The following is a 72,089-nucleotide window of genomic DNA, read 5'->3' on the forward strand; positions in this document are numbered from 1 at the left end:
CACAATTTGAAGTAATGCAGGGTGTTTCAAAATTAATATTAGGATTTTAAAACTTTGTAGTATCTATTACAATTTACTTACAATTATAAATATTATATCAAATGAAAGAGCAACTCAAAAGTTTTGTACGCACGCATGTACATGCATTGTTTCTTCTGTCTGCCGTTAGAAACAGCAAGCAGCAAAGATGTAAACTGGAGAGCAGAAAGTTTTTTGTGTTTTAATAAAGACTGAATCTGTACAGTGCAACGGTCTGTGTGAAGAATATTAAGGAGACGCTTGCAACTACGTCCTTATCGTTTGCAGTTGCTACAGGTCTAAAGCCTACAGACTACGGTTTACATGCCAATTTCGCAAGTGAAATATTGCTGCATAACAATGAAGATTTTCTGGATCGTGTCGTCTTCAGTGATAAATCGACATTTCACCTAAGAGCTAATGTGAACACTCATAATGTTTGTATCTGGCCGTCAGCAAATCCTCAGGAGATGGTACACTTGAAACGAGACTCTCCTAAATTGAATGTGTTTTGTGCCATAGGGCGGAAAGTTTATGGGCCTTTTCTCGCCTATCGACTAGATGTGTGCCGTGTGACGAATGAATCTCACATTGAACACTTGTAGCAAAGACTGTTTGAGGTGCTCTTTTACTTGATGCATTGCTTATAATTGTACGTAAAATGTAATAAGTACTACGAAGACTTAAAACCCCAAAATTCATTTTGAAACACCCTGCATTTCTCACCAACAGTGTTGGAACTAAGATGTAAAAAGGAGAAATTTTCCTTATAAAGTTATTGTTTACAACTACGATAGTATTATTAGTCGAGACTATAACTACAACAACAACACGAGTTATTAGTAAAACAAAATGTAATCAAATGTATACTCAGTGGCCCAGGTGGCCAAAGTGGCACACACGGGTGTGTCATTTGTTTAATCCACTCCTGTGTGGACACTAATTAAGATATCGGGATATTATTCTTGCAAAATATGGTTGGACTATAGTTTATTATATTAATTTTTTTCTTCTGGTGTCCAATTTCCTTCTCAAATTTCACCCCAGTCAAAAATGCGAGAATTTTCTGATTACGAATTTCCTTTACTGCTTTTTTCCCTGTAGCTTCCTTCGTTGTAGAAAGACCTCCTTAAGACTTGCCAGGTAGATACCTCGGATGGATACCTAACTGATGACATCAATTGGATGGGCCTGCGCGCAGTGTTGCCAATTAGGGAAATTAAAATTTTCCTAAATTTGGGCAAAAATTAGAAATTTTTACTTATAAATCCGTACCTATACGTCCGAGTGCAAGTCAACTTACGCCAATCGAACATTTGTCCTTACTTAAGAAACGTAAGTTCAGATCGTTACAATGGGATAATTAGGGAACGCACGAGGAATTCATATTTAGGTTTTAACCCTTGATTTTTCTAGTTTTTCCCTACTTTTCTGTTTACCGTAATATATTTTTGGTAATTACAAGTTTTGTTCCTTAAATATCGTCATAACACTTGTAGGATATATTAGTGGTGTACCAATGTTTAATTTAAGATAGTTTACGTCTGTCTGGTAGCAGTATTACCAGATACAGAAAATTTTAATTCCAGATTTTAGGGGGAAATTTTGGAAAAAATATCTGTTTTGTCTCTATTATTTCCCTCTTGTTGGCTATATCGGACCAAACATACCAGTATCTGGAAGTCTCGTCTATGCTCTACACAACGCACTATAGAAAGTTTCAATAGGATAATTAGGTTAAGTACAGTTGAGGTTTACAGTAGACCTTGTTCTCTAATTGGGAAGATAACTGTGATTTTTTTAAAGGTAGAATGAGAGATTTTTTATTGACATGCTTACTTTATTAGATATCGTCACAATACTTGTAGGATATATTAGAGGGATACCAAATCTTATTTTAAGATAGTTTGTGTGTGTCTGATAGCAGTGTTTCCAGATACAGAAAATTTTAATTCCAGATTTTAGGGGCAAATTTTGGAAAAAATTCCCTTTTTATTTCTATTATTTCCTTCTTCTTGGCTACATTCGAACAAACGTAGCAGTGTCTAGGAGCCTCATTCTTAGCCTAAGCAGCGCACCATAAAAAGTTTCACTAGAATAATTAGGGAAAGTACAGTTGAGGTTTATAATAAACCATGCTCTGTAAGTGGTAAGAAAATGGTGAATTTCTGAGGTAGAATGAGATTTTTTTAAAATTTCATGCTTACTTTGTTATATATCGCCATGATACTTGTAGGATATATTCTTGGAGTACCAAGTTTATTTTTAGATAGTTTTCGTCTGTCTGATGGCAGTGTTTCCAGCCAAAACAATTAATTCCCGCTTTTAGGTGAAAAATTCGGAAAAAAATCCATTTTCACCTCTAATATTACCCTCTTACTGGCTACATTGAAACAAACGTACCACTACCTGAAAGCTTCCTCTTTGCCCTACAGAACGCACCATAAAAAGTTTCAATAGGATAATTAGAGAAGTTGTAGCCCCGGCATATCTGATTTTTGCTTGTGAGGTGTAAAAAGTGTCAAAATTTCATGTGTATGACAGAATTTTTTCTTTCTCTCTTTGGATGGAAGCAAGCGACTACAGGATTTCACTGTATCTTGTCAACACACCAAAGATTCTTTTAGGTGATTTGAACCCATATAGCAGGAGTGGTACTAGATACAAAAAAAAAAAATGAAATTCGGTTAGGGATTTTTTTGTAAATTTTCACCCCTACATTTCCCTCAATAATTTCCCACCCATTAGCAACACTGCAATGCAACTTACACCAAAAAATAGTCACATCTATTTTCTAAAACACAAGGCCTTAACCATATTAATCGAATGAATGGTTTTTGAGCAATAAGTCACTAACTGGAAATGAGGAAAACGCCAAAAATGACCTGGGGCCGAAAGGAATAATCACACAATTTTGCTAATATATAGGTACAAAGAAACAAAAGATTTGTAAGTTACGAGGGCTTCGACTCAAGTTCTGTTGATTATTTCAATAATCTGCAACGTAAATCAATAAATAATAGTTGCCAGAAAAAAAACAGACATTTGAAAAAAAAACATGAAAAAGAACGATGTTTTTTATTGAAAAAAAACTTCACAGAAAAAAAACCGTTTTTTTACAACACTAGGTACGAGAACTTCCGTATGCAAGCATATGTTGTTTTGCTCAGACCCTACAAATCTGTATAAATAAGGGTCTTGCAATAGAATAAATCGAGAAAATGTTAAGTGTAGTTATTCGGATTGTTTCCCACTTTAAACATAGTACGTTGGCAACGTCAGAACTGCAAAAACAGTAAAGGTTATTAGAATTGGAAGTACATTTCCTTATGCAACAAGTTAAAACTCGGTGGAACAGCATACATGGAATGCTTGAGAGATTGATAGAACAAAGAAGAGCTCTTAACAATGAATTATCAGATAGAAATGTAACAAAGGCGTCAGATTGCAAGAAGTTTAACCCTTTAAGGATATCCGCTTTCTGATGTAAATTTTAGACTTTCACTCAAACAGCTACTGCTTCCTTACTATTTATTGTAGGATCATGGTTCATACCTCGTTTTTCTCACGATAGGGCATACTTACCAACGGTACCGCGTGTCCGTATCATAAACCTTAACCGGAAAAACCGAAAAGAAACGGAATTTTTATAGCGGACACCTCTCTATAGCGGACAATTTTTGATTCCCCACGGCTGTCCGCTTTAGAGAGGTTTCACTGTATGTATATATATATATATATATATATATATGTGTGTGTGTGTGTGTGTGTGTTTGTGTGTGTGTGTGTTTCCATGATAATTATAAGTTTGGATCCTGGGGATGGAATCTGCGACTTACCTCACTTTCAGTTGAAAAGAATGACTTTTTAAATTTTGCCCAGTGATCGTAGTTTAAGGAAGATAAACACCCGTGTATATCAAAGGCAATTTAAACACTATCTTGTACATTCTTTACAAGAATTTTAAAATCGCTAGTAACAATGAATCTAGTTTAAGGATCCATATTAATTACTCGCTTTTTTCCTAATAGATTTTTTGATAATTTCATTTTTAATGGTCCATTCTTGAAAAATATTTGATGCATAGAACACCCATTAATTAATGGCTTCATACCATCATAACGCATAAATAGTTTATATATTCTCATATCTTTAATTACTTGCCCTGTATCTTCATTACCTAGGTATATCTTTGTGGTAACAATGATTTTTTAATATATATATTTCCCATCTAAACGTACTAAAACACTTTTACCTGTATATTGTGTTTGAATTAATTTCCATAATGTTATTTCGTAAGCTTTGCCTTCTTCTAAATCTTATAATTTAAAGGTCTTAAAACAGTAATATCATTTTTCTTGTTTAAATAGAAAGCCATTTTTTATTTATTATATAGTAAATCTTTGAATAAGTTATTCATTTTCTTAAACACAGAATTCAAATGTCGGGTAATTATCTTTCAGACCAGTATATTAAACCTTTAATTTACCTTAGCTATATCACTTATCATTTTATCAGTTAACTCTTTGAGGCACCGGAGCCAGCGTTATTTTGTACCCCTTACTGCACGAAAACATTTATTTGAATTTTTTTGAATTTTCATTAAAATTATACATGTACACAATCTCTAAACACACCAAATAAATTTAATTTTTCAGTTAATAGTTGAACGAAAAAATGAATAGCACGGGTGGTAAGCACAACTTCCCACCGTGCCTCAGAGAGTTAAGTGTTTGGTAAATACCGGAAGAAATACCTTAAAGTTTTCATACTCAACTAAAATACTTCTACCATATTTAGTCCTTATTTTTTTCATTTTTAGAATCTGATGTTCTATGTCTAACTCTAATTCTCGCTAAACCCACAACTGGTTTCTCTTCTAAGTTTCCAAGCTTATTTAAAAATTCAACGTGTTCTGTCCTATTTATTTAATAGAAAATCTTTGTTTATAAATTTCAATTTTGATCTTATAGCAACCTTTATGGGAAATACCTATAAAAGTTCTAAATTAAATCTAAAACTAAATATATCTTAAACTCTTCTACTACTTTTTCATTCTTAGGAACATAAGTAAAGTTCTTTTGACCAATTAAAATCACATAACAAATTGTATTATCAGTTACTGCTTCTGCAAAATCTACTGCAATTTTTATATTACTTCTTTCATTTATAGACACATTCTTTCTTTTACTATAATTAATCACATATATTGGTCTATTGTTAATGAAGTCATCTAATCAAAGAACATTTCTGTATTTCCACATGTTATTCTCTTAAATGTAGTGTAATATCTAAATTTCTATTTTCTTTTGCAAAGATCTTCTGGCGTCCATTCTTAAGATAAATATTTTTAACTTTACAATGATCAAATTTACTAAAATCTTCAGTCTGATTGTTACTTCTATCACTTTGAAAGGCTACAACTACAAAATCGGGCATACAAAATTGTCTAGAATTAAATTAAGTACTTAAATCAAATTCCAAGAAAGAATCTTCTACATCTTCTTCACACAGTGATAAGTGTGAAATGAAAACATAATTTTAGATTCTTTAAGAATATTTAACTTTAACACACTTTCGTAATTTGATTCATATTCAACAATTGGCATTCTTATCTCTTTATTGTTATTTTACTATCATGAGGCGCTGTTGCACCTGCTCCTGTTCCTGTCCACTTATATAAAACATCATTAAACATCATTATCATTACCAGTTTTATAACCACTATAATTTGAGAATGGTGGTTACTCAAAAACTGAAATTATGCATGCATTTATGGTGTAAAAAATTGCAAAATATGACCAAGAGAGCCTACAAACAAACGCAAATCCCAACTTTATACTACTCAAGCACTTTGACGCTTTCAAACCATATTAAGTGATGTCAGATTCTCTCAGACTAAAACCTCCATCAAATGTCGAAACCAATGGTGATTTCAATACAACGAGCCGAGGGGAACAGGGGTTGCCACTGACCTAGCTCCGACTGTGCTCCCACCAATATTTAAGAACGGAATTGGACTTTTAAGTATAGCTAGACAACAGAAATTTCACGAAATTTTAATCAAGCACAACGCTGTTTTCAATCTATTTACAATTGATAGAGAATGAATCATCTTTATCTGTCGTTTTCCTCATTTGGGTATGTGGCGCTCCGTTATGGTACAGGGGCTAGACAAAAAATCTAAAAATACTTCATACAGGACACGGAAGTTTGGCCCTCCACTGTACAACACGTGTTGCCGTTGCCGATCGTTTTTTGTTTTAAATGTGTCATGTGGACCTTCCTCTTCCGTCAGCAGTAACCAGTTCACCTGTGAGTTCGTGGTGTGAAAGTGGTGCGGTAAAATGGTCGATGTGACAGACTTCCAAAGAGGCATAATCGTTGGTGCCTGTCTGGTTGGAGCTTCACTGGCAACAGTGGCGAACATTGTAGGGGAATCGAAAGGCACTGTGCCCAATGTCACGAGAGCATACACAATTCATGCGCAAACGACGTCTGCAAAGCACAACAGTGGTCGAAAGACAATCCTGTCTGATAAGTACCGGAGGGCATTAAAACGGATTGTAGCAACTAAAAAGAAGACCACTGCAATGAAAATTACGTCTGAACTCAATTCCAGCCTACAGAACCCGATTTCATCGAAAACAGTGCGACGGGAACTTCATAAAATGAAAACTAATGGTAGGGCCGCTATCGCCAAACCCCTGGTCACAGCAGTAAATGCGAAGAGGCGTATCCAGTGGTGCAAGGACCACAAGGCATATATTCGAGCAGTGGAAACACGTAATGTGGTGCGATGAATCGACCTTCACCTTGTTTCCAACAACCGGTCATGTTAACGTATGGAGAACACCGTCCCAGGCCTATGATACAGACTATCTGCTCCCAACTGTAAATCGTGGGGGTGGTTCTGTTACAGTATGGTCAGTGATATCGTGGTTTTCTGCAGGTCCCATCATAGCCCTGCATGGAATGATGAATGCTAAGGCGTATGAGGCCATTTTGGGGGACCAGGTTCTACCCATGGCCCAAATATTGTTCCCTGATGGTGATGGCATCTACCAAGATGATTTGGCACCCTATCACGTTACAAAACGGTGAAATCATGGTTTGAGGAGCATGACCAGGAGCTATCACACTTCCGCTGGGTCCCACAATCACCCGATCTGAACATCATTGAGCCATTGTGGTCTGAGTTAAAAAGGCGTGTTCGGTCTCATTACCCTCCACTAGCATCCCTTAAGGAACTGGAGCATGTTTTGAAGGAGCAATGGTACAAAATTCCACACACCACGATTCAGGAGCTGTATACGTCCATTCCACGTCGGATCCAATCTGTTTTGGACGCAAAAGAAGCATTCACACCATACTAAGTATGATTCTCACACTTTTGCAAACGTTTTAGATTTTTTGTCCAATTGTATATTTAGCTTTAATTCGAATTGGCTAAACAACCAAATCTATTTTCTCGGGCTATACCACTGCAAAGGAGGTAAAAGAGAGAAACATAGAGACAGGCAAAGTCTAAGGAGATGATTTCTTCTTCTAAAGTGGTTGACGTTACGTCAGATTAAGAACCATTACTCCTCACAATGTATAGAATTCGTTCTAATCACGATACGCAAGGCTAACTATTTCTAAGAAACGGAATTCCAAACAACCTCGTTGACAATATTGGCAAATATAATTCTGAACAGGAAGTGAAAATTGTGCAAAATATGATCAAAACTATGCTTTTAAATCCCTCCGGATTCAAATATGACCTAAACTAAAACTTGGTTAAAATATGCATTTATGTGACAAATAAAAGACACATTTTCGTGTTTAGAAGAGAATTAAATGTATTTAAATTTAATTGCAAATGCAAATAGATGCCAGAATAAAAAAAATATCAAAGAAGTCCGAAAATGCTCATATGTATATGGTAAACCATAATAATTCGTGCATATAGTCACTTCACTGCATGGTCACTGCAGAACATCAGCAAATGCAGACGTGCTGATAGTATGTCTTGAACATAGAAGGTGGTAGATACGAGGAAAGTAATACTATCGAAGAATGTGGAAAATAACGCTAACATTATAATAATGTTAGCGTTAATATAATACATTACAATGTAATAAGTAACTTAAAAAAGACGTCTTGCCATTACTTTAACCTACACTTGCATTCAGTAAATTCCTTGTTCTTTCATATATACTTTGTAAAATCTTTACAGACTGTACAAGCTTTCCTGCCAAGTATGTTAGAGAAGGACCATGGACATATTGTTGGTATTTCTTCAATGACTGGGCTTGCTGGTTTACCACGGATGATTCCTTATAGCTGTTCAAAGTTTGGTGTCACTGGTATGTTTATTAGATTTAAATAACGATAGATTTAGAAGAAATGTATACTGAACAAAATTTGTTCGTAATCTTTGCCATTCTTATTTTGTTTATTATTCATCTATCACAATTAAAAGTAAATAATTGAGTTTCTTCGGTGGATTAGCGTGAAGCAAGCCGGAAGGCTGCCCAGTACAGAAAGACAGAAGTGAAGAAAATGCTCGCTGTGCAATCTTGTACCCAAAAAAAATGTTACATGTGTAGAATCTTCATATCTATATATATAAAAGAGAACGCACAAATCCTTTGTTCCCTCATCACGCTAATACGGCTGAACCAATTTCTTTCATTTTTGGGGGGTTATTAGGATTTGGACCCTAGATGGTTTTTATCATATCACTTTAATTTTTAATTACCAGTGTCTTGAGATAATTGACCATTCAAGTGTCCATAACGTACAAATCCTTTGTTAGTTCATCATAGGTAAAAATAAACGTATTTATATGCAACCCGCATGACCGTGTCACTCGGCGGGTTAACATAAATGACAGGCGATATAATGTTAACATTTACTGCAATCTACTATGGTTTTTATCATACCACTTGAAAGCGAAAAAGTAAAAATTATCTAAGTAACAAAGTTTATTGCGTTCCGGGGTGACCGCAGCGAAGCGGGGCGGGTTAACATAAATGACAGGCGATATAATGTTAACATTTACTGCAATCTTCTATGGTTTTTATCATATCACTTGAAAGCGAAAAAGTAAAAATTATCTAAGTAACAACGTTTATTGCGTTCCGGGGTGACCGCAGCGAAGCGGGGTGAACGCTGCTAGTTTTAATAATAGAGAGCTACCAAAATGTTTTAAGATAAAAGAAGGAGAACCTTCAAGAACAAAAATCAGGAATTTCCTTGCGTTGTTTTCAATTTTGAAGAAAGTTGGAGATTATGCAATCACTTAAAAGTAAGTTGAGTTATTTCTGAGACATCGTTCTCCAATTAATACACTTTGTTCAGTTTTATTTCGGAGACAAGGAAGCATGGGGATCGTGAAAAAATATCGAATTCAAAATTTCAATGAATTTACATGTTTCATGGCTCATAAATACCAAAAAACTAATTTTGCGGTCCATCCTGATGTACACTCGCCTAGAGGCCATGACGTTTCATGTATCTCAATCAGTTCAGTTCAGCGAAGAACGACGTGCAGGGCTGCTGCTCCTCGAGCGGTGTTGACAAATAGACGATACTATTGAATAATACAGAACTATCATAGGCAGCTTCTGTTCAGGGACTGAACAGCTATCAGAAAGGTAATTCAAGTGACGCAAACACTTACAAAAGTATGAGGAAACGTGCTGTTATCAGTGTTACGCTATTATTATTATTATTATTATTATTATTATTATTATTATTATTATTATTATTATTATTATTATTATTATTATTATCTCAAGGAATAGAGCCAAACCCCGGACCGACACTAGATGGCATTAGAAACATACTACTAGACCTTAAACATGGACAAAATGACATGCAGCAAGAATTAAAACTATAAGAATGGACCTACAAAACATGTGCGAAAAAGTAAAAAATACGAAGACCAAATAGGAAAGTGATAGACATATTTAACAAGACAATGAAATGAAACGCAAACTAAACTACATGGAATGTCGGTCAAAACGAAATAACGTGATTACATACAGCCATCAGTAAAAGTATCTCCCCCTAATTGCTCTAATTCCATTACTAGGGGTCCAGATAATTTGCAGTTGTGAGAATGTGCCTGGGTAGATGCAACTCAACGCACACGAAATTTTCCTAGGCACTGACAACAGTTGCTAGCCCTGATCCAGGTGTTTATCCAGGTAAAATTGTAAAGTACGTGACTAACGAAACAGTTCTCCATTCTAAGATAAATTTCTATGGTTCGGATCGTGTTGTCCAATGAACACCATATATTATTCTCAATATTGCTGTGTATGTAATGTATTATTTTTTATATACTGTATGTTTAGAGAAATAAAAAGACTGATTACACATGAATCAGAAAATGCTTGAAAGTAGGTTCAAATATCAAATCTAGAACAACTGCTGGAAATAACTTCGTAAATCATTGCCTCTATTGACAGAACTTCTTCAATTCTCCTCATTCTAACATCTTTTTTTCTTTCTGGAGAGGAAATCTTGCTTATCACACTGAGTATGTATTCAAATTAAAACATTTGAAAAAGTTTGAACCTCGCCAGGATTTGAACCCTAGTTCGCCGAATAGAAGTTCAATGCACTAACCAGTTACCTACTTATTTTATTGTTCATGTGCTTGTCGTTAGAGAAATAGGTGTACAAGAAAAGGACTTACTCCGGTACAATACAGTAGTGCTTACATACAAGAATAAAAACCGAAATTTACAACAATAATAGCCAAAATGAAAGTAAAAACGAAAGGATAAACATAAATAAAAAGTAGCTGATCTGCTGTTTTTTCTTTCATAATTACGAGAAAGAAGGAGCTTACTGCAACACCACTTTTAAAAACCGACGAAAATACTGCCTGTCCAACTCGGGTGGAAAGAACTTTCGGCCAGTACATTTTAAAAAATAAAACTGGGTGCGAGCATCCAGCAAAAGCACATGGCGATGGACATACACGCCACAAGACAAAGCACAGCTTCGTGTTTAGTCTGTGGGAAATAACGAAAATCCGGAGACAAAAAATGTGATACTGTAAACTGGTGTGGAGGACGTCGACAAATTTGTCCTAAGGAGGACGTAAGACAGTTCCAGATTGCTGGAGCACCAACACACTGATCGTACAGATGGGTCAGTGTATCCTCTTTTGCGTACCGAAAACACAGCGGGTCAGGAACAGTATTTAAATCAAATAAACGAGCTCGTATGAACCAGCTGATGAACCACTTGAAACCATTCAACCTTATATATGAAGTTAATACCGGGGCAGAGATATTAACCCATACCTGGGACCACATAGTCTAAGGATACAGATGAGGAATTCGGCGAATAATATGATCGTAAGTCAATGAGAGAAGGAAGCTATACAAGGTACGTGAATTTGTCCCGTAGGGCAGAGAATCACACCTTCGTATGTCCAATAACGAATTAATGAAGTAATGTACGCCTGGCAACAATCAGCAAGGTTAATAAACGTGAGGCTCACAGGGAATTCATAACTTAGCCAGAAACATCGTATCCATTGGTGTGTAAATGATTCGTTAGTAGCAACGACAGTGTAGAAATCTAGCATGAACTGAATTTGACATTTCACTCACGAGACGCAACACTTCCTGCAAACGGAGAAGATATAGGCCTGTACGTGGAATGCGAAAAAAGAAGCCACGACAAATATTCCATAGGAATAAAGTCAAATCGTTTAGCAAACAATTCCGGTAATGGGAAAATTTGAGCACGATACCACAGTTTGGATGCAATGTAAATATTGATGAAATGGATACGATGTATTAAATGAAGGCGATGGAAACGCTGGGAAAACAAAACCTGGAAAATCTGTAGTAATAGCGGGGACCAAATCTCCTCGAAAGGGGAGCAGGTTGTGACAAAAATGGGATCCCTAAGATCTTCAACGAAGTGACGTGAGGAACACATGGCACCCTAGGCTCGTTAGCAGGTACATGAAAACCATTGAACTGTAATAGGTTACTTTTTTGTACATTATAATGTAACTCGGAACAAAGTGCGAAACGCTACAACACTGCAAAAACCCGCGCCATAAGAACAGGATCCATGCCTGTAATTGTGACGTGATTCGCGTACGCAAATATATTTTGACTCAAGAAACGAGAGGGTCCAGGGTGTACAGGGTGGCCAACGTTCTGAGTAAATCATCTAATGCGAGTGCGAATATAGTCGTTGGCAAACTACAACCTTGATGCAATCTCTGTTGTAGCGGAATAAGAGGGGATAAGTGTTCATTAATCTGGATGTAGAAATTGGCCGTGGTATATAGATTACTAAAGACGTGAGGGAGGCTAAAGGAAATCCACAAGCTTCGAGTATCTGCAAGAAACCGTGATCTAAACTGTTATACGCTTTCTCTAAATCTATCACCCGCGGACACCTACCGAAAATGAATGTAAGAAAATATATCGCGCAAAGAGCGAAGTGTATATGAAAGATTATGCGTGGCATGGAGTGATGCTTGATAGGGACTAATGTAGTGACGGATGATTAGTCGAAGTCGTGCTGTAAGAACTTTGGTGAACAGCTTAAGATCAACTGGCAATAAAGAAATAGTTCTATAGTCATGAACACAATGCGCTGCGCGAGATTTCGGAATGAGGACTAAAATGGCTGTATTACGACCAATGCTTTACCTCATAACAAAGCGGCGGTAAGATAGGGACTGAGCTGAGACCAATACTGTTTATAAAACTTGATATTTAATCCACCTTCTCCGGGGGCACTGCGACCTTTTGTACGTTGGAGGACCGTTAAAATTTCCTCTTCAGTAACAAGATTGATCATTGTCTGACACTCGTCATCCGTGAGATGGTGAGATAACTTTGACAGAAACTCCGTGGCATGTGTGTAGTCTATAGGACGTGTATTCGCAAAATCTGTATAGTAGTGCGTGAACTCTCGTAAAATCTGCGTTGAATCAGTAGTGGTCGTGCCATCTCCCAGAACGAGGGTAGAGCACTGTTCTCGCTAAATCAAATCAACGTGATAAATAGTCATCTCCTCAAGAAAAGAATGATAAACTTCTTCCGACATGGGAGTAAATCGTTTTCAAGCGGTGTGTGCTGCCGTGAATGCAAGCCAGATTATCTAGGGAAGGCGGAGCATTCCAAAATTCGCAGAGAGCTTGCTACAAAAATTCATGTAAATGGTGGTCGCCTCGCCTCTCGACCTGCCCTTACTATGGAAAGAAGCTGCGCATTTTAGGTTTACAAAATAAATTATACTAGGAAATCCAAGTCGGGTAGTATCGTTGCATGCTGCATCAATAAGGTAATCGAAGAGAGAATTCCGCCGCCATCTCCGTGCGAGACATGATTTCAGTATTAGTCTTTCAACAGGAAGGGTCACGAGCTGGCGGTACCAAGAAAGGCATTTTGAAAGCTACTTCGATAGCGGACATCGCCACTGGGATTGTTATGAGTCGTATCACCGCAGCGCAAAAACTCGTTGCGCTATCGATGCAACTCTTAGTCGTAAAACTGCAATGGGTGAAAACATGCGGTGAATTTGACATAAATGTGTCTTTTAACTTTAGAACGCGAATCAGCTCCGACAAAGTATAAGAAGGTGTGGTAGGCGTCAGAGAATCCCGGGCATCTACAATAGCATTGAAATCGCCGGCAAGTATACAATGAGGAATCCCCGGAGGAAGTTAGTAAGGAATAACATAGTTGCATAAAACTCTTTCCTTTTGTACGTAAAAACCCAGAATGATCTTATAATGCTATGAAATAAGTATTCTCAATATAAGAATGTATAGCCCTTCCTTCAGGTCATAACACAACACGATCATAAGTGAGACCCTTTCGAATAAAAGTGCGACCCCAGTCTCTTGATCGCGGTTAATAATCTCTAAGAAACCCCAACTATGAAAGGAGAGGACTTATTTCTTCTAGAAAGCAAACATTTGGTCGTCGTCTCTCGATAAACTCTTTTAGAAGAGCCTTACTATAATCGGAACTGATACAATGAATGTTAAGAATTATTAATTTAAAGGAATTTACTGTTAATATTCTAAAATGCGCAAAAAGAAACCAAAAAGAAAAAGAATAAGATACTTACAAAGGTGAAAAGGGATCTTTCTCATGAACACTGTAGTAAATTTACTTATTTTAAAACTAATATAACAGAAACTGTGATAACTCTTCTTTCCGAAGACCAAAACAAACACTGCAATATACAACAACATAACATACAATGTTGACGGAAACCTGGAAAACAGGTGTTACGGTCAATACCGAAAGTTAAACACACCACACTCAAGGAGGTTCTGAATCAGATATTGCCCGATGTGAACGCAATTCTCGAGTTTGTGCTTGATCAGCCCTACGGACACTCAAGGACACTTTGTTCTTTCTTTCTCGTAGAAGTTCGAGACACTTACCTTCTTTTTTGCTGGGAAGAAAATCGGGTTGCACGGAAGTAACCTGATGGTCAGCTGGAGACGCGGTAGTCCAGCTTTACTTCTGTCGAAGAACCAGTAAGAACTGTAAACATTTCCTGCGCCGATGGACGAGAGGAATCAAGATCAATGACATCCACAGGCGCATCCTGTAAAGGCAGAGGTGCTTGGTTCAATTCGGGATCTCCTGTAACTACCGCTTTATTTGTTATAGATAAATTCACTGGGGGTCGCACTAAAACAGGAAACTGTTACCATTCGAAGAAGGCAACCCTAATGAACTCTGGGTGAGGGCCAGGGGCAGTGACGGGGAGCGAAAGCGATCCTGAAGAAGGAAAAGAGCGTTGCACTTTACCGATCTCTGTCATGTGTAGAGGCGGCTGGTCAGGGATGGCTGTAGCTAGTTTTGCGTTCTTCAGGAACAGCTGGCAAAAGTGTGAAAATTTTAATGACAGCGGAAACAAGTAATAGACTGCTCTTCATAAGTCACACTCACTTTACAACTTTGAATTACGATACCAGATGGTATATGCTTATGTATTTCCATATGAACAATATGTATGCCACATTCTGTCAGGGGGAAACAGTGTACTCCATAGCTGCATTTCCACTTTGCGAACTCTACCATAAGTTTTAAAATGCTCTTCTAGTAATGATAAAGGTCGCTCTAAAGAAAAGTTGTATATACGAACTAATCGAATCGGGTCATCAGCGTCTACGATCCGGACTGTGGTAGGCTCTCCAGCCAAATGGGTGAATTCGACAGAAGAAGGAGCTGTTGCGGCAATATGTTCATACGGTTGTAAATCTTTAAACTTATTATATGCTATACGATTCCGCATGCAACTGGAGCGCACAAATGTTATCAAATGTACGAGAAAACTTATTTTCCAACCACTGATATACTTGGTTAGCATTAGGTTTGACGCTTCTATATCTTCGGTCAAATATTAATTGAAATTGCAAATCCTTCTTATATTCCATAGTAGAACAAAGAATTAAACTGCAAACACTGTACACAAAAGGGTGCTATGCACTAATCATACGCAAAAAAGTACTAAACTTGGAAAAGGGTCACATATCTTTCCAAAGAATGTATGACTAGTGATATCAGGCACTCTAGCGGGACCAACACTACTCACGGTGTGAACAGTTCGAGAACACGAGCTCAACTGGATCTACTTCGTCACTGCAGCTCCCAATCAAACTATTAGCTAGTTAAAATTGTTGCATGTAAGACTATACACAAAATACTAATGATCGTATAAGGAGAGGTTCTTATATGAGTGTCACAATGACTTAATCGAAATTTCCAACTTTAACTCAAAAACAAGTTATATAGACATTCGTCAATGAGGAAAATACCACGGAACGTTCTTCAAGTTGAGGCTACCTCATCGTTCTTAACGATGGTGCGGATTTACATTACTATTCTTCGTCACCTTAACTTCTAACTTCCAAAAAAAAAAAAAAAAACGGCAGACATTATTTTTGCAGACATTATTTCTTTGAATTGTATCAACACGTATATAAATAGGAAGTTCTATTTGTATCTTCCGTAACTACTAGCTTATTTTCTTATCTTTGTATGAGGAATTTGTGGCAGATTGGCAAAGCATGAAAGTCGAATGGCAGAGATCCATACTCGAATCCCGTCGTCAACTTACATTCAACCTCCATGTGAACGTCATCAAACAAGCAAACGTTGTAACAGGTAATTTACTTAGAAACTGGTCGAATTTCAAGAACCACGCCACGTACATAAGACTATATAAAACTCTTATCAGACCTAAACTTGAATTAGCAAGTGCGATTTGGTCGAACAATAAGAAAACAAATAATGACAAAATAGAATAGGCCCGAAAAAGGTTTATAAAATATGTATATTTTCATTTACATTTGTACCAATATTATTATGACTACGATAGGTTACTAAAGGTTTTTAATCTAGATCTTTTATCAGAAAGAAGAGAACAACAAGCTATAAGAATTTAGAGTCCACTTTAGAAAATAAATTGTACAGTAAGTACCTAGTAAATAATATATCATACAGAGTACCAACTCACAAAGTAAGGAAAAGTAATTTATTGTGTAAGAACGGTACAGAAAACTCTGTATTAAGCACTTACTCACAATGTTTAAGAGCAGAAGACAGGACTCTTAGAAACTAGGGTTGTGTTAGGTTTTTTTCAGCACTTTTGTCCTATCTTTTTTATCCTGTTGTAACGGCTTATATATGAACTTTTATAAATAGTTGTCTTTATAGTTTATTATAAGACAACCTAATCATTAGGATTAGAGCTATATTAGTGGTTTTACTTTATTGTATCTTACTTTATATGACTCAGTTTTAACTATGAAATATTACAATTGTACTCTTATATGGTGTAATTTTAAATTTTGGGCCTTCAATTTAATTGTATTCTGTGCAGATGTTCAACAACCTTGTACTGTACAGTACTATACTTGGCTAACGCTGTTCTTAGCACTTTAAATGTGTCATTAAATTAAATTAAATTAAATTAAAATATTATTATTATTATTATTATTATTATTATTATTATTATTATTATTATTATTATTACTGAAAAGTGGAGACTTGGCTCATATGTTGTGAAGTTTTCGATTTAATTTCAATTCTTTTTGTTGTTATGGAACGTATCTGAAATGGTGAACTGCTTAAAATATTAATATTTATAGCAGCAGTAATAGTAGAAAAAATGAAATCTTTGAGTTTTACGTTCCACGGTTATGCCGGTTAGGCTAAAGGAGACAGTGATGATGAGTAATGAATGAAATGGTGTAATGAAGAAAGTGGGAGGAAACGGGAGAAACCCGAGGAAACCCACGCACACGGTGTTTGTCCACCACATAGTTCACTTGGCGGGGGATGGGATCGAACACGGAACCCCAAACACCAGAGGTGAACGCTCTACCACTGAGCCACCGCGGCCCCACAGTAGTAGTAGAAGAAGTAGTAGAAACTTATAAGCAATTGCTGGAAAATAATAACTTTGGTTTCTGATCACACATATTTTTGACCCATACTAACGATATGTCTTACGTATTCATCAACTGTTCGCCAAACACGTGAGGCTCCCAAACAGTATGAATCAAGTTTAATACGGCTGATGTCATCTTGTAGTCGTTTCGTAGGTCTTTTTTCTATTGCGAGTAAACTGTAGTCAACATTAAGACAGAGAGAAATTAAATATTTTCCATGTTATCTTACATTAGAGTATCAATATTACAAATGATAAAAAATGCCTTTAATTACCCAGGAAAACCAGAATTTGAAACCAACGCTTATCCCACCACTCTAAGACATCCCTGTTAATTAAGTGGGTAAAAACTTTGTGTCAAGTGTCTTCAGCAAATTGCACACTTTTACGAGCATACTGTTATTGCACAGCATACTCTTATTTCGGTCATAATAAAATAGAGTGTTATGTAGAAATAATAGTCAAGAGAATACAAATCTAAATTGTCAAAGTAAATTGTTGAAAATGAGTGATTGAAGTAGTATTAGTGGATGTTGTTGCAGCATTTAGATATGAGAAAGTTTAACGTCCTGCTTGAGCATCGAGGCTAATGTTATGTGAAACTAGAGTTTAAATATACCTCTTCGGGTATTTCTTTATAATTATATTCTTTCACAAGCCATTAATATACATTGCAGATTCTCGAGTTCAAAATTTTATTCAGTCTACTCGATATTGGGGAAATAAAAATCTCTAACCGTTGGCCCACAAAAATGTGATGTGTTTCTAAATCGTAGCTAGGTAGACAGAGTGTGAGACTCTCATTCTAAAGGTTCTTGGGTCGATTTACAGTTAATTTTTTCAAGGAATTAAGCATTTTAAATGGTTTTCGGTATTGCTACTGAGAGAGATTTATCCCATAAAAGTAGCCCAAGATAGAGAAAGGGTAAAAGGGAAAGATGCAGGCTGTGTATCCTTAAGCAATAAAATTTCATTTATTCACGTTTTTCGCTTTCTCTTTTCTTTTTCCTTCGGATCTCTTCTTGTTTCGCTCCTTCTATGCTTTTTCTTTGTCTGCATGACGCATATAATTATTTTCCTTTCCTTTGCGTTAATTCCTATCTCTTAGAACTTAACGTGAATGGAATTTCTGCCTATCTCGTGGTTCTTTCTCTAAATGATGCTCAACTATTTGGTCTAGGAATTAATTCGTGCGGGTGGACAAGAGATGGCGCAACGAACGGAGCGTCCCACAGTTCCGTGTATCCACACATGTGTTGCAAACCCCTGTCATCGCGTATCGTTCGTAGTATAGGGCAGTGGATTAAAGCGTCAACAACACCAGTTTGTAGTTAAGTGAACATGGCGCAATTTGTGCCTGATAAAGTGTTTTTGCGGGGTGTCCTGCTGCATTACTTTAACATGCAGAAAAGTGCGACTGAAAGTCATCGTATTTTGGTGGAAGTGTATGGTGACCATGCTCTAGCTGAGCGAACGTGTCAGAAGTGGTTTGCACGGTTTAGAAGTGGTGATTTCGGCTTGGCAGACCAAGAGCGAGCTGGACAGCCCAAAAAAATTTCAAGACGAAGAATTGACAGCATTGCTCGAGCAGGATTCGTGTCAAACGCAGGAACAACTTGCAGCAGCATTAGGCGTTGATCAAACAACAGTCTCCAAACGCTTGAAAGCCATGGGAATGATTCAAAAGATGTCACATTGGGTTCCACATGAATTGAAAGACAGAGACGTTGAAAGACGAAAAACCATTTGCGAATTGCTGCTTCAACGACAGAGCAGAAAGGGGTTTCTGCATCGAATTATTACGGGTGATGAGAAGTGGATCCATTACGAGAACCCTAAACGAAAAAAGACCTGGGTGAAACCAGGTGAACCAGGTCCATCACAACCAAAACGAGATATTCACTGTGCAAAGGTTATGCTGTGCATATGGTGGGATATGAAAGGTGTGGTGTACTATGAGCTGCTGCAACCGGGTGAAACTATGAATGGAGAACGTTATCGACGACAATTAATGCGTTTGAAGCAAGCTCTGGCCAGAACACGACCAGAATGGGAGAACAGACATGATAAACTTATTGTTCAACATGATAACGCTCGCCCACATGTCGCAAAACCGGTCAAAACCTATTTAGAAAATGTCGGATGGGAAGTTTTACCCCACCCGCCGTATTCACCAGACGTTGCTCCTTCGGACTACTACTTGTTCGATTGCATGAACAACGATTTGATTGGACAGCGGTTTACTTCTTCAGAAGATATCGAAACATGGGTCTCTGACTGGATCGCTTCCAAGGATGAGGACTTCTTTCGCCACGGAATCCGTACATTGCCTGACAGATGGGCGAAAGTGGTGGCTAGCGATGGACAATATTTTTCTTAAGGTATTTATGTATTTTGTGTTTGTACTACAGCTTCAATGTGTGCGTACCAACCGCACGAATTAATTCCTAGACCAAATACTATTTTTCTCTTGCTCCAAATGGAAGAACATCCTGGCATGCCATGTTTTGGCGTGTTTTACCTGTGAGGTTGGTTGTCTAACTATTAGGCGTACACTGAAACAATTCTGCTGGAGGAAAGAGTTACTACGGTGTTTCTTATAGCTCAAACCTCAACAAACTTTAGTCTTTAGCAGTGCATGTCGAGTCTCCATTTGGGCTTGCGACTGACCTCTTCAGGAGAGTTTCCTCTCTTTCTCTGGGATTTGAAACCGTTAGTGGGATTCCTATTATTGGCTGCTTTCTCCAGTCTCTGTTCAGTCACTCCACGGGCAGTAAACGGATCTTTCATCCTCTGGTAGGATCGTAGAAGAAATTTGGAACTTCCTTTAACTACGGTAGAAGCACACCGTATATGACCAGAACCAATGACTGATGTGGACTGTCTAACTTTAAATATATCGTCATTTGGAAGAGGATGGTTACCATGGGAGCCTCGTCCACGCAAGACGGGACTTTCTGTAGAAACTTCCATATGTACCAACCAATTTGTTGACGATCTAGTCAATGTCAGTAATTTGCTCAATTTCCTCGCTTTCTACCATATTCACCCATTTCAACGGCAGTGCATTCTTCGTCATATTATTCAAGCTGCTAAGTTCAAGTTCGTGTTTCATATTTTTCTCTACGCTACATAAGTTATTTACGTTGTCTCAACATACATAAGCAAAACAATCACATATTTATTCTTCTGCTCTTTGAATATTCGATTAGTTTTGGAACATAAGGTAGCATTCTTGTGATATATCTAATCTACAGAGCAATCTTTAATTTAGATAAACAAAATATTTCGAGATTCGAGACAGAACAAGAACATTTTATGATACTTCTCATCTCGTCTTGACTCTCGTCTCGAAAACAAGATTAAAATAGTCATGTTTTCCGTTTAGTCTCGAATTTGAAAATGCACTTCTCGTGTCGTGGGTAACAATGCTCGGAATATCTTAAGATGAAATTCAGTACTTGGACTTCTCATTTCCAATAATAAGATGCATGTTACGTCGCTTTTCGATATTTGATCTAAAAGGAAAGAAACGGAAGTTAGAAGAAAAAGGGACAGGAAAGCTTAGAGACATAAAATTTGGTATTTAAACTTCTCATTTAAATTAATAGACGTGCTTTTTATATTTGATATAGAAGAAAATTGGGTTGATGGAGGAAAAAGGAGTGAGATTATTACTTATTATAAGATGTTTAGAATGACTTAACGATGCTCAGCTATATCTCGGATTACTTAACTTTAAAAGCATGAAATTTGGTATTTACACTAGGGATGGCCGGAACCGCTCCTGGTGGAACCGGTTTTCGGCTCCGAACGGATCCTGTTCTAGAAGATCCGGTTCCGGAACCAGGTTTTCGGATCCAGGTCTGGAACCGGTTCTTAAGATCCAGTTCCGGAACCGGGGTTTTTGGATCCAGGTCTGGAATCGTTTCCGGAACCGGTTCTGAGAACAAGATGTCCAAGAACCGGTTTGCGTAACTAGTTCCACCGGAACCAGAACTTCGTGGCCATCCTTACCTTAAAAACGAACTGGTGGCAGGCTGTAAACAGTGAAATGGTGAGAGACAGGCAAACGCCCAGGTGGCGGCTGCTTGTCTCATTTGGCTAAACAAACTGGGTGACTGGCAAACTCATTGGCTAAACAGGCAAACTCATTTGGTTAAACACCCACTGGTATACCAATCTTTTTTCTGGGAGGCACAAGCGGGTCTGGGCGGGGAGAGCACAAGTGCGTGATCCTGTTTGCAGTGTTTTGAAGATGAATTTTGTGCCTCCTTTACGGGTCTTTGGGGGGCTTTTCGATCCAGGTCTGGAACCGGTTCTTAAAGTCCGGTTCCGGAATCGGGCTTTCGGATCCAGGTCTGGAGCCGGTTCCTAAGATCCGATTCCGGAACCGGGTTTGTAGATCCAGGACTGGAACCGGTTCCGGAACCAGTTCTCAAAACTGGATATCCAAGAACGGGTTTTGCGGAACCGGTTCCGCCGGAACCGGAACTTTGTGGCCATCCCTAATTAGACTTCTTACTCAAAATAATTAAATTCGTTTTTATTATTTTCCTAGAAAAGAAGAAAGAGGTGGGAAGAAGAGGAGTGAGGTTGCAATTAATTATGATGAGATATAAATATCTCGGAATCTCTTACGGTTAAATTTCTGAATTTGGTGCTTTTAGTTTTCATTTAAAATGAGTATGTATTTCAGCGTGTTTAATATTTTTCCTTGAAGAAGAGGAAAGAGGTGAGGACGAAGAATGAGAGTTACAATTTATTCTAATTAGATGTGTATACAGGGTATTCAAAACAACACCGACAACGTTTGGAAGGTGATTCCTGACACCAAGATAAAACAAAAAGTATAGACTAATCTGGGTGCATAAATGCTTCCTTTCGGAGTTATAAGCTCCCGAAAACATGAAAAACTGAACTTTAAAGGTCCATAGCTCCAAAACTATGAGACTTATCGTAGTCGGGTCGAAACCTAACTTTGGAACTAGTAATTGCACTATCCAAATATCCATGTTTCAGAATCCTGTGGTACTTCCGCAACAATTTTTATAGAGGTAGTTGGGCAGTATTTCAAGCTATATGCCCATAGCCAAACTGCCTCTATAAAAATTGTTGTGTGGGTATCTTAGGATTCTGAAACGTATATTTTTGGATACTGCGCATAGTACTTCCTAAATGAAGTCTTGAGCCGACTACGGTAGGTCCCATAGTATTGTAACTATGGACCTTTAAAGTTCAATTTTTCATGTTTTCAGCAGCCTATAACTCCGATAGGAAGCATTTGTGCACCCAGGTTGGTCTATACTCTTTATCTTATCTTGGTGTCAGGAATCACTTCCCAAACGTTGTTGGTGTTGTTTTGAAACACCCCATATATAGTAATTTGTTAAGGATGGAAACATGAAATTTAGTGTGAAGGTATAATAATTAAATGCGTGTTTCAATGCATATAGATCTTTGATACAGAATGGTAGTAAAAAGAGGTTGAAGTGTTTCTTTAAAATGCCCATACAAGATGTTCAAATTGTTTTTTCCGAGATCTTGAGTTCAGACGAATACCATTATATGAAAGTGGAGAAAAAAGTATGTAAAATTATGCCGGCAGTAGTAGATGAGGCCATTTGTTAGAAATGAATTTGAATAAAATTAATTTCTTGTGTATTTTTGTGTATCTTGTGTAATTTTGTGTATCTTTGATTAGAATTATAGGAATGAAAAATTAACCTGAATAGCTTCGACTTTTCGGATTCGTTTAAAAGTAATATTATGTATTTCAGGCTTTATGGATTCCTTAGGAAAAGAAATATTGGCTCTCACGAAAAATGTGAAGGTGACTTGCGTACATCCTTACTTAACCCTTACAAGACACGACATACTGGAAAACTTTGAATGCAGGTAATTCTTGTTAACTTGTGCATTTATCTAACCCAAATATTCTTTTAAATATAGATGAAGCTCTAAAGTCACTTTATCTGAATCTAGAAATAATAAAATATTTCATTATTTTCTGATAAGTTGAGCTACCTGTTTTGCATACCTAATGTTCCTATCTGTTCAGAGATAAATTCTTCAGTTGAAAATTCTATCTTTTAGGTCATTTAGATAATATCGGATTATTATTCACAAATTATCTGTGAATCGTTTCCAGTCCGGAACTACTTCTTGTTATAGCTTTTCTTTGGGTGTTCATTCTGAAGACAGGTTATACACTGCATAACCCAGGGGCGGATCCAGGGGGGGGGGCGATCGCCTCGGTCGCCCCCCCAGAAGAGGAAACTTTCTTATTTTATATATAAATAAACCCATCCATAAAAAGTTTGTAGCTCTTAAAAGTAGCTCTAAGTAGCAGTGTTACTACCGACCGCCCCCCCAGAAGTCCGTCCTAGATCCACCCCTGAGCCCAGTGTTTCTAATTTAATGGGAGGAACTCTTGCAGTAATAGAAGCAAGATGGCTCTTTCTCTTCCTGTGGTCACGATCATAATAATAATTAAGTTGGAAGATCTTATAAAATTAATTTTACTACTAATTTCAAAATTATTTTATACAATGCGTGGGCTTTTAGAAAGGAAATTTTCTTCACTGGAAACACGTTATCTGTGGCTAGCGCTGTGCGATATGTCGATATATTGATATCGATAACGGCTTATATTGATAATCGATATCGCGCAAATATCTACGTCCACAGTGGCGGATCCAGAAATTGTTTTGCGGGAGGCTGGAACAAAATAATTTAGAAAAATGGTGGAACTGTTTTCTGCTGCTCAAATTCGATAGTAATATATATAATACACTTGCATGTAGTTAAAAATAGGTTAAAAATAGTGGCGTAACCTGATATTCTACTTCATCTATTTAAAGGTTTATTTTATTAATATTGTTACATTGTTCAATGTATCCTATTGTAATATTCTTTCTGTGTCGTTAATGAGCTAAGATAAAAAAAATATTTGGGAGATACATGAAATATTTTATAACAAAGAATACACATCACAAACTTTATGATAAACAGAACAAAAAAATACAAAATTTATATATCTGTGCTTCAATCATACAGAAATTGCAGTCTTCTGGACTGTTTCTGGACGAAGAGATCCACTTACTTCAGACTCATCAATTGGAATATCTTTGTGAATATTCATTAGGGCTAAGTCTGTCTTGATCCATCGTTGTTCTCAGACAGGATTTTATCAATTTTAAAGTAGAAAACTTTCTGCAGAACATGTTGTTACTGGTAAAGCAGATAGAAGATGTAGCAGTTGTTTTACGTTTGGAAAAAATTCACAAGATGGATCTTGATAAGCATCCACGGCACTCTTAGACACATTTGATTTCCCATTCCAATGTTCCCGACACAAAATCACTTCACTTTTTAGTTCAATTTCACTTCCACATAGAGTTTCGCGGTAAATTTGTGAAGATTTTACAACTCTTCTTCATTCAACTGTACCGTAAATGCTGAAATCATACTAAACAAAGGGATCGCTTTTGAGTTTGTTAAAGGAAATCTTGAGGTCAGTTCACTTACGAGGTGATCCAAAAGAAGAAGAAGAAGAAGAAGAATATACACATATATCTTGAAATATTCATGTAGGGTGTGTGCTTCTACACCTGAGCGCTGAGTTTGGCGCTTTACAGTCCTGGGAAATGTGATATCGACATTGTGACAAATAGCAAAATCACCAGCCTTATTTAACATCTTGCTGTAATGATCACTGCTAACACGATAGTGATTGAGTAACTGTATTACATTGTTAACCATGGTATAACATTGATGAAGCTCCACGGTAGGACTTTGAAATTGACAAGACAAAGTAACAGTCAGTCCATGAAATTGTACCCACGATATGGAGAGTAATGATAAAGTCAAACCTTAAAACAGCAAAAAGAAGAGCAGTAGATTTTGGTGATGGAACTTCTTCATCTACAGACTTCATGGGAGTTTCGGATATTAGGATATGGCCATTCCTAGTACAGAACGAATGTTCGCAGAATCACCCAGTGTACTTCGAGATAGTACAAAACTTCTTCAGTTAGCATCGCCAAAAAATTCTCCATTGTTACTCTGTGGGTGTCTGTTTACAACTTAGTTCGCGATTTGGCTGTTAAGGCCTTCGGCACTCATAATTGGAAAGACCAGCAGTTAATATCTAAAGCCAAACAGAACAGGAAGATCATCCATTTCTATAATTCAGATGAAAACTTATTTATCACTTCAGCAAAATGCTGAGCATATTTAATGTTAGTGACCTCAAATTCCTCTTGCTCTGATATTTTAAGGGGGGCTTCAGCCCCAAAGCCCCCCTTTAAATCCGCTACTGGACGTCGATATATCGACATCGTCGATATCAATATCATCGATATTTATATTGTCGATATTCGATATGGGTGTTTGACACTATCTCGAAAAAATTGCGGCGAGTTTTGCTTTATCGCGATAGAAGCTGCACTTGCATTTCTTAACCGAATGAAACCAAATGTACACAGGTTTACTATGAGTTAAAAATTCGCTTCCTTTTAAAGATAGGCCAAATCAGTGGAGGAGTAGGAATGTTTCTGCGTTCACCTAATCCACCTAAATATTGTATATTTAACTTATCGGCTACACTTCTTCACCGAATCAAAGCAAATTTTGTGCAAAATTTGTATGGGGCAGAAATTCTGTCCCTTTCAAAGATAGAGCCATACCAGTGCAGAGCCGTGTAGCTATGCCCTCCAAAATATTTATCAGCATTAACGTGGCTGCATTTCTTAACCGAGTCAAGTTGGTAATTTCACTACAGTTAATGTTTGTGCTGTATTGTGATTGCGCATGAAAAATCAAATGCCAGTGCTAATATTTGCTTAGATCTAAACAGACAGGAAAACAAGAATCTACTCATTTTCTGCGCAAAGCAGTAATTTTCCGTTTATTTGTATGTGGTTACTAGATGCAAGTTGAGCCACATAACTCAGCCCACTAAAACAAAAGCCTCCAGTCTGTCATTTCACTACACAGACCTACGTATTCTGTTCAGGTAGTATCAATACTTCCTTGTTTCTTTGGATTTGCTTAAGTATTAGAAATTGCATTATTAGGTGAACTACGTATTATCAGCAATGACTTAGAACCTTTAACTTCATAAGCAAAACTGGATAATGGTATAAGCTTTTTTAGAGACGTAAGCTTTAAATTTAATGAGAAATCAACACTTTTAGATATGTATTTACACAAAATCAATAACAAGAAACCTCTCCAGTTCATATGGGAGATGCCACGAGACGAGATGCCAAAATATGTAATAAAACTTGTTACTAACATTTTATCTTGCAATTGATATGAACGTCACAAGAAAAAATTATGTATATATTGAAAGTATTTTGTATGTAACAGAAATTTCAGCTGTCATAAATATAAAATCCATGTGGAGAAACAAAATTGTCTGTAATAGAAAATTTAATTGTATCCAAACACGAAACAAAATTAATTTTGCGGAAAAGTTTACTGAAATAAATTAACTGCAAGGTATAGCTGTATACACGTAAGTTTAAAATTTTTTAGAAAAGGAGCGAGCTTATCGCGAAATAACGAAATTGAAAAATGCATGCTGGAAAAAATTTACTGAATCTTGACAGAACACGAAACAAATGTGTGTAAAAGAAATGTATGTGTACATTGAAGAAGTATTTTGCATACAACACTTAATTATGTTGTAAAATAGTCTTGTATATGCGGAAACTGTATGATTGACAGTAATCTATATATAACAAAATCATTTAGTTATTGTAAAGAATAAATGTATGCTGTAAGCAAACACAAAAGAAATAGCATATTCGCAAAAAAAAAAAAAAAAAAAAAAAACTGAATTCGGAACAAAATGCATGCAAACTCTTAGAATAGCAAATATTACATGTGACACGCACTTGTGTAGTTTGGGATTTTGAATTCCGCTGATCCTTTCTAATTTTCTTCCAACAATGTCTTTGAAACATTAGTTAATTCAAACATTAAAGCAACCGCAAGTAACAAAACATGTAAAGCAACCTCTTTCATAGCAGTGGCACAACAAAAGGCATTCAGCAAAGAAAGAAGTAAATTGATCATGTCGAAGAGTGGTGGTGGGCAGCAGAACGAAAGAACAATAAGTGAGGAACCAGAAAACCACCCTCTTTGGACAGCTGTGACGTGCGGTACGACAAAAGACAATAAGCGAAGAAGCAGATTCCTTTAGTAGTACAAGGAAAAGGTAAATTCTTGAGCGGTTAGATTTACCAGATACATAGCTTTGAATACAGTTTTTTTACAAGTTATAAATCACCTTATTCTAAGAACTCTCCTCACATTAAGTGACATCAAGCCATCTGGTCTCTCATTCTCCCTATTTTAGCTCCAGATGGTACACGTGTTACCCAATGCTTTGAATTCTTCAAGAAAAGAGAAGGGAATCCAACTGCTTAATGTTCGACGTATAAATGCTTAATACCATGAGCAATTAAATTAATTATAAGGTTTGATTAAAGAGTTGATATCAAAGTATATGAGAAAATGTTTCCTAACAATTTAATTTGGTTGGTAACACTGAAAATAACTATAAAACGGAACGAAATGTGAAAATCACTATAAAATGCTGGAATACCAATATAAAACAACATAAAATTAGCATAAAACAATATAAAATCACCATAAAAGAGTATAAATGCGACAAAAATATCGTAAAATAGTATGAAATATCCGGAAACGAGGATAAAGATCCCTAAGAAAGGACAATTTAATCATAGCAGTTTGGCTGCAGTTTTCTGGGCGTTTGCGGTCTACCCTAATAAGGAAGTTAGGGGGGAATGAAATGGAACTGTGAATTCCTTAAAATTTACGTTCTTCTATGGGGAAGGAAATAAAAATCTCCAATTAGGAACAGGCTTTTCGTTCACAAACAAATAATATCAACAAATTGAGCATGTTGAATTTGTTACTGATATACTTTCTTTTATTACTCTTAAAGGTCGGTGGTGTGACCTTGTAAATGTTGTAAATGTAAATGTACATATTGTTGTAAATGTGTGCATGTCCCATAGAAGATAAGAATGACGATATGAAAGAAAGTTTTTACGAAGAAGTGGAACGGATATTTGACCAACTTCCGCGGTACCACATGAAAATTCTATTAGGGGACTTCAACCCGAAGGTAGGACGAGAGAATATTTTTAAACCGATTATAGGGAACGAAAGTCTTCATAAGGAAAGTAATGACAACGGTATTATATAGGTGAACTTTGCAACATCCAAAAACATTATCGTGATGAGTACGAAATTCCAAAGCATCGACCTTCGTAAATCCACTTCGACCTCACCAGACTGGAAAATACATAAACAAATTAATCACGTTTAACAAGATAGAAGACAATCTAGCATAACTGATATTTGGTCGTTTAGAGGAGTTAAATGTGACACTGATCACTATCTGGTAGCAGGGATAATAGGAAACATATTATAATTCAATAAAAGAAGTATTCAAGGTCTGAAAGCGGAGAGATATAATTTAATAAAATAAGAAGAGAGTCAGTTGAGTTGATTTTGAGTTTACAGAAGAAAATCAGGTAAGAGAGAAATAACGGATTGAAGTTTGCAATAGATTCTCAGTTTTAGAAGATTCGAAGTGCAGTAGTGTTGAGGATACTTGGATTGAAATTAGAGATATTGAAATTTCAGCAAGAGAAAAATCGGGGCACACGAAAATACCTAGGAACAAAACTCTTCTTGACCAGGAATGCATTAAACTAGCAGAGGAAACAGGCAAAATTACGTTGGCCACAAAATCCGAATGAAATAACTACACCAAATTCATCAGGCAGGAAACTTTCACAACTTTTAGAAGAAAGAAACACGATATTTTAAAGCTAAAACTAACGAAATTGAAGGTAATAGTAAAAACGAAAACATTCTCTTTTCGTCGCTAATTCTGTCGAGGAATTAGAAGATTAAAATATAAAACGATAATGATGCCTGTTGTTCTGTATGTTTGCGAAACATGGTCGCTTAGTCTGAGGGAGGAACTTAGACTGAAAGTATCTGAGAACAAGATCCACCAGGAACGAAAATGAAGAATGGAGAAAACTTTATAACGAGGAACTAGATAATTTATACTGCTTACCAAACATTGTTGGAGTCATCAAGTCTACGAGGCTCTGGTGGGCAGGTCATGTAGCCAGGATGGAAGAAAGTAGAAACCCTATCAAAGTCTTAACTGGAAGACCAGTCGGAAAACGACCATTAGGAAGACCTAGGCGCAGATGGGAGGTCAATATTAAAATGTATCTCACAGAAATAGAAATACAATGTAGAAACTGGATTCAGTTGGCTAAGGAGAGCTTTTGTGAACACGGCATTGAATCTCCAGGTTCCATAGGCCATAAAATTAGTTTAGTTAGTTTGTATGCCGATTATCGTAAATTCTTGGTAGTATTGACGCTGACTGATACACAAAAATGAACAATATTTTGTTAATCAAGAAGCGCCAAGACATATTATATTCTTATGTAAGATATATTAGAAAAACACGTGCAAGCACTCTTCAATGTAAGTCCCTTCGTATTAGACCTACCGTTAGCATGCAATAGGAAAACTGCAAATGTATTTGCTATTTACAAAAATGCCATTGGGGTAACTATATACAAAAAATTCCATTACATTCGGCGTTAAGTTTTGTCGGTAAATTTGACGGTTGATGTAACATTTTTAAATTATGATACCGAAAACCGCGCGCGTGTGTGTGTGTAATGTTATTAAAACCAACATGAGGTGGCTTATTTATTTACGATGGATTCCAACGGATAGCGTTGTCATCATATTTATCTTATAAAAGTCTCAACACAACAATGGTCAATTTCTTCGAAACAGAAAATAATATGTAGCATAAGAAGCATGAGCTAACACCTGCATGCAATGTGTTATAGCTTATAAAATCAGTTTCAAGTACGAGGTAGAAATAACCATCATATGAATTCTGTGATGGCTCAATATAGCGGAGTACGCATTTCCCTTTCACACACCAGGCTTCACTTTCTCAGCATTGAGTGAATGCGGAAAGGCATCTCTGTTTACTCTAGGGTGTCCACTATATACGTATTACTATGAAGAGGAAGAACTGTTTCGTAGTATGTAATCATTGTTTTCGTTAGATGATTGATAAGTTAGGATGATAACATGTTAGTACAGACCGACTTTAACCGTCGGCTCCAGTCGATGCTCTTGTACTTCTAATCTCTGTGCCTCTAACACTGGAAAATTAAATTCGAATTGGCATGTCATGTAGCTAAGTTGCTTACCTTAGTTTCGATGTTGATGGCGAACTAGTACTGGAAGATAACTCCATAATGCTACAGTCATCTGAATCATCTCCTTGAATTTCAGACTCATTTCTCATGCTTTTGAGTAGCTTGGAATATTTAAATGGATGATAAACTCGAATATGTGATCCCATATTAGATGTGTTTCCTTTAGCTCTGCTGCATGGTCTTTCACATAAAATACATTTTATTTGGCCTCTTAAATTTGGTTCTTCGGTAAAGTATTCCCACAAATGACATTTTTGAACTGCTAGCCTTTACAAAGCCAACACTGCTGCACTGTTCTTTGCTTCGTCCGGTTTGCATATGTATCTTTTCAATTGTAGCACCTATCAAATGAAAACTTACTAGCTTTCTGTTGTGTTAGCACGGAAGAGAAACGGGGATTTCCCGATTTTGTTTTTGTTGAATGGGTACGTCATTCGTCCATATGTGGGTCAAGTATTTTTTGACCCAAAATACAACGCACGTGTTACGTTATAGAAATAACTTTCTCGTTCTGTCAAACGCGCACCGGCACACGCACATACATGAAATATACACCTAGACACAAATACAACGTACATATTCTATATCACGCTGTTTCTCTCACATTGTTTCCGCAATGATGACCAACACGATAGCTGGAAAGGCCAATTAAATGACTATTTTTATTAACCTTTTCAAAGGAAAGTTTGGTGAATTAGAAGGAACACAAGTCTGTTTCTATGACTAAGAAGTATTCTGCGATATCCCCAATTGAAACGTTTGAGATCAGATTGTCTATATATCAACATGAATATTCAAGACCAGTCGATATGTTGGATATCGATATTTGATGTTGTCGATATTCGGCATCGATATTCTCGATATCCATATTCAATATTGTCGGTATCGATATTTGATATTGTCAACATCGATATCAGAAAAATATCAAATGTTATTTTCGCACAGCCCTATCTGCAGCACTCACAGAAGTCAGCTGGAGGTGAAGTATCCAAGTATTTTTAGATTTATTTCATCTGCTCTTTGAATCATTCAGTACATTATAAACGATTCTGATTTGAAAGCATATTTCATTCCACGTGTAGGATCATTGATTGAGTGATGACTGTGATATGACAAAACTGAAGCACTCTCTGAAGCGAAATTGATCTCTATATATGAATAATATTATTAGCTCTTTAAAGCAGTATTAATTTAGTATCAAGAAGTCAAGATAACGAGTCTTGTACTGTTCATGTACATAAATTGTTCCCTTTTCTTAGAAAGCATATAGAGATAGAATCTTTCTTTAGCTTGTTGCTGGGATAATTTTATACATTTACACAATTCGAATTTATTCGACATGTTACTGTTAGGTGTAGTACAAATATTAAGTAATGGAAGACTTAGATAAGAACTATAGTGATTCAAATAAAATATTGCCATAATAAATATGCAAATTATTTTCCAGAATTCCTCCTTGTTCAGTTGAATACGCAGCTCAAGAAATATTACTTGGAATTTTACAAGAAGTTGATACTTTGACTATTCCAAGGAGTATGCTCCTTAGATTAAATATATCCAGGTAAGTAATTACCCGAATCATGCGCTTTTAAAAATTAACATTCTTGCATTTGTATTAAAATAAGAGTATCGTTTATATGTATATGGCGACAAATGTTTAAACCGGAATGTCTAATTTAAACCAATTCCGGTTTGAGTAGAAGGTTAACAGAGCAAATGAGATCTATTCTTTGGACAATGAATTAATTGCAAAAGAACGCATTTTGAAGCATTTACTGTTTGTATTCTACGGAAATCGGAAATTGAAACCAGAAGTAATAGTAAATTCCAACCACTTACGGTTTCGGTAGAATGTTTTGGATAATAATGATGTCTCAAGATGGTGACTTAATTTCAAAACAGTTCTCACTATGTACCGTTTCATGCTATGACGATAAAAGTTGAAACTGGTATTGCAAACGGAAATAATAGTAAATTTGAACCAATTTCAATTTTGGTAGAATGTGGTGGATAGCCATGATATGTTGCTTATACACGCGCAATCATTTGCAGAAAACCACTTCTCCCTGTATGTTGCTGTTTCCTTCTATGACGTTAAATGTTACAATCGGAAATAGCTAATTTGAATCATTTCCGGCTTGAGTATAGAGTTAACGGATGAGATTGAACCTATTTTTTGGATGCTGAATCAATGGCGGAAAACCGCTTCTCGATATTACTTACTGTCTTTGCTCTGATATCTTTCGACAGACACACTGATAAAGCCGTTCTATAAGACTTCCCACATTTATGCACAGCATAGTTTGGAAGTCTTAAACCTGTCTTTGGTTGTTTAAATATTATTAACACCAACGTACCAATGATACTTTTATCAAGAATTCAGAACATTAGCCGTGATATTCTGCCAGATTGGAACCAGTTGTGAGAAGGACTCTTGTTATAATAGCTCTGTGGGTGTTCAGGTAAACCCAACACAAATCTTTGTATTTTACATCGGGATAATAATGCATAGGTCATTTCTACTGGCTATCAACTTCACGGATTAAAGGAAATTGTGACTCCACTAAAAGGCATTTGTTGTCTCTCAAGTTCAATACAAGAACAAAATAGCTAATACTAGAGTACATCAACACGCTACTCCATTACTTCGATAACAGAACCATACAACAGCCGTGTTTACATCCAGAACACTAATGCCTCTGGCAGTTAGTAAAAGGCTTAAGTGGATGGAAGCAACGTTTTATGAATGAGAACACTGTGGGTTGTTCTATCTGTTGTGTGTATGAAATAAATTATTAATAAAAGCAAGAAATAAATTATAATAATGTATGTGAACAGACAGGAATGTATTTTAAAAGAAACGAAAGTGTAAACATACATAATCCTATCTGACTTTACATAATCTATCCTAAACCACGGTCACTAATCTATGATAATGTAGGAAAATGCAAGAAAGCAATTAATAATTATAAATATGAACATATTTTGAAAAAAAGTTTCTCTGACAGGACTTGCACCCAGGACTTTTTACTTCAGACGCTGAAGCGTTAACTAACAGACAACCAAAGTAAGCTTGTAAATATGTTTGACTATTGTATTTATATTGCAGATAGGCGAAATTGGAACAATATAACATCGGAGTCGGTCAATTAATAATATCTGTGTGTTATACATAGCACAATCCCTTCCAGAACATTTCCAAGGTCAGAACAGTAATCCACATGGTAGAAAGAAAGAACCAAATGTGTAAAGATACATATCTGACTGCACCAGATATGGTATGGGTCAATGAAAACTTGATTTCGGACCCACTGGCGCACTATCCATCGTGACCCACGACCCATTATGACTAACCACCCAGTGGCCCATCTTACCTACCATGATCCACAACCCAGCGTGACCCACTCTGACCCATTGTGACCAACTCCGACCAACCAAAACCCGTCGCCATCAACTCTGACCCCGTGTTCCCTCCCCGCACTGACTAAAGAGTTGATTATGAGTTTAACGTCACTTTCTGAAGTGAGGCTATATGAGACGGGACCTACTTAACGTGGAATCTAAACCATATGAGCTGCCTTCGGGAATCGAACCAGCGTCTCCCACGCTAAAGGCACGTACGCTAATCGCTTAGCCACGAAGGAGCTCCACTGACTAAAGAGTACACACTTGTAATAAAACAAGGCTGTGAAATTATCACTAATCGGCGTTTGGATTTCTGCGGCCCATCGCTCAAGCACCGCTCTGTTACAATACCGGTTGACCTGATCTATACGACATACAATGGTAAAGTGTTTCTAATGGGCCAAATTGCGATGAATTTAAATTTATTTATCATATATAATTACTTCCTTGTTCACCTACAGATACTTTTCAGTGGAAAATCGGATAAAATTTGAAACTTTCAAATCAACGTAGACCAACGTAAAGAAGAGAAGAAAACTAAAATTTTCCATATAATTAAGCATTCCGTACAAGAGGCATCTCCACCCAATGCATTGTTGACTTCCTACTTTCTTGATCGGTGAGTACCAGGGTCAATATGGGTATGTAGAAAACCAATAGGCTCTGTAGATCACGAATACGTTGGTTTCGATGTCACAAAATAAGGTGTGTTCGAACAGGAGTCGAAAAACTGATCGACGGTGCCGTCATTGTCATTTCTTTGGTCACCGTGCATCACTGGAGAGGATTCCTGTCCAAATCTTTGGTGTGTGCTCATCTCCTGACTCTACTGCGTAATTCTATGCGATTATTACCCATGAAACAAGGCTCAGTATCCAGTAGGATCCTCACAAGATGGGACGAGAACCGGCCCAGAAGCACGGATTGCTTACATGTGGGGGCGCGTATCTCCGGTGACCGACGAGCCCTTCGGGCATTGTGGGTATAGGCAGGACGCACGGACACGCTAGTTTCCTTATATGAAAACTCCGGTGTCACATTTGAAGCTGTTCCAGTGCCAGGGTCAAAAACAATCAGACACTGCTGATCGCTCTCGGCTATTTCGCTCCATGCATCAGTTGAGTTTGGCTTGTGTGTGTGTGTGTCAGGGAACAAATTGAACTGTGCCTCCCCCATAACACACTCCTAGGCACATGAGAGGGCTGCTGCACATGACAACTAAGCTCAAGAATGGGTTCCAACTGGAACCAAACCAAGCTCAGCTGACACATGTGTCGAAATAGCCGAGAGTATCACCAAGGTCCTGCTAATATCGATCGTTTTCGATTATTTTTACAAATTAACCCACTACCAATTTCCAATATATGGAAAATGCCTCCTCTTAATATAAGAGTATTTTTTAAAAAATTCTAGGACATGTTCTGTTTATTTATAATAAAGAAACAACATAGTGAACTACAGCTATCTAAGTTGAACGGATTGTGAGACGCTGAATTTTTGGAAAAATTTCGACCCCTACGCGATTAGGATATATATTACAATGAAAGCTATCCGTGTATGATAACTTCTAAGTTTGAATCTAAAAAAATAATTTTACCCAATTAATGGTCTCCGCTTCCATAGCCCCACTTCCAGATTATCATTTTACAGTACCAATGAAGTCACTCACAAGGGAACCTTCCGAAAATGATAGTTGGAGTGAAAGATGTGACCTATACCAATTGAAAGACCTGTAACAGAGATGAGCATTCCCAAAATATTAGCTGCCCATAGCAATAGGTTCAAGAAATATAAGGAGTGGAAGTTCGGGAAACAGCAAGGTTGGACAAGGGGGAAAAAGTGCAAATTCCGCAAAAAGGGGGGCACGGCAACATACAATGCTGACAACTGATGCATAGAAAGAGACTTGCCACAATCGGGAACAAATGAAGGCCACCAGTGGGGTTACCAGTGTTGCCAACTGCAATGAAAAGTACATGTTTTGCAAAGAGCACTATATGAAGTGAGGGCAATATTCAGTGTCAACCTGTCATGTAGAACATAAGATATGACGTGTATAATCAGTGGGTCAATCTAACAAAAGAAATAGAAAAAACAGAAGTACGAAAAATACGGAAAAGACGGAGTTGGCCATAATGCGCCACATTTAATCACGAGCTGTACATATTAGAATGAACAAAACAAGAATTCACCAACTATGCAGGAAACCGACGTACCTAGAGTCGAAAAGAAAAACGAGTTCCAGAGTTGGCAACACTGGTCATGAAAATGCAGACAATTCTAATATGGTTAGGCCACTCGCTTCACAAAAATAAAATTCCGGCAACAGGCATCACTCGGAATGCATCAATGCTGGAGTAATTGAGGCAATATGAAGTCGGGGTTGGGTTAAGCCAACAACCGATAATAGAAGTAGTGAACATTATGTCATACTTGAGTCGTATGTGAGATTATACAGGATGTCCCACGAAACTTTGTGACCTGAAAGATTTGCGAAACGAACAAAAATGTGATGGATCCAGTTGTGCAGGAATGTACCAACGTCAGGGGGTGATAAAAGTCTGTAAGAAGCAACTGCCCACAGGATCCCCATTATAGAACCCCAGGAGCCAACTTCAAACTTTCAAATGGCAACAGGGACCGAGTGGTACCTCTTTCGATAGATCATGGAATGTGCAACAATACCTGTAGGAAACATTTGCTATATGAAGCATGGTTTTCAAAATGGCCGCCACAAATATATGTTGTGTCTTAGCATGGCATCGAACATTGTGATCTCAAATTGCTGCGAAGCGAAAAGAGATGTTACAAATCCAATTGAGCAGGAATGTATTCATGTCGAGGGCCAAGAAAAGTTTGTAAGAAGCAAGTCCCCCAGGGCCCCCATCATAAGGCTCGAAGGGTCAAACGCAGTATCTCGTTGCGTTTGACCCCTCTAAAAACATTTCAAATGGGAACAGGGGGCGAATGATATTTCTTTGGATAGATGCAACACCGCCTATAAGAAACATTTGCTATATGAAGCACGGGTTTCCAAATGGCCGCCAAAAATGCACGTTGTTCTTGTCACCGAGCAGATATTTTTGGAGGCCATTTTAACTTTTTGTCAACTCTTCCGAATATTAAGGCCTTCCCAAATAGAACCGCAAACATGCGGAAGAGTGATTTAAGCGTGTTTTATGCCAACGTGTTTTGGCTAATTTTGGCAGAAAGAAACCTAACTGATGTTGTGCTACTTGTTGATTCTTGGACAGCGAACAAAGACACCAACTTGCCCTACAAGCATATACCATCCGGAGTGAATTTCAAAGTTGAGCTGATCCCTCCTGGTTGTACGGGTCTGACACAACCACTTGATGTTTACTTTTTTAGACTATACAACAACTTTGTGCGCTACGTTACAGAGCTTGTGTTATCAGATACTCACTTTAACATTTGGTCCCGCGAGAATTTTCCGAAACTTCAAGACTTAACCCATTACCAGTTTACGGCATGTTTATTCAAGCCTTTGATTACGTATGCTTTCTACAGGTGTGGATATGTGATAGAAAGGCCACCAAAGATTCCGACACCTCTAGAGTACTGTTTCGAGACACTCACAGCCAATCATTGTACCATGTGTGACGGATTGGCAGTATTCCGCTGTGCTCACTGCAAATGTATCTTCTGTTTGGACCATTGTCTCATCGAACAATTGCACGTACAATGTTGACGAACATGCACAAATGATGCGAAAGCTAATGCCTGTTGCCGGAATTTTCTTTTTGTGAAGCGAGTGGCCTAACTATATTAGAATTGTCTGCATTTTCATGACCAGTGTTGCCAACTTTGGAACTTGTTTTTCTTTTCGATTCTCGGTACGTCGGTTTCCTGCATAGTTGGTGCTTTCTTGTTTTGTTCATTCTAATATGTACAGCTCGTGATCAAATGTGGCGCATTATGGCCAACTCCGTCTTTTCCGTATTTTTCGTACTTCTGTTTTTTTCTATTTCTTTTGTTAGATTCTCCCACTGATTATACAAATAATATCATATGTTCTACATGACAGGTTGACACTGAATATTGCACTCACTTCATATAGTGCTCTTTGCAAAACATGTACTTTTCATTGCAGTTGGCAACACTGTTAACCCCACTGGTGGCCTTCATTTGTTTCCTATTGTGGCAAGTCTCTTTCTATACATCACTTGTCAGCATTGTATGTTGCCGTCCCCCCCTTTTTGCGGAATTTGCACTTCCCCCCCTTGTCCAACCTTGCTGTTTCCCGAACTTCCACCCCTTATATTTCTTGAACCTATTGCTATGGGCAGCTAATTTTTTGGGAATGCTCATCACTGTTACAGGTCTTTCAGTTGGCATAGGTCACATCTTTCACTACAACTATCATTTTCGAAAGGTTCCTTTGTCAGCTTCAGAGGAAGAAAAATACCTGGAGAACAAAAGAAAAACAGTGTTTGTACGAATATACAGACTCAGTATTTATTTGAAAGGTCATACAAACATTATTGCCCATGTAATATCTGATATTTTACCGATTAATATTTTCGTTTCCATCGCCAGTCAGGAACTGTTATTGTAAGCCACTAATTTCTTCCTTTATCATACATTGAACAACGTGTACTGAATTCACATTCATGCGTCAGTGTTTCTGAACACATTTCTACAACTGCCCTTATAGCATGCTTCATGTAAAGACCTGAATTATTTTAATCGTACACTGCTAATAGATTCGAGATGTCGATTTGTAGTCTTCATTATAAAATTTAAAAGTTATATCTTTTTTCAGATGTCTTCCACCTGAAGCCAAAGTAAAATGGAGGGATATATTTTACATTCGAGAAAGAAGTTCAAAGATATAGAAACAGATTTGAGGGACCAAGCAATGAAATCTACACATCTCACATCTAGTAATGTATATGACATTTAATAAATATATTTGCTAATAAAGGTGGTTAGTTTTTATTTATGTACAAATAGATTTCTTTTTCAAAAGTTTCTTTGAACACACAACCCCTACAAACCAGCAATTCATTCTTTGTGCGCTAAAGTTTTTTTTACATACAAGATACCATTATTGCTTCCTTACTTTTCCTCTGATTACATTGAACGTAGCTAGTGCATTTTAAAACCTCTATGCATCTAGTTATAGTATTCTACTATATACAGTAATAGTAACTATTTTAAAGAGCAACTTTACGAAATCTCGTTTGAGAAGCGCAGATTTACATATGAATCAAGTACAAATGATTCTCCTATACTTTACTGCTTACCAAGAATATGAACGCTTGGTTCAAGTATAAGAAACGAGAATGTTGATGAAAAGAAGTTTTGACGTGAATAAAACAAGTCTCATTGTATACACACGAGCAAAAGTGCATTCACACTTCCATTATTTTCATATCCTGTAATATTAGACAACCAACAATACTGTTACGGTTGGCTGGTTGAGAACAACACAACGCTTCTACAAGTGCAATACTTTGTTCGAAACATGTCAGCGTAGCAAACAATAAAAAAATTAGAAAAATATCCATGCCTCTGCGACGAATAAAAAATCTGGTACAATACGCCTCTCAGGATCTACAGAGCGATTGATATCATGATAAAATCACAAAGAGATCGTATTTAAACTTAGACATATCAAGGAAAAATCAATGTTCGTCAAACTTTCGTTTTATTTTACAGGTTACAATATTTTGTATAATCTCGGAATCTTTTACATTATTCGTTTCAACGTTACCTTCACTTTTGTTACTTATCAGTTTTTAATATCTCTAGTAAAACTTTATGAAAAAAACATCAGGTAGAGGTGTTTTGACTTTCATTTTGTTTTGCGATATTTTTATTAGTAAAACCTACGTAGCTTTCATTTTTTAAAATGTGTTATTATTACTATTATTATTCATTTACATTTTAAAGCTAACAAGAATATTTTCTGAAGTTATGTTACTAGTTTCCAGTATGTTCGGAAAATGAAACAAAAAAGAAAAAAGAAAGATAATCTAAGAAAGTGAAAACAAGATACGTAGTGTGTGTCAGTTCAATTTGCGAAAACCATAGCATCAGTAGAAAACATGTCATATGTTTCAAATATGACAAATAGTCATATTTTGTGTGTACATAACATGAGTTTGTGTAATTTCATCCCTAATTAATGATAGAAGCATGTTTTTATTAAAAGCATATAAGATATCAGTAAAATACGAGTTCTCTCTTGTAATACGCCGTAATATATCACTCACTATCCCTTATTATATTCTAAGTAATCGAGAACTGTAATATCATAAAGAAGAATAAACAAAAATGAACTAAAACATAATCAAATATGAATATCGATGAGTGTTTCGGATAATTTTGCAATTGGAGATATCTCCACTCTTTCTTTCTCTCGATTAGCATGTGCATGATTCTTGCATCTCATCTCAAGTTGGAGAACTTTGAGTAAAGAGAAGTCATCATTCACCTTACAAGAACAAATTAAATTTAAAAGTGTTAAATTTATTTCCAGTGCATTTGAACCCGCAACGCCACGATTTCTAACTTATTGCCTATAACACCTTTTTTTTCTTTAATTTATGGTTTTATTTTTACAGCTGTAAATTTCGAAAGAAAACGCAGGATTTTAATAATGAAAATAAAGTTAATTTTAGATGCTGAGTATCGATCCCAGTACCTCTCGCATGCTAAGCGGGCGCTCTACCATCTTTTTTCCACTTTTTTCCACTTGTTTATTGTTACTAATTGGTGTTACATACCAACGCAAAGTTCAAGAAATAAGACTACACAATGGTACAGTTTTTAGTTACAAAGTGAATATATATAGTAGACCAAATAACAAGAACTTTACATGGCAATTATAGTAACTACCCATACAAGAGGTAATTCAGGCAATGTGCAAAGAGCTTTTTCTTTCTTGGTGGTGGTAATTTACCATATCATAAATACAGGAAATCTTTGTAGGTGTTATGTGCTTGAGGAGAAGTAGGGGACAGAATAAATTCAACGGTATTAGCAGTGAGCCATACAACAGAATTTTGCTTCTCATTAGGAAAAAAACTTAAAATCAGAAATCAAAAGCATCTGAACAGTAATGGAATCCATGCTTATTTTACAAAAATATGAACCATTTCTCTATAGGTTTTCCAAACTGAGGTTGATCCGTTGCAGGTGGTGAGACGGTGTTCTAAAGTATCAACATTTCTACAAAGAGAACACTAGTTGTCATGTATAATTTGAAGATGATATCGTTTAGCCTTAGTATCTATAATGTTATTAACAGTTCGGTGCCATAACGAGCGGGCTGAGGTTGACACAAAATAGATTAAATTGTCCGCCAAATACGTTGCCAATGCGCATATGGGAATTTGGTAACTATGCGAGGACATTGGCTTGGTTGTTCTTGTAGAAACAAGTTATAGAGAAGTTTCACTCTTTTAGGTAAGGTTTGGAGGCCACGGGCAGACAGGTAGAAATAATTACATATTACATCCTTAAAATATAAAAAGTCGGGAGGAATCTGAGATAAATTCAGAGGTAGTACTCCATCATTGGTAGCTATGAGAGACGAAAGAACGGTAGTGCTGAGTTGATCTCCAATACCTTGAATGTTTTGGAATCCTCTGTGGGAGAATAAAGCTTTCGTTTTACTTGCAACATGGATCAAGTTGAGTCCTCCGGCACCATATGGCAAACATGGAGTTGGATATCGTACTCGAAAAATTATACCTGTTCACACAAACCACTTACCAATGCTCGTAAACTTCTGAATGTAAAATGTGGGCATCGCCAAAATTTGACAGATGTACCACAACTTGGAAAAGGCATATGTATTAGGGTGGAGTGCTTTGCACATTTGTTGGAAATTCGATTATGGCTAGTGTGGAAAAGGTGCCATTAGTGCCACCGACTTTACTGATCTTTTTTGATTTTTTGGACAACCACTTACCTGACCCAACGGACTTTTAAGTTTTGTAAGTGTTTGGTTAGGCAACACGCACAACACCAATGACAGAAAAACTACTTGTGGTCGTTTTTAGAGTTACCTCATGGCTATAATACAATTATTTTTTAAAAGAAACTTGTAGCAATGCCAGCAAATAATTTTAAAATGTTTATGAGTCAAAGTACAGCCTTATTAGCTAAGTTGTTCGAATTAATGTCCAGATTTTGTTTGGAATGCCACGTTAACGATGATTATAGGCATAGCCCTTGATATAACACGATTTTCTTTGTGCAACTCTTCGCTTATTTTGCACTGTACGCAAAATAACTTAGAACTCACCACGGGGAGGTGGTTGCACATCGAGTTCCGCTCACCCACCCACCCAGTATGAATACGTTGATATTTGACCTTAGGTCACGTAGTTCTTGCTCTCGAAGCGGAGCATTCTTGTTCTAGACTTCAGTTTGGCCCTAACGTAGATATCTCTTGCGTTCTGGCCGCACTTTTTCGACGCTGCCTCGGACACCAGCTTCACTGTGCGTTCCACAGCTTGACTATGGTAAGGGAATGTTGTTAGAGTAGCTGAAGTTCGGATGTTTTCTTCAATCTGCTGATCCGATAGGTTTCGTGTGATTGACAGCTCTGTTAGACACTTAGGCCAATTAACATGTCGTAGTAATTTTCAGCTGTAAAGTTTAATTTCGGAACAATGAAGTCACGTGGACGGCTTGATCTCGGAGTCTTCTGGCTGCGGCACGTTTTTATCCTTCTCCAGCCTAACGTTCGAATATGCGGATTTTCATCTGCTGTCATCGATATCAGCAGGTTTTCATGATGAGCGTAGTATCTGTTTGTTTGTAGAACAGAATGAACTATGTATTGTAGATTTTCTGGCAAAAAACGGGATAGATTAACTATGCTAAACAGATGCATGGCGCCCATTTCGCACGAACGATTTCGCCGTATTGAAAACCAGACGGGAGCGTATACTTTACAATGTACTGGCAAAGTAGACACAAACTTGAACTAGGTTTATCAGTACTGATGTAGTGGCGAAGCATCCTACAGGCCAATGTAAGCCATCGTGAATGTTTTCTGTTTGCTAGATCCGTAGTACACTTCCTGTAGCAACAGCCTTACACATCTCTGGTCGCTGCTTGAACCATCTGTTTTTTTTTGCATTTCAGACACCCATTCAACGGGAATGGGTATAAAGGAGACGATCGGTGAAGGTTCACAATCCTTTAATTTCTTTCCGATGGGGCCGGAAAAAGCGTTGGGTCCGGTCGTCCCACCATCCAATTCGGTAACCAGGTGTCGAAATGGCAACTCATTGGTATGAAGAAGGCAAATGAGATGCTGCAGTTTCCTTCATAAGGATCTTTGTATCTGATTTATCATGCCGTTATTCCATACTGTGTTCGTGGTTTCACCATCGCTGTCGACTGCCTCAAGAGTTGACACGTCGTACTGGTTCTTCTCTAAAAGCTCCAATATAGAGTCGGCAATATCCTTTCCAGTGCCTGACTTAGATGTTTCATGACCCAAGTATTCTGAACCGGGCTCCGATAGAACTGTGATGTGCTTTTCTGTAACCTCTCGTCTTCGTAGTTTGCCGTTATTTTTTTCTTGCACAAGAGTTTTTCTCGCATCCTGAAGTACGGCATAAGCTATTAAAGCAACCTGTCTGTCTGAAGCTCCAGTTCTAAACGCTGCCTCCGCTGTAGTTTGAAGACTTTAGGCTATGTTTCCTTCTTGGTCGCGCCACGAAGTCAGATCCCGACGTGCTTCCCGATTCAACAGATTCGCTGGATTCCCCTGACGACGCCAGTATCTTCGACCTGTGCCTATGCCTAATCCCACTAGTTGATGGACTTGCTTCAACACTTGCAGCGTCTTTCTTGGTTGTCTGCTCCTTAAATATCCTCACTTTACGGAAAAATATATTTGACAGAGATTTGTTTGTTCGGACGTTAATGTTACCAATACTCATTTTCCGTTATGTTCTCTGGTCCAAAAGAAACTTGAATTCTCGTTTTGGAATCTTGCATGTCCTCCCACAGTTGCAATCTTCAGCGGTTTTACATTTGCAAGACGCAATATCAAAAAGAGACTTTTCCGCGTGTGCAACAAAACCTGCACGAAGTGTTGCTTCTTGTCCTTGTCGACTGAAATGGTTTTCCTTGCTGCGACACTTATTATAAAATGTTTTCAGCATGTCAAAAACTCTCTTTCCTGAAATCACAGGAATGCTTGCTTTACGCCAAATATGTACAACTCTTTGTCCAACTAGTTTACAAATGTCAGTCACTGGTAATTTAGTTACACTTTCGTCACCACTTAAACCACTTCGAAACCAATGATAATGTCGCATAACGTCATCGTGGGTAACTGCACTTCACTCAGTTCACTTGGAGTGCCAAATAAGCCTCGTCTCACACTTCCCCGCGTTGGTCTGCTATGAGCTTCCTAACTTGGAAACCAAAGTATACAAATTGTCTCTGAATAGTATCGCACTAAGACTAACTTTAGCTACAATGCACAAACTCTCTGCCTTAACAGAAACAGTAGGGAACTAAAACCGTTAAAGCTTAAGCTGCAATAAACTGGCCTGTTGGATTGGTTGGCTGAAGTACGCAATATTTATACCGCCGCCGAACTTCGAGCGAGGATATTCTAGAAACGTCGGTGTAGGTTCTGGAGCCAACGAGGCGAGCGGGAGGTGCGCGAGTCTTTTGAACGGAGCCGGACATTGCGACGACGCTCGAAGAGCGTGGCCAAAGTAAGCAACCACGAAGTTGTGTAGCCTGCCGCTAGATGGCATTTGCTGTCGGTGTACATAACAAGCGAAGAGTTGCCAAAACCGAATCGTGTTATATCAAGAGCTATGCCTATAATAATCTTTAATGTGGCATTCCAAACAAATCTAGACATTAATTCGAACAACTGAGCGAATATGGCTGTACTTTGACTCATAAACATTTTAAAATTATTTTCTGGCATTGCTACAAGTTTCTTTTAATAAAATAATTGTATTATAGCCATGAGGTAACTCTTAAAACGACCACAAGTAGCTTTTCTGTCATTGGTGTTGTGCGTGTTGTCTAACCAAACACTTAAAAAACTTTATGTCGGTTGGGGCAGGGTAAGGGGTTGTCCAAAAAAACTAAAAAAAAAATCAGTAGGTTCGGTGCTACTAATGGCACGTTTTCCGCACTAGCCGTGAACGAATTTCCAACAAAAGTGCAAAATGCTCCACCCTAATATGTATTCACAAAGTACACACGAGGTATCAACGACAGGTGGCGAGATGTATGTTGTAAAACAGAAAGAACCTTCAGAAAAACATCTTCAAATTTTTTTGCTATACTCTCATCCAAGTTGCAGGAAAAATAAATGCCTAGTACTTTCATAACCTTCACTACCTGAGGAAAATTGGTATATGCATTCATAGAACCATTTCCTAATGGCATGAGTTTAGATTTCAAGCGATTAAGACGTGCTCCTGACTGTTCAGAGTACTGATAAACGCAATCTTCAACTACTTCTAAATTCAGTGGATCACGAAGGAAAACGAGCACGTCATCAGCAAAACTATACACCTTAACAGGAACATTGCAGATATTAAGGCTTTGGATACGTTGCGCAATGCTGTGTAATAAGGTACAGATGGAAATTATAAAATGAGTCATGCTTAATAGGCATCCTTGCCTAACACTGCGTTTGAGTTTAGACGTGTAGTCAGGAACCCATTGATTTTTAATTTCGATTGGGCATCATCATACAGGACGCGAATCCAATGGACAAATAAGTCTCCAACGCCCATATGGTTCAATACTGACCACAAATAATTGTGATCTACACGATCAAAGGCTTGGTTAAAATCTAAGGCTAGCAAAGCATGACTAGTAGTGAGAGTCTGAAAATTTGCAATAACATCTCGAACAGTTTGAAGTACGTGATATATTTTTTCACTCCGACTCGTGCATATTGAAATGGTCCAGTGAGAATATCAACATAGTGGGAGAGCCTGTTGTACAAACAACGGGCAAGCAGTTTCTAATCACAATTGAGGAGAGTGATGGGTCGATAATGAGTAACACTTGTAGGGTGTGCTTGTTTAGGTATAAACACTGTAACACCAGGACTTCTATATAGTCCCTGTGGGTTATTACTGAAATATTCATTAACGAGACAGGTCAGTGTTTCACCAATTAGAGGAGAAAACATATTGTGTATTTCAGATGTATAGCATCACGGGCAGTAGCCGATGGTGCGCGATATTCCGCGCGGTGTTGCCGGATTGTGGACTCCCCTTTCCCTTCTCGCTCTTCCTCCAGTTGAGATTATGACACATACATTGGTAACCATTGTTCACAATATAAATATACTATTCCAGCAAACTCAAAAAATTTGACTGTGCATCCTAGAAGTATATATAGCAACTAAATTACTTACTTGTTAACTGTTCCAGTGGAAATTCTAAACACTCGTCTTCAGCACTACTTTCACTATCGTTTATATCAGTTAATTTTTCGTCATTGTCTGAATCTGAGTCTTATTAATATGAATTCAAAAAATTGTAAACACTAAAAATAATTCTCCGAGCTTGACTTCATAGCACTTTTTAAAAAAAAAAAAGAAAGAAAGAAAGAAAATTCCGCACGTGTACTCGGTTTGCTTAAAGACATTGTCAACTATAATTTTGGAGAACAAACGAACTACTACGAAAGAAAGTAACTCAGGCAATTTCAAAACAATACTACGAACTTCCCATACTTTCTGTTCTTATATATATATATATATATATATATATATATATATATATATATATATATATATATATATATATATATATATATCAGATTGCAAAGAGGCTTTTTATTTAATTCGCTCGCTTACTATTATCAGGGGCATAAAAACGGGGGGGAAAGGGAGCCTTGTCTTTCCCTTTTCCCCCCGTTTCTATGCCTTGCCAGATGTACTACTATGAGCAAAATAAATGACGCGTCTCTTTATTTTGAAGTTTTTTGAAAATATCTCCGTTTTCTTTATATGTTCGAAATTTCGGAAGGTTTCCCCAGCAGGACATGTTAATAACAAACCCGTTTTTAATATTTGTGTTAGATATTAGCTTAAAATAAAGAAATTAGAAGCAAAAAACATTAAATCGACAGAAATCTCGAGAATTACCAACTCTGCTAAAGTGGGAAATTTTCAAGAACGCGAGGGAATTCTGCAGTTCAACACGAAGCAGCGACATCTATGTCATTGAGAGAAGCGTGGATTAGATCTACAAACGAAAATTTTAACGAAATATTTCTAGTATGTCTTATTATATGCATTATCAGCGAACTCCAAATATATGAATCTATGCTAAGTATTAACGTATAGATAGTGCAAATAGTGGAAATTACCTATGGAAAAAGACGAATTGTTAGCCCAATCGTAATGAAAAATCGTCTTTACTATAGAACAGGGTCAGCTTACGTAAGAAAGCAAATAGCTCAGTTAGATAAAGCAACGAGTTTATATACCGAAGGTAGACGGTTCGAATCCCATGGAAGTACTGTTGTCATTTTTATCACTAAGGTTATTTTATTTATTTTTTATTTGGGAAAGAATCAAATTGTAACATATGTGTAAAATTCATGACGATACCAAAAAAAAAGAGAGAAAATATCGTCGCATTTGCATTAGTGTCTCTAATTTTTGTTTGCAAACAGATTCGTAATTATTTCCCCTGTGCTCACTGATGCATAACGAATGTTTTCCAGTAAATGTTAATTCTAATTTGGAGAATTGTATAGTTTCACAATGATTCTCACTACATAGTCTTCTATCTACGTGTTTGGATATTTTGATAACAGATTTCCCTATTCAATGTTTAATTTTCTCTATAAATATTTGTCTTAAATTGAAATTGTTTTGAATTTACTACATAATCAAAGTTGCCCGAAGGAGGAGAGCTCAAGTAATAGATATTCTACGTAAAAGCAACCTATTGTAGAATGATGATGCTTCTTACCTTCAGCACATAATCTTAACGTTAGAGAGTCAGAGAGAGAAAAATCCTGTTTTTCCTCCCCTATGACCACTCATCTTAAAGCTCTACCTATAATGATTCGTGTCACATAATTTCGGCTCTCCAAAGACATTCATATTTATTATTATTATTATTATTATTATTATTATTATTATTATTATTATTATTATTATTATTCCTGGATATGCAACCCTTACATAATGTTGTAACTATAGACATCTTAGTTTAAAGTGCTTTCTTTAGTAATAATTTGAGCAACCACGTCACAAAATTTAAAATGTATGAGGGGGCACGACGTTTTATTTCCCCTCCTCTCTTTTCAGCACCCTCCAACAGAAGGTATATAATTTCTGAGAAGCAGGGCAGACAAAATGAATAAGAAATATATTTAGAGCATCCTTTCCTCCTTCGTGAATGTAATATCCCGTAGCATTTTTTATTCTACTGAAGACGACCCTAGGCCGTTATGGTTAGGTAACAAAAGAAATACCTACTATATTTATAGCGCCCCTTAACTGTAATATTACCTATTCTTTATTTGTTCGAGGCTTCCCTACACAACCAAGGGTGACAAAAAGAATAGGAAAAGTGTCTAAAGATTACAAAAGACTTTATATTTTGTCAGAAACAAGGCAGTATATACACAACATTGCTTTCGTTAACAAGTGTTTCACCCTTGAGTCGCTTATAAAATTAGGCAGAATAACTTTTGCCGATCATTGTTCTAGAGGGATTTGTCCAGGATGGTTTGGTGTCGAGCTAATAACGATGAGTATGTTTATTTACATCACTGTTAAAGAAATAGCAAACTTTCTGAAAGGAACTTACTTAGGAAACATCAGATCTTCCTTCTACTTAGCCAGAGCCCACTCTGAAAAATTGCATCTAGCGTTCTGAGTGAAAGTTCTATGGGACTATTAGAAAAATATATTCCCGTTTCCACGCTGATGGTAGAATTTCTTAAACAGTTATTGAATTACGTTCGAAGGGTAGGCGTAAATAGCGCCCTCGCAACAATGTGGCGTGGGGACCGCACAAGCTGCAAGGCCAAAAAATATACAGAAAGTACGCAGGGGCGGAGCAGGCCAAATTTTCACACGGGCAAAGTGACTTTTTGGCGCCCTTCCCCTAGTAGTAGCCTATATTTTACATTTTATCATAGTGTTTTTAATAGTTTAAACCAGGAGCGTCATTTCAGATTTTGTTTGGGGGGGGCAAGACCTCTTGATATAAGTAAAATTTCGCGTTTTTCACTGATTTACTACTATTCTAATGATAAAATCTATATACATCTCAAACTCAGGGGGGGCAAATGCCCCTCCATGCCCTCCCTAAATGACGCCCCTGTTTTAAACCCATTTTCAAAAAGAAATCCATTACCTAGGAAAACTTCACAAAGAATATGGCCCGCTATAAACAATACCAACTCCACCCCCCCTGGTCTAGTGGCTAGCACGCCTGCCTTCTGTGGTACCGGGTCCAATTCCCGGTGGATTACTGTTGAACGATAAAAGTGGTTCGGATTCCACTATAATTAGTATCCACATCTCCCTTCCCCATTAAGGCATAACCGTGGAACGCTAAACTCAAGCAAACAAACAAACAATACTTAATTCCCGGTACTCTTTATTCTACATGCCATCTCTCAATTTTTCGATACAGCCCCCTTACTACTATGAAACTCTATCCTTCCATAGTGAAATGGAAAAAGATCATATAATTGCCACTACTTTACAAGAATATAAACCAGAAACGTCAGTAGAAAGCACATTATAAAATTTACTTTTTGAGGCTCGCTTTGGTGCCTCTCTTTCTCTGGCGCCCCGGGCAGTCGCCCGGCCCTTAGTCCGCCCTTGAAAGTACGGACGCATAACTAAGGACTGTGGAGGAGAGGTTAACCTTCATGTTATGCCACTGGTTTGACGTGTTTGAAATGTTCAGTAAGTGATCGGTTAGTGAAATAATTTCGACGGTTACTGATGTTTATAGTTTAGCTAAGACAAAGCTACATAATCAAATACATTTGATATCGCGATGTCACAATTTGATTTTTACTCACATAAAAAAGATAAAAACAATAGTAATAAAAACCCTTACTCGTACTGGGCTCCTAACTAACTAACAACCTAATTCTTACAGACTAGTTGCTCTGACCAACTGAGTTTCGATTTCTTACGCGAAAGAAGTCTGTTATATTAAGAGGCATACTTTTCATTAGTAAAACTGTTCGAAGTAATACGAACATGGCTTAAGAACAGACGAAACTGAATTACCACTCGATTGACCTTGAGGGCAAATCACCAAAGCGTAGCTATAAACGTAAGTTCAGCATGCATTTCTCTGGAGTTGTGTTCAGTATTCCTATCTGCCAGTCATGCTTGTTCGTAGGAGTAATATGTTACAAACCTAACCTTTCGATAGAGCACAATGACAGAGAACCAAAATTAATAAATTCTTGCCCTTGTGAACTTGGAATACCACCATGTGCAATAAAACTGTCGCGTCTCCTTGAAGTGATATTTTATCGAAAATAACTCGTTTTCCTTTATATATCCGAAGTTTTTGAGGGTTTCAAATGAGGAAACGTTACTGACAAACAAGGGCGCATTTAGGGGTGGGTCCAGGTGGTCCGGACTCCCCTCTGAAATCCCAACATTTCTGTAAATTTAGCCTAAATTTAAGGATTATCTTTTAAATTTTATTATAATTTATCCTAATATTGAAGTCGGACTTCTCCCGAAATAAATTACTGCATACGTGCCTGCTGACAATTTTCAATATATTCGTTAAATAATAAAGTAAAATAACTAAATTAGGAGCAAAAAGCTTCAACACGGGCTAACTTTTGTCCACTGCCAATATTGTTAGAAGGGATATTAATAGCAAAAACTGCTAGTCAATGCTGAACCTTGGAACTTCACTCCGAACAGCAAGCCTATTATTGAGAACTACATATGAAACATTTTATCAAAACTTATCTAGCTTTTACCTGGCATGAAATTATTATATACACCGAAATTAACTCTCCTAAAATGTGTATCTAAACATTGCTCTACGTATCTACAAAGCAATGAAAATTATTTATCGAAATATGTGAGCAGGGAACTCTAACAGCCAGCCATTTTATTTAAATCGTAGTAAACCCTGTAACCGGGCGTTAACGTGAAGACAAAGCTTGGTCCATTGGTAAAGTGTTGGAAGAATATAAACTCAATGTTCGTAGGTTCGAATCTATCCACTCACCATAACATTTTGTTCTTCTGTGTAACGATGAAATAAGAAAGAAAAAATGTATAACCGTTAAGACAAAACTTCAAAGAAGTCTGAAGAGAACAACACTAAAATAGTAACACAATGACGTCAACCAAAAATTATTTCATGTAGCGTTTGAACAATTGCAGAAATAAAAACAGGCTGATAGCTGTAATGCAGTCTAGACTTCTGAATGCATTTACTTCCTGAAAACTTCCGTCTCAGTATTGGTATGCCGTTAATCATTGTAAAACCTTTCAATTGAAAGTGAAATGACACAAACTAAAACAGTTTTAAATCAATAAATGTCTATGTGTAAAAGTAGGTGTCTTTTATCTGTAGTTCTGAGTTCCTTTTACTTTGAAGTGACAAATGAGAGAAGAAAGTATGGTGTTCGAAAAAAAAAATCAAATTTGAGATTTCAACGAATTTACACGTATTATAGCCCCTAACACCGAAAAAGTTATTTTTCGATACATGTCTATCTGTTCGTCCGTCCGTTCGGTACACTTTTCTGTGCACTCGCCTAGAGGCCATACCGTTCAACTTATCTGCACCAAATTTTAGTTTAAGATTTTCATAGTATTTCCTATAGTTTTTTTTATTTCCCTCCTACTCCCAAAACAAGGGTAGTTTCCTGTACGATGAAAATAGAAAAAAGATATTTTCTCATAACTGGCTCTAACGATCTTGTTTTCTTTCTTTTTTTATAAATCAATATTTAATTAGCAACCCTATTTTGTGGTATAAGGCATTTATCTGAGAAAAATCTACAAGGGGTAGTTTATACTAAGGGGGTGTTTTTTTTCTTAGTGATTTTCTCAAAATGGACTCAAATGTTTTCGTTCATATTTCATAAATAAAGATTTCATTAATAACTTATCAATATGGCATAACTCGTTTGTCCTAAAAAAATGCGAGGGGTAGTTTATTCTTGGTGGAGTGTTGTCTGGGCGATTTTCTCAAAAACGACTCAAAAGAGTTTATTCATATTTCAAAAATAAATATTTCGTTAATAACCGAACAATATGGCAAAACTCGTTTGTCCTGAAAAAATATGCGAGGGGTAGTTTACTCTTGGGGGTGTTTTTCCTCCACGGTTTTCTCTAAAATGAATCAAGCAATTTTGTTCGTACTCAGAAATAAATATTTCATTAAAAACCTAGTAATATGGAATAGCTCGCTTACCTGAAAGAATCCTCAAGAGATAGTTTATTCGGGGAGTTATTTTCCCTCACGATTTTCTCAAAAATTACTCGGACAATTTTATTGATAATTCATAAATAAGTATTTCATTAATAACCCTATATTTTAGTATAAGTCATTTCTATGAAAAACAATTACAACGGATAGTTTATTTTTGGGGTCAAGGTTATTTCCCCGACAATTTTCTCGAACGACAGGCGATTTTGTTCAAATTTCGCAAATAAATATTTCATTAATAACCAAAAGTATATCTTAACTCATTGTTCGAAACAATTCACAAGAGGTAGGTTAATCCTGACGTGTTCTTTTTGAACGACTTTCCCAAAGTGACTCATTTGATTTTTTTTCATATTTCATAAACAATGATTGCTTTAATTGGTCTATTATATGTCTAATGAAAATGTGCTCAAAGTGTGAGTTAGTTTTGTAGTGTGGATTTTCTTCAATCGAAGTTTTTTATTCGATAATCTGACATTCGATGTATTTGAATAATACGATAATTTTATTCGTATTATCCAAATACACACTTCAGTAACAACTGCGGCCTAACACAGTTAAGAAATTGAATTGAAAAAGTTTAGTGCGGTGGCCCTGTAATTGAATATTTTTTGAGAAACTCCCTAGCTTTTTGTGGTAAACTCAGGCTTTTCTTTTTCGAGTGACAAAAGAGAGAAGAAAATATAGTGATTGTGAAAATAATATTAAATTCAGATTTCAACGGATTTACATGTTTCATGGCGTCTACATACCGAAAATGTGACTTTTCGACACCCGTCCTTCCGGTCCGTCCGTTCGGCACACTTTTATATGCACTCGCCTAGAGGCCATACCGTTCAACTTATCTACACCAAATTTTAAACTTAGGGTTTACTTAGTATTCTTACCGGAGCTTTTCCATTTTTTCCTACCACCTAAAATAAGTGTGGTTTACAAACAGCCGAAAATCGAAAAACGCTATTTTCTCAAAAATGGTTTTAACAATTTTGTTTATTTTTCATTAATCAATATTTAATTAACAACCCTATATTGCAGTATCAGATATTTCTCTTAGAAAAATTTACGAGGGGTAGTTTATTCTTGGAGGTGACTTTTTCTCGACGATTTTCTCAGAAAAGACCCTCGCGAATTTTGTACACACTTCATAAATAAACAACACCTTACAACACTATACCTTACAACATGGTATAAGTCAAATGACCTGAAAAATATATGAGTAGTAGTTTATTCTTGGACTTGAATTTATTCCCAGTGAGTTTCTCAAACACGACCAGTTGGCAACCCTGTATCTCGACAACGAAGCTGAATTCGAAAACTGCAAGAGGACCATTTGTCTCCTTTTGATGCCACGAATCACCTCCCGAAGTTTGTGGACATCTTTCAGGTTCACCCTTAATGAAGCTTCTTTTCGAAAAGTTAACTATTAACTTTAGGCATTGTTTATCTCCTTTTAAATCACAAATGTCGTTATTAATTTTAAGGCAGAGAACTACTTCTGAGAGAATAGATCTTGAAAAATAATTTTAAAACTTAGACTTTTGTTTTCGAGACATTCCAGACAAGACGAGACATTTTACAAGCTATCTCGTGTCCAAAACATTTGCCTCATATTATCTTGGATGTCACAAAGCGCGTCTTGTCTCTTTCTCGAGACGTCTTATCTCGTGCACATTCGTTAACACTTGGAAAGGATTATCTTTCTACTCAAAGCATTGTTTTTATAATGGTTGCATATTTATGATAATTGCTGTCCACATAAATTACAGTCCTTTCAGTTGAATTAATTTTTATTATTATTATTATTGAAATTGCAATATCTAGTTTAACGTTGGACGATTATGCACCTACGCTAAGGGAGAATGATGATGAATGAAATGGTGAAATGAAGAAAGTGGGAGGAAAATGGAAAATCTCAAGAAAACACATACCCATGCACACGGTATTTGTCCACCTCAAATTTCATTTGGCACGAAGTGGAATCGAGCCACGGACCCCCTGCACCAAAGGTCCCTGCAATGCTTTATTATTATTATTATTATTATTATTAATAATAATAATAATAATAATTGAAGCGAGCTTAACGAGTTTCAACCGTACGACTCAACCAACGTTTGGGTGCCTGTTCGTTCGTCTGCTCCTCTCATAAAAGACATTTCATTTTAATGAAACTAGTAAGTGCCTTCTTTTAGCTCTGCGAAGTAACTATTGCTTGGAATATGAATCTGCAAAACATAAGAGGTAAAATTAACCAAATGGTGCAAGTTTCCACTTATATATACAAAACAACTTTGCAATATCAACTACGTGAATCTTGTCCCATAAAGAAGCCGAAACCCCTACACCGAAGAGCCCTCCGAGATTTGATCATTGTCCACACGGACTGAAATTGTCATTTGAAGCCAAGACTTTAATATGAAGCCAATAATTTCTTTAAAATAGACGGAAAATTCGGAAGTTATAAGCATTTTCATATTTTTGCCTTTTCCCATAAGGGAGCCGTAGCCCCCTATACTGAAGAACCCCCCCCCCGGAGATTTGATCATTGTCCACTCGGACTGAGTTTGTCATTTGGAACCAACACTTTAATACGAAGCAAAATATTTCTTTAAAATAGACGAAAAATTCGAAAGTTATAAACATGTTAATAATTTTGCCTTTTCTCATAAGGGGGCCGTATTAGCCTACACTGAAGAGCCCCACGAGATTTGATCATTGACCACTTGGACTGAAATTCTCATTTGAAACCAAAACTTTAATATGAAGCCAAAAATTAAACTTTTACATCAATTTAAACTGACTGGATTCCGGTTCACCCCACTATTGTTTAGTTTAGTTAAGTGGTAATTTGTGACAGCTTCACATCATCAAAAGAATGTTTTACTTCCCCTCCCCTCCCCCAGGAGTTCGTGCTGGATCCACCACTGGAATCAATAGACACTCTTCCTATTCTTTTTGTCACCCTTGATTGTGTAGGGGCTCCCTCGTACAAATAAAGAAGCGGTAATATTACAATCAAGGAGCGCTACATATTAGGTATTTTTTTAGTTACCTACCCCTAACCGCACAGGGCCATCTTTCGTAGAATAAAAAATATTACGTGATATTCCAATCATGAAAGGGGAGAGGATGCTGTAAATATATTTCTTATTCATTTTGTCTGTCCTGCTTATCAAAAATTACTTTCTGTTGGAAGGGTACTGAAATGAGAGGGGCAAAATAAAAAGTCGTACCCCCTCCTACATGGTTGCTCAAATAAGTACTAAAGAAAGCATTTTAAACTAAGATATTTAAGATTTAAACTAGGAAACTAAGATATCCTTACATTATGTAAGGATGGCATATTCAGGATTATTATTATTATTATTATTATTATTATTATTATTATTATTATTATTATTATTATTATTTGAATGTTTTTGGAGCACCGAAATTTTGTGAGACGAACAATGATATGTAGAGGTTTAAGATGGGTGGTCATAGAGGAGGAAAAACCAGGATTTTTCTCTGTCTGACTCTCTAACGTAAAGATTATGTGCTGAAGGTAAGAAGCATCATCATTCTACAATAGGTTGCTTTTATGTAGAATATCAATTACTTGAGTTCTCCTCCTTCGGTCTACTTACCTTATGTAGTAAATTCAAAACAATTTAAATTCAATACAAATACATTGTAAAACTTTTCCGTAATTAAACATCTAGGGAAAATTAAACATTTAATAGGGACATCTGTTATCAAAATATCCAAACACGTAGATAGAAGACTATCTAGTGAGAAATATTGTGAAACTTTATAAAATTCTCCAAATTAGAATTAACATTTACTGGGAAACATTCGTTATGCGCCAGCGAGCATATGGTGACTGTTTGCAAACAAAACTGTTTGCAAACTGTTTGCAAACAAAATTAGGGACGCTAATGCAAGTGCGACAACGGCATTTTTTTCTTTTTTTGGTATCGTCATGAGTTTCACACATACGTTACAATTTGATTCTTTCCCACATAAAAAAAATAAATAAAATAACCGTAGTGTAGTGATAAAAATGACAACGGCATTTCCATGGGATCGAACCCGCTACCTTCAGCATACAGACTCGTTGCTTTAACTAACTGAGCTATTTGTTTTTTTTTTACCTGAACTGAGCCTGTTCCGGTAAAGACGATATTTCATTACGATCGTCCTACCTATTCGTCCTTTTCCATAGATAATTTCCACTATTTGCTCTATCTTTATGTTAATACTTAGCATATATTGATATATTTGGAGTTTGCAGATAATGCATATAATAAGACATACTAGAAATATTCGTTAAAAGTTTAGTTTGTAGATTTAATCCACATTTCTCTCAATGACATAGATGTCGCTGCTTCGTGTTGAAATGCAGAATTCCCTCGTGTTCTTGAAAATTTCCCACTTTAGCAGAGTTGGTAATTCTCGAGATTTCTGTCGATTTAATGTTTTTTGCTTCTAATTTCCTTATTTTAAGCTAATATCTAACACAAATATTAAAAACGGGTTTGTTATTAACCTGTCCTGCTGGGGAAACCTTCCGAAATTTCGAACATATAAAGAAAACGGAGATATTTTCAAAAAACTTCAAAATAAAGAGACGCGTCATTTATTTTGCTCATGGTAGTACATCACGCTGTCCGCGCCTTGTCTTTCCCTTAATGTGCTAATTTAATATTTCTAAGTAGCGCATCTAGTATTGTCAAGATTTGCAGTAGCGCGAGAAGTCAGCGTGCAACTCTACTTGTCGCGAATTGTCAACACCGCTCAAAGCCAATTGGACATCGTGTGAAGCCAATTCAAGGTAATGCCGCTTGTCATTTGAAACAAACAATAACATGCCATTCTGCAGATATGCCTTCTAGTCCTGGAGATTTACCTTTGGGAGCTGCGAGGACAGCGTGATGTACATCTTCAATACTAAAAGCTCGAACAAGAGATTGCTGTGCTGCATCATCAAGAATACCAGAAAGTAAAGTAGATAATTCATCAGACGTTGTAGTAGTGTCTGCAATACTATAGAGTTCTGAGTAGTGCATCCAAAACACATGTTTAATGGAAACAACATCCTTATGAATATGTCCGTCGTCATCTATGATTTGATGGATCAATTTTCCTTGGCCTCGTTTGATTTTTTGAGGACATGATGTAATGATGGCTCTTCATCAGCATTTATTATTGGAACCTTGCTTCTGACCTTAATACCAGCTACACGGCGGCGATGCAAATTGAGGAGCAAAAGCTTGATATCGCTTAACCTGAAAGAAAATAGATAAGTCAGAAACAGCAGCACAGCGATCTTCTCGCAAACACTTGGTATATAAGTAAAACAGATTACGAAGATCTCTGGATTTTTTAGATGAGTACCACGGACAGAAACTTGCAAACCGTGGTTTGAAATAAGTATTCCACCAGTCACCTACGGTGGGAAAGTATTGACGTTGCCTAAGCCAGTAAAGCCATTTGGACTGAAACTCGGCACAAAATTGATCGTCTTCCAATAACGATATATTGAATTGCCAATAACCCCTATCTTGTTCAACAGGTAGATCAGAAAAGGTGAAAGATACGATATAGGCTGAGTGATCAGAAAAAAGAGGTGGGGGCAACTTCAACGTGCTTAATGCATGGCACCAACCCAGGAGATACATATATGCGGTCAAGGCGGGAGGCACTCCGGGATGATAAATAAGTGTAATCCCGTGCTTATGGCTTAAGACAGATCCATGTGTCTCGTAATTGAAGTCCATTGACTAATTCCTGGAGGGTATGGCAGTAGTTAAATCCCGGCGTTTGATCTTCAGGCCTTAAAACGCAATTATAATCTCCGGCCAAAATTAACCTGTCAACACTGGGTCCAAGCGACAGAGCAACGTCCTGGGAAAAGAAAGCATTTAGCCTGGTACGAGTTTGTGAACCACTCGGGGAATAAATATTGACAAGATTGATATCTCCTAGATTACCACGTATTATTCGAGCCGATGGATGAAACACAGGTGAAGAGAAATTTGTTGAATGTCGGTAAGCAATAGCTGTACCTGTGCCATTATTGTCAAAGTTATTTTCTACAACATAGGATGGACTAAGATTTACTTCAGAAATACCAACCTCTTGTAAAAGGGCAACGTCAATGCCCTCTATGCACAAAAAGTCACAAAGAGCGAACTGCTTGGCGGATCTTTGCAAATTATTAATGTTCATCGTAGCAATTTTAAGCATCATCACACTGCACAGTGGTCCAGAAACCCTGAAAATGTGGCCAAAATAGGAAGATGTTCTTCCCTGTCCATGAAACTTGACAGATAAAGGTTTGTGAGGTCGCTGAGTATGATTCTGATATCCAAATTAAAAATTTCAAAGTGGCGGATCCAATATGGCGGACAGAAAAAAGAAAAAATCAAACCATGGAGCTGAAATTGGGTAAAGAAAGGTTTTGGGAGTCGCTGAATACGATTCTGATATCTAAATTAAAAACTTCAAAATGGCGGATCCAATATGGCGGACAGAAAAAAGAAAAAATCAAGCCATGGAGCTGAAATTGGGTAAATAAAGGTAATGGGGTCGCTAAATATGGCTTGGCTTCACTCAAAAAAAAAAAAAAATCTAGAAACAAAAATACACGCATACTTTTGTTTCCTTTGCTACGCTTACCTTTAACGCTCATTCCAACAGGACACTGCAATCACATCACACATCTACGCACACCAACAGCAAGTATAAGCTTTGCATATATATCTTGACCCCCTTGTTCAGTTGACGAAGGACATACATAACACAACACTGGTAACTCTGTTGTCTCTAGCTGATACACAACTGTTGTTTTGTGCACAGGCAACCTCTTACATTGGACGCCAGTCACAGACTGCGGGAAGCTATTATTTGAAACACTCATGTCGATATGACTGCCCAAGGTCAATGCCTATCCAGCACTACTACTAGTTCCGAGATTTGCGTCATGTAATTTTGGCCAGGTTTTGAGGGTCTCTGGACCACTGTGCACTGGTAAGCCGCAAATATAACCACCAACACAAAAGAATGAGCAAAGAAAGTAAATATAACGGCATAATTACTAACAAGAGAAACAGTAAAATAAAGCTTAAAACATCTAAATGACATACATGTCAATCTAACGTATTATAGAAAAAGAGATAACGTATTGTAACATAATTAAACTGAATCCATTAAAATATAGCACATGTACTGTATTAAGAACTATATTACGACGTAATATCAGTATTTGGAGACAGAATAGACGCATTCGTGTCATTTTCAGATTTTTAAAATAGCTTTTGACTCAATTCATTACGTTTCGTACGCTTGCGTCGATTTAGATTGTCGTCACTAATTGTACTTACTTCCATGATAGGAGAAGCGACCTCCATCTGAGATGGGGAGGATGGAGCATAAAACCTTTCTTCAGGCAAACCACACTTTTCTTGGGAGCCAGGCGAACAGCTCTCATTACGATTAACTAATACAATATAACACACTGAGCAAGGCTATGTGATAATAACAAACAGTATCACGTAACAGTTTCAACACATTAACTTTGTCTTCATCAGAGAAGGAGTGGAAGTGGAGTTATTGTGTTGAAACTTTTACGTGATACTGTTTGTTTACATATTATCACATAGCCTTGCTCAGTGTGTTATTGTGTATTAGTACAAAATGGAAACAAGGCCTGATAGAATAGTTATACGATTAACTATCGTAGAAATCGGTGCAGTAGAGAGATCTTGTCCCCCAGGAACTGTTTCAAGATCAGAAACAGAATTAGATAAAGGTACATCAGGTGTGATTAGCTGTGGACCATCTTCTTTTAAATACTCTTGGCACTGTTCGGCTTGCTGGAAACATTCGTACTTGGTAGTTCCGGAAATTGAGAAGCGTCTGTTGTAGGTACATTTGCGTCAGATGAGCACAATACACTAGTGGTGGGTTTGTTCCAGTGTTGGGAAGGAATGGGCAAACTCAAATTTAGGCATGAGACACTCTGCAGTATTGTTATTGCGAAATATTGGAGCTACCTTCCCTGCATAACTGTTTGGATCACTCGGAACTCGGAGACAATTAGAGTACATATGAGCCCCATTGCACCTGAGAGATGTTCGGATCTGATTGGGGTACGTGACACAAAACTTGTCCTTGGATGACAACAAAAGATGGAATAGGTTTTTTCACTCCCATGCGTATTAATTTACGCCCGGTTCGTATAGGGTAAACACGATCAATCGAATATAGTTCATCAGAAATTTTAGAAATGATCCCATAGTCCCCAAGAACTTCCTTAATTTCAAAATCGTCAAGTTCCATTTGTGTACAAAGCAACTTAACTATTAGAATTTGCACATCAGCCCACAAAACTGCTACCGCTTGTTTACCATCTGTATCACTATAGTACACAGTTACGTCAAAAGCACGCAAAACGTTTTCACGAAATTCTTCGGTACGAAGTTTCACATGTTACAATTTACGATAAACATCCATCTCTATATCCAAGACATCATCAACAGAAAACTTGAAATTATCACTGAGCCACTGATGCAAACTTAAGGTACTTGGTCCCTGTGAAACACCACCAAAATCATATTTTAATGTATTGACCCTTTTTAATGACATTGTCAATTCAACTAATTCACTCACAAAAATAACACAGGAAAAAAAGAACGAAAAAACAACAACAGCAAAAACTGATTGCTAAGGAAAGCAGCGTTGAAGGTAAACCCGCCAGAGCTTGTTGCACAGAGCGAACACACGTCTACTCACTTCAACAACCAAACATAGTATCATCACCTCGGCTATTCTTGCATTACTGCTGTAGTCTCCTAACTTGACAGTAGTGTCATCAAATGATGATCGGAGGGAGAAAAAAGTAGAAACAAAAGGTTGATTTAAACAAAGATAGAAATAAACACAGAAACTTTCTGTTTGCCGAATGAAGGCTTACGTAGCCAAGTCTCGGTTAGGACAACCCCTTTGAAGAAATCTTGAGTGTGACACAATATTTCCCTTCTACCATAGAGATCTGTGTGCCTTGGTAGGTATTAAAATAATTACGCTGAAATCTAAAAGGAGCATCTTGAGTGGTAAAATAATATATTATTATCTGTTAAAAAATATTTGTTGCAGGTCTACATTGTTTAACCCTTCATGGAATCGATGATACGAACAATCAGTCCATACACTACGCATTTACTTCGTAATTTAATTATGTTTAACAAAGCTTTTCAAGTAGCAAATATGAATAAAATAGATATTTACATTTATTCTACTGTTGCAGTTCACAGAACAAGCTGTAAAAAGGCAAAAAAAAAAAAAAAAGAAAAAAGAAAGAAAGAAAAGAAAAGAAATCAGAACAAATCTTCATAGCTTAGCACTTAACGTTAGTACAAGAACAGTATTACAACTAATCCCAGATATTACGTTTGTTACAGAAAATTCTGTTGTGTATTGCTGGGTGAGTGGATATCCTACTTGACTACTGAAATATCGTACTATCGTGATATCGTACTTGACTACTCATTAGGTCTCTTGGATTCGAAACTCCACTCCACCTGGTTTATGATTTTTTTTCTAATGCTTGTTAAAAAGAGAACCATGAATAGAAGGCAACACTTCAATTATTTCCATTTGGAGCTGACCACGTGATCCTTGTGCTTTAATACTACGTCGAACAAACGTTTGTCTAATGGCGGGCATAAGTCCTTGACCAGGTAATGGCGACTGCTTTGAATCCAAATGCGACTGCTTGTATCTTTAATCTGTCATATCTGTAGTTTGGTGTGAAGAAGAAACAAAATTGAGGACCAAAGTTATAAGAACAAATCAAGTTATTAACATAAACTATGAAAAAGATTTTTGACTTATATCATCATACAATAAATACGAAAGACGTTTTGAATCGAATACAAATCACGTCGAACTTTGTAAGCGGATGCAAAGAAACCTAATATATACACAAAGGACGAATCATTTACTGTGTATTGATCGTGGTCCAGTGGTCAAGGCGCCTTGCCAGTAATCTGAAGGTCCTCGAATCAGATTCGCGAAGAAAAAGTAATTTTTGCACTTTAGAATTTTTGGTGGCGATTGATCAGCGATGAATTACGTTTTATTATCTTCAGATAATCAAAATTTAGAAATAATTAACTGCATTACAAATTATATAATGTAGCTCTACAATTGCATTTTAACTTTTTCATTCATTAATGTTTTTAAATCGTTTAGAAGATGGTTTCGAACTTTCTTCAATATCATCACAAATATAATCGTCGTCTTCTAATGAATTTAATACTAGTTTATTGTGGATGATTCTCGCGCACATTTTCCACCCATTGATGTGCAGTGGAGTCCTCCTTTTCGGAAATCACAATTTTTGGAACAGTCACTTTTGTATTCACACCGTACGAGATGCAGTTAGGGATGCGCACGAGTCGAGTCGAGTCGAGACTTAAGCCTGTCTCGAGAAAATGTTGTCTCGACTCGAAAATGTGTTTCTATCTCGACTCGTGTCTCGACTCGACAGCCTCTGTCTCGACTCGACTCGAATTCGAGTCGAGACAAAATGTACGAGTTAATATATACGCACACATCAGCCAGACCATTATGACTACCTACCTAATTGTCAGCATGTCGACCTTTGGCACGGATAACAACAGCAACACGTCTTGGCATGCACGTAGTGATCCTTGGTAGGTCGCTGGAGAGAGTTGACACCACATATGCACACACAGGTCACCTAATTCCCGTAAAATACGGGGAGGGGGCGATGTGCCTCACGTTCAATCACATCCCAGATGTGTTCGATTGGGTTCAGATCCGGCGAGTTCGGAGACCAGCACATCACTTGGAACTCGCTCCTGCGCTCCTCGAACCACTCCATCACATTCCTGGCCTTGTGACATGGTGCATTATCTTGTCGAAAAATGCTATTACCGTTGGGAAACATGGTCGTCATGAAGGGGTGTGTGTAGTCTGCAAGCAGTGTGCGATACGCCTCGGCCGTCAAGGTGCCTTGCTCGAGCTCCATTAGACACATAGATGCTCACGTGAATGTTCCCCAGATAGTAATTAAGCCACAGTCAGCTTGTCTCCGTCCCGCAGTACAGGTGTCAAGGGGCTGTTCCCTTGGAATATGACGGATTCGCACCGTCCCATCGTCATGATGAAGAAGTTATCGGGCTTCATCAGACAATGCAACGCTCTGACACTATGCCAAGGTCCAGTGGCGATGGTCACGTGTTCATTTCAGTCGTAGTTGCCGATATTGTGGTGTTAACATTCGCACATGAATGGGTCGTCGGTTGTGGAGTCCCATTGTTAGGAGGGTTCGGTGCATGTGTGTTCGATGCACAAGTGAGTAAATTTGAGCAGCGAGAAATATATTAAAGGGTTGAATATGTGAAACTTCCGTTCGTTATTATTACAGACTAGCCGAATAGCTTGCACGGGAAAAATACGTTTCATTTTGGACATAAAGGGCTCCAAAACTGTCACCAATGAAGTTATCGAGCCCCAAAACTATGAATTCGACACTAATGTCGGTAATTTTGAATTACCTTTACCTGTTCCCGTCCCCTCTTAGGAGTACTAATGGGACTGAATTTGTGGATTTAAACGGCATCTTCTATTCATCTCAGGGACCACGAAAAGTATGGATTCGACCGCCATTTTCGATCATGTATATATCTATATATATCTTTCTCCCTCCCTGTCCCTCTCTCTCTCTCTCTCTCTCTCTATATATATATATATATATATAGAAAGAGAGAGAGAGAAAGAGAGAGAGCTTTTTTTAATAATAAAGATGCCGGTACGCTGGACCTCACGTTCACAATGTTTAAAAAGTTGGAAAGTTGGTTGCATACCTTTCAGGGTAATAATAATAATAATAATAATAATAATAATAATAATAATAATAATAATAATAATAATAATAATAATGATAATAATAATGAGCACAATTAGCTCCCAATGTTCAGACTTCAAAACCTACACTTTTGAGTAGAACAACATTTTCATAAAAGACAATTGAAATATAAGCACGTACCCAGGAAATTTTTGAAAAAAAAAATGAAATGAAATCTTTAAGTTTTACGTCCTACTATTATGCTGGTTAGGCTAAAGGAGACGGTGATCACCAATGAAGTTATCGAGCCCCAAAACTATGAATTCGACACTAATGTCGGTAATTTTGAATTACCTTTACCTGTTCCCGTCCCCTCTTAGGAGTACTAATGGGACTGAATTTGTGGATTTAAACGGCATCTTCTATTCATCTCAGGGACCACGAAAAGTATGGATTCGACGCCATTTTCGATCATGTATATATCTATATCTATCTTTCTCCCTCCCTGTCCCTCTCTCTCTCTCTCTCTCTCTCTCTCTATATATATATATATATATATATATATATATATATATATATAGAGAGAGAGAGAGAGAGAGAGAGAGAGAGAGAAAGAGAGAGAGTTTTTTTTAATAATAAAGATGCCGGTACGCTGGACCTCACGTTCACAATGTTTAAAAAGTTGGAAAGTTGGTTGCATACATTTCAGGGTAATAATAATAATAATAATAATAATAATAATAATAATAATAATAATAATAATAATAATAATAATAATAATAATAATAATGAGCACAATTAGCTCCCAATGTTCAGACTTCAAAACCTACACTTTTGAGTAGAACAACATTTTCATAAAAGACAATTGAAATATAAGCACGTACCCAGGAAATTTTTGAAAAAAAAAATGAAATGAAATCTTTAAGTTTTACGTCCTACGATTATGCTGGTTAGGCTAAAGGAGACGGTGATAACGAGAAATGAATGAAATGGTGGAATGAAGAAAGTGAAAGGAAACGGGAGTATCCTGAGAAAACCCACAAGCGCGGTGTTTGTCCACCACAAAGTCTACACGTCGATCGGATCGAACCAGGGACCCCAAGCACCGGAGGTCAACACTCTACCTCTGAGACACCGCGCCCCCTATTTATTTCGGAAGGGTCAAAAGGTATTCGGAAGGGTTCAAGTTCAATTTGAGGATAAATTATTAAAAAATGGTAAACTTGCCCCTAGAATTAGACTAAATTTGCACAAAAATAAGGATTTCGGGGGTCCAAACCCCCAAATTCCACCCCCTGCGTTCGTCCCTGTTGAAATATCTACGTTTTACAGCGTATTCCAGACAGCAACGTAAATTACGAAAAGACACCATAATATTTTAAAACATGGTTCATAGGATAAGAAGTGTACTCACATGGTCCTTGGGAATTAAAAAACAACTATATTTTTTGTCATATCTGGAGACAACTACTCGACGTTCCTCTACACACTACACACTTATATGTACGTTTAAGATTCAATTAAAATTTTCATAATTCGAAAATTTTACAACTTTCTTGTCTGCCACACCACGCAACAAAACACACGACCAACTAAATGAAAGATACTTCATTGCTAAAAATTCATCCCACGACGTTTTAGTGTCCCCGAAATAGAAGCCGCTTGCAAAATGTTCAGATTCACAGGATCTCTTGAGCCACTATGGTCGGAACTTCAGTCTTTTCTACCGGAAATTGAGCACAAACTCGAGAGCGCGACGAGTTAAGTTGCTTCTCAATGCGAAAAAAAAAACTAAGATTTTAGACAGAAAGCTTGGTTTACTTAATTGCCTTTGTCAACATCTTGGCAAGTAACAAAAGTGAGCGGGCTTCGATATCCAAAGAAGTTTCTGCCAAAGCTTAGAAAGAAACAACGGCACAATAGTTTCGATAACATCTGTGTGGTCCTTCGGTAGGCTACACATCCCGTAAGAAGCTAAATCCTAAATTGTAAAATTGGTAGGAGGGAAGCGTAGTTTGGACTGCACCCGTGGCCAAAACAAAAGACTCGTTGCCGGCTTGTAGACATAATTGAATGCTGCATCTTGAATGAACATGTCCATTTGTGAAAGAGAGAGAGAGAGTCTGACTTTTGCTCACCGTCCACTTTTGCCTTATTGTTTTATTTATCTCAGGAATTCAACCCTCAACTTTCCATCTCTAATGGCCATTGAATTAGCGACAGACAAATTTGTTGTGACACATCAGTCTTTTCAGAAAAAAATCTGGTCGGTTCAGAGCCTTCAGAGTTGGCGTGGGCCAATGAAAACCTGACCCACGACCCACTGACCTACCACCCACCGTGACCCACGACCCACTGACCCACCACCCACCATGACCCACCACCCACGGTGACCCACTGTGACCCACCACCCACGGTGACCCACTCTGACCCACCACCCACCATGAATCACTCTTATCCACTTTGACCTACTCTGACTCACCAAAATCCATCGTCATCAACTCTGAACACGATCCACGGCCTCTTCTGAACTGACTAAAGAGTTTACACTTGTAATAAAACAAAACTGTGAAATTGTCACTAATCGGAGTTTGAATTTCTAGTCAATCGCTCAAGCACCACTCTGTTACAATAACAGTGGATCTGACCTTTACGATATAAAATGGTAAAGTGTTTGTCAGTGAGGAAATTGAAACAGTTCGAGATGGGGGAAATTAGTGTGTGCCTAAAATATACTTGTACTAAGAGAGTATTCTTTCAAGTGTTAATTTCTGAATGCATTCCACAAGAAACTTCTATTCGCAGGAAAATACCCCTGTACAATATGGAAAAGGTTATGGTTTCTCAGTTCACAGTATTTTTCTCACAAAAGACTTGAAAAATCAGTTGATCATAGGGTATAAAGGTGCTCGGGTACCCTCTGTGAGAGCATCTCCATAAAGTATGCTCATAATTGTAATTTGTGTAATCAATAAAACACCATGTTAAATTTAAGTTACAAACATGCGTAATTGCAATTATTATGAATATTTATTCAAAGTAATTTACCTAAAGCAAAGAAGAGACTTACTAAAAATTAGGTAAAAAGTTGAATAACACAAATAAGCCATTAGTAATACAAGTATACATTTTCCGTAACTCATAATTTTCCACCTTAAAACAAATCTAAAATCGGATTTATTTCCTGTTGGTAACTTTTTGGCGGTAAATCATCCGCAGTGGAATGATGTCCATCCTTCAGCCAAGAAATAACTAGCTCGTCTACTTTGAGCTTGTCTAGCGGTGGGCCATTAACATTGATGAGCAACAAGTTAGACAATGTTTGAGCACTTAGTCTATTTCTAATATAAGTCATCTGTAAATTATAAGGGGAAATCCCCGTTCGCACTCTGTCGTGGAAATTGAATATATTTCCACCCGATTTCTGCAATTTCTCATCGACAATCTACTTGTTATAAGTATTACTTAAGTCTGATAACGATTTTTCTTGGTCAGGTTTGAAATACTCACAAGTAAACCTTACGTTTGGGTGAATCGAGTTGCTGACTGAGACACATATGAGAAAGTAGTACTAAATGTGGTCAGTATTTCAGTGAAGTTGTAGGTGCGAAGCTCCAGGGGTTTAGGAGATACAGCTACCAGAATATCACATGGAAGTACAGAATAGTCTTCATAGAGTTGGAGGTAAAAGCCCTGTAAGACCTCTTGTAACGACAAAAGGTGAATAACAAATACATGGGTACGTATTAGGACTAAGGGGAAGTCATATACTAAGGGTATACCTGACGGTGGTCATCTTGAAATCCGCCATTTTGAATTAAGGTTAAGTTTTTAAAATAGGAACAGGGTCATGTGATACATGATTTAAGGCGCAAATTTAATCAGAAGAACAATGCTGACGTTAGTTTTGATTTACACGCAATTGGTAAAAAGTTACAGGGAAATTAAATATTGTTGCAGCATATGTATTAGTCCTTTTCCCCACCTTGTAAATTTTGTGTTAATGATAATAATTAAATAAAAAGCAGGCGGATAAATATTAGGTCTATGGTAAGAGTTGCCTTGATGGCGGCCATGTTCAAATCCGCCATTTTGAATCAGACAAAAGTTTTAAACAAAACGCATAAGAGTGACACCTTATTAATAGCAAATTTTACCATAAATCCAACGGTATAACCATTTTTGCTTTATCATTAACCAGCACAAAATTAAATGGGAATAGAGTAATGCAATAGATGACTTCGGGCTAGAAGTTAATCAGAAATACAATGGTGGCGTTACAATGTTAGTTGTTTGATGCTGTACTTGCACGCCATTTCGTTGTTTTTCTTGTATCCTGTTCACATCTATTTCTCGCTGCAACAATATTTAATTTCAATATGATCTTGAAGCTTTGCTGGCGTCTACTATTAATCCAATGTTCTCGGGATTGCTGCCAGAGTGAGTGTTGCTGTGCTGAGCTTTCGTTACCATACAGCGGCAACATCTTCAGAGCTATTTGAACATGGCCGCTATAGCTCTGAAGATGTTGCCGCTGTATGGTAACGAAAGCTCAGCACAGCAACACTCACTCTGGCAGCAATCCCGAGAACATTGGATTAATAATATTTAATTTCCCTGTAACTTTTTACCAATTGCGTGTAAATCAAAACTAACGTCAGCATTGTTCTTCTGATTAAATTTGCGCCTTAAATCATGTATCACATGACCCTGTTCCTATTTTAAAAACTTAACCTTAATTCAAAATGGCGGATTTCAAGATGACTACCGTCAGGTATACCCTTAGTATATGACTTGCCCTTAGTCCTAATACGTACCCATGTATTTGTTATTCACCTTTTGTCGTTACAAGAGGTCTTACAGGGCTTTTACCTCCAACTCTATGAAGACTATTCTGTACTTCCATGTGATATTCTGGTAGCTGTATCTCCTAAACCCCTGGAGCTTCGCACCTACAACTTCACTGAAATACTGACCACATTTAGTACTACTTTCTCATATGTGTCTCAGTCAGCAACTCGATTCACCCAAACGTAAGGTTTACTTGTCAGCAAGAAGTATCATCTTTTTATCACCATACAACATCTTTTCCATATCGACCATGTCAGTTGGCAATGACGATCCATGTAGAACAGAAACTTCATCTACCACGCCTTTGATAGGGAATCTTGTGAATAAATTATCAATTAAAGTCTGATAAACTGATGATTTCTTATTTGTTTATAAATTTAATTTTTGTAATTACACATGAAGGTTTGATACCATTACCAAGTTCCCTCCTCCGTCTAGAAAGCGAAAGGGAACGAGGTTCCTGGAAAGTGTTCAGAGGTGAATGGGAATTTCCCTTCTTCTTCAACTTCAATTACCACACTGCTGTTTGCCATGTGCCAAATTACGATGAATTTCAATTTAATTATCATAGTATAATTATTTCCTTGTTGAATTATCGATACTTTTCAGTGGAAAAAAGGATGAAATTTTAAAGTTCCAAATCAAAGTAAGTAGACCAAAGTAAAGGGAGAAAAAGTGTAAAAGTTTCCATACAATTATGCGTACAATCCAAACTTAAAATTTCCGTGTAATTAAGCTTACAGTACAAATTTTATGCCTAGTTTTCTCACAACTTTATGGGTTGATTGCCCTGTGCTGTAAGCGCTCCATATAATAAACATAAGCTTCAGCAATTATTATAGCAGAAAGCAATGGATATATGAAGCCTAGTACTGTGTTTTTTGTTTCTATTTTTTTTTCTTAAATAACATCGATCGTTTTCGATCATTTTTACAAACCAACTCACTACCAATTTTCCATATATAGAAAGTGCCCCCCACATAAAGGAGAATTTAAAGGAGAATTTAAAGGACATACACTGTTTATTTTCAATAAAGAGTTAATACACTGAATTTCATCTCCGTAAGTTTAACGGCTTGCGAGATACTCATTATTTTTTCGCAAAAATTCAGATCCTCACTACCTCCTTAGGATATTATGCATTATAATAAAAGCAATATAACATCCCAATTTGGATTAAGGCTTAACTATATACCAAAAGTAATTTCATTTGACTTTGCAATTTGACCGTGATGATCAGGCACACATAGTTACATTCAATTTTTTTATATAATAATTTATATATTACAGTGATTCAAAAATGCACTTTTTCCAGTAGTTAGCTCTAAAAACTCACAGGTCTCGAAAGCCAAGTAGTAGTGTAAGTCCTATTGCTATTATTACTATTAAAAATATCAATATCCAAAAGTGCCTGTTCTTTTTCACTTGGTTAGATAATCTCACCTCAGGTAAGTAGACAGAAACAAGTGGAAAAGAAAGGGAAATGAAGGTCTTGAAAGTAAAAAGGAGACAAATTTACCAGTCCTCAGAAGATACTGTCTACAATGCAGTGAGCAGAGAGGGTCGGTAGATCATACTGAGTCGGTGGGTCGCAGTGGGTCATGGTGGGTGGTGGGTCGCAGTGGGTCGCAGTGGGTCACGGTGGGTGGTGGGTCACAGTGGGTCATGGTGGGTGGTGGGTCGCAGTGGGTCACGGTGGGTGGTGGGTCACGGTGGGTCACATACTGTTGACCCACGACCCACTGACCCACCCAGAAAACTTGACCCACTGACCCACTCCATCTCTGGTTTATATTACCGTGCGAAAAAGGAATGAACAAAGGGATCGCGAGGACGTACAGCGAGGGAAAGATCCCTGAATATTATTAACTGGCTTCAAGAAGGAACAAAGATTTGCAGCTCTTTCTCCTGAAAGAAAAATTGAAAACGAAAACAAACAAAAAAAATCTCCGATTTTCAATAAACCTATGCATTTACTACACTGAGAAAAATTCGTTCTCCGGACAGCGGTATATTGTACAAATATACGGAATACTTTTGCCTACTACAGAAATCAGTACGGAACATACGTTATCCGTATGCTACATAGGTACTGCCCTAAGATGTTACATCATGCCGTTGCAGGATGTCTGACATCTAACGGTTTTCCGTATATCACATGCAAATACTTATGTTACATTAATCAGCTATATATATATATATATATATATATATATATATATATATATATATATATATATATATATATATATATGTTATACACGTCCATTTGTATGTAAGATCCTGACCGCCTATATTGTTTCATGCAGAAAGTACGTATAGATGGAACACTTATACGGAAAGTATTATAAAACATGCGTTTTCAGTTATACGTCCACTGTATGTGAAGTCCAAAAACTACAGGAATTACTCATGTAACCTAACTTTTTAAGTACGCCACCTACAATTTTTTTCTCAGTGTATTTGCTATTTTTTTTAAGTTTCTTGTGAACCCATTTTTAAGACAGAAAAGGAAATATTTCGCTACCATTAAAAGGTGCCAGTATGCCGTACCGTTGCGTACCGACAAAAAAAATCGATATATATATTTTACTTGCGCCAAATTGCAGGGCTGAATTTGGATTTAAACGGCCGGAAGTGTCACTGTTCATTTCAGCAACCCCGAAAATTGTGGATTCAACACTAATATGTCATTTTCCCCTCTCCCCTTCCCTCAAGTTGCATCTTCAAAGTGAAATGATAAAAACAATC

At 37.1% G+C, this 72,089-nt stretch overlaps 1 protein-coding gene across 1 annotated transcript; it reads left to right on the forward strand.

Annotated features, from left to right (window-relative positions):
* Positions 1–8,234: 8,234 nt before the first annotated feature.
* LOC145683855 (protein dhs-3-like) lies at positions 8,235–39,137 on the forward strand. The gene is made up of 4 exons (XM_081755463.1): positions 8,235–8,369; positions 23,253–23,370; positions 32,233–32,346; positions 38,977–39,137. Exons 1-4 carry the CDS (start codon positions 8,264–8,266, stop codon positions 39,047–39,049), a joined length of 411 nt encoding a protein of 136 aa, XP_081611589.1. The 5' UTR covers positions 8,235–8,263; the 3' UTR covers positions 39,050–39,137.
* Positions 39,138–72,089: the final 32,952 nt, after the last annotated feature.

The sequence above is a fragment of the Thermobia domestica genome, chromosome 4 (genome assembly GCF_964235325.1).
Source record: "Thermobia domestica chromosome 4, izTheDome1.hap1.1, whole genome shotgun sequence".
Classification (NCBI taxonomy): Eukaryota; Metazoa; Arthropoda; class Insecta; order Zygentoma; family Lepismatidae; genus Thermobia; species Thermobia domestica.

Excerpts from the sequence above, each read along its gene's own strand:
- LOC145683855 (XM_081755463.1), top strand. The coding sequence starts at position 8,264 with ATGTTAGAGAAGGACCATGGACATATTGTTGGTATTTCTTCAATGACT. Across the intron at positions 23,371-32,232 it reads CTGGAAAACTTTGAATGCAG|AATTCCTCCTTGTTCAGTTG; the intron begins GTAATTCTTGTT and ends ATTATTTTCCAG. Across the intron at positions 32,347-38,976 it reads CTTAGATTAAATATATCCAG|ATGTCTTCCACCTGAAGCCA; the intron begins GTAAGTAATTAC and ends ATCTTTTTTCAG.